Source organism: Pygocentrus nattereri, chromosome 6 (assembly GCF_015220715.1).
Source record: "Pygocentrus nattereri isolate fPygNat1 chromosome 6, fPygNat1.pri, whole genome shotgun sequence".
NCBI lineage: Eukaryota > Metazoa > Chordata > Actinopteri > Characiformes > Serrasalmidae > Pygocentrus > Pygocentrus nattereri.
Window position 1 is genome coordinate 25,721,942 of NC_051216.1, and position 71,653 is coordinate 25,793,594.

General features: G+C 39.9%; 4 protein-coding genes across 8 annotated transcripts in view; 3 read left to right on the top strand and 1 right to left on the bottom strand.

The window, feature by feature from the left end:
• Nucleotides 1-15,636: 15,636 nt before the first annotated feature.
• LOC108435173 lies at nt 15,637-19,984 on the bottom strand. Its single transcript, XM_017710797.2, has 2 exons — nt 19,346-19,984; nt 15,637-17,716 (listed from the first exon to the last, which is right to left on the bottom strand). Exons 1-2 carry the CDS (start codon nt 19,952-19,954, stop codon nt 17,378-17,380), a joined length of 948 nt encoding a protein of 315 aa, XP_017566286.1. The 5' UTR covers nt 19,955-19,984; the 3' UTR covers nt 15,637-17,377.
• parp4 (poly (ADP-ribose) polymerase family, member 4) lies at nt 17,686-43,902 on the top strand. Of its 4 annotated transcripts, XM_017710794.2 has the most exons (36): nt 19,802-19,940; nt 20,031-20,124; nt 22,939-23,066; nt 23,544-23,739; nt 25,194-25,296; nt 25,438-25,516; nt 26,033-26,131; nt 26,585-26,743; nt 26,954-27,091; nt 27,413-27,571; nt 28,077-28,228; nt 28,340-28,471; nt 28,599-28,697; nt 28,831-29,014; nt 29,114-29,261; nt 30,108-30,253; nt 30,728-30,859; nt 30,980-31,066; nt 31,271-31,435; nt 32,433-32,476; nt 32,565-32,643; nt 32,782-32,919; nt 33,005-33,200; nt 33,403-33,479; nt 36,586-36,773; nt 37,018-37,117; nt 37,203-37,373; nt 37,463-37,543; nt 37,651-37,731; nt 37,851-37,946; nt 38,591-38,704; nt 38,813-40,037; nt 40,160-40,392; nt 40,802-40,904; nt 41,479-41,611; nt 42,841-43,902. In XM_017710794.2, the coding sequence occupies exons 3-36, from the start codon at nt 22,941-22,943 to the stop codon at nt 43,040-43,042; spliced, it is 5,565 nt and encodes a 1,854-aa protein (XP_017566283.2). In that variant the 5' UTR covers nt 19,802-19,940; nt 20,031-20,124; nt 22,939-22,940; the 3' UTR covers nt 43,043-43,902. The 4 variants fall into 4 exon arrangements, with proteins under 4 accessions (XP_017566284.2, XP_017566283.2, XP_017566282.2 ...); XM_017710795.2 differs by lacking the exons at nt 19,802-19,940; nt 20,031-20,124 and adding an exon at nt 17,686-17,739; XM_017710793.2 differs by lacking the exons at nt 19,802-19,940; nt 20,031-20,124 and adding an exon at nt 22,478-22,604.
• Nucleotides 43,903-60,387: 16,485 nt separating this feature from the next.
• vtcn1 (V-set domain containing T cell activation inhibitor 1) lies at nt 60,388-64,320 on the top strand. 2 transcript variants are annotated; one of them, XM_017710779.2, is made up of 5 exons: nt 60,388-60,557; nt 60,758-60,822; nt 61,261-61,620; nt 63,539-63,787; nt 64,091-64,320. In XM_017710779.2, exons 1-5 carry the CDS (start codon nt 60,526-60,528, stop codon nt 64,198-64,200), a joined length of 816 nt encoding a protein of 271 aa, XP_017566268.1. In that variant the 5' UTR covers nt 60,388-60,525; the 3' UTR covers nt 64,201-64,320. The 2 variants fall into 2 exon arrangements, with proteins under 2 accessions (XP_017566268.1, XP_037394985.1); XM_037539088.1 differs by lacking the exon at nt 60,758-60,822 and having other exon boundaries at nt 60,416-60,557.
• Nucleotides 64,321-64,661: 341 nt separating this feature from the next.
• Nucleotides 64,662-71,653, top strand: part of trim45 (tripartite motif containing 45) — a 12,615-nt gene continuing 5,623 nt past the window's right edge. The window contains exons 1-2 of the mRNA XM_017710792.2: nt 64,662-66,741; nt 67,378-68,129. Coding sequence (XP_017566281.2) covers nt 66,254-66,741; nt 67,378-68,129 — 1,240 coding nt within the window. The 5' untranslated portion in view covers nt 64,662-66,253. The remainder of the gene's footprint in view (nt 66,742-67,377; nt 68,130-71,653) is intronic.

Sequence of the window (71,653 nt, forward strand, 5' to 3'; positions counted from 1 at the left end):
GTTAGTTGCTAGTTGGTTCCTATGGTAACCCAAGTGGTTGCTAAGGTATTACTAGGCAGTTGCTTTGTCATTTCTGTGGTACATCACACACTTAATAGGGTGTTGCTAACGGACTCGTATGATGTGTGATGTAAGCTAGGCACACTTCTGCCCCCTGTTGACTTCTATGGAGAAAAAAATAATCTTTTACCAATAATTGTAAACAAAAGTCTATCTTGTTAGTGAACAAAAATCCAGCAGAAAACAAATAAGAGGAAGAATGTAATTTGGATAACAACATTTTTCATTTTCAGTGTGCAATCACTAACTACATAGCTTTTTGTTCATTTGTTTAACAAAGTGATACAACATTAAATGTCATTGTTGGTAATGTGACCTTCAGTCACTGGTTTGACACCTTTAAACAGCAACTTAAACCAAAAAAAACCTCTGCACAGAACTGCTTTACCAGTGTTTATGGGCTTTCTACCATGAACTCCATGCTGCAGGTCCTGTCAGATCAGTTATTTTGAATGAAGATTTGGACTTTGACTCAGCCATTCTGAAGCACAACATTTCTTCTCCTTCACCTATGTTTTGCTGCTAAACCCACCTTCTCTTGAACTTCAGTGCATGGACAGAGGCCCTGACATTACCCTGGAGAATTTGCTGATACACTCCAGATTTCATAGAGTCATCATATGATGGGAAGCTGTTGTGGTCCAATGGCAGCAACAACCCCAGACTGTAATACTGCCACCATCATGTTGTATAGTTGGGATGAGTTTCTTATTCTGGAATGCAGTGTTCAGTTTTGCCAGTCATAACGTTTCTCATTTAAACCATAAAGCTTTATTTTTGCCTTATCAGTCCACATAGCATTCTTTCACTGGTCTTTTAGCTCTTCCAGGTAATCTTTAGGAAATGAATCCAGAAAAATACTCCTCTTGTATAATAGATGATTCTCCCCTCCTATCGTTCGTCACAGACTTTTCTTGTTTAGCATTTGTTTGAGCCAGTGTAAGAGAGGCCTGCAGATCCTTAGATACTACCCTGGGGCAGTGATGAAGTGGCCATTGGGAGGACCAGCGTAATTTCCAGTGGGGTGCTATATGAGTCCAAAATCCTGCCTCAAAGCAATTACGATATTTAAGCAATTACTAACTTAACCTGCAGATGTGTTAATATACTGATATTCAGTGTAACATTAAAAGGGTGGCTATTTTTAATGCATTTCTCAGAGTTAAAGTGAGTTGCAGGTATGATTTGTGCAGAATATCTGTTCCTAATAGACATTTATTAGTAAGCCTTTATGCACTTCATTTTGTTTCAATAAAGGTTGTTGAGCATATGGCAAACCTACCTGTCTGATTTGTGAGTAGCTGGGTAATGTTCCACCACTGGGTAATGTTCTTGAAACAGACTTCCTGCCAACATACATTTCTGTAAAGGTGTAAATTGTGTGGTATGCACTAGATGTCACTACTCGCTGAGGATACTAGATAAACTTCCAGTACAGTACAAAGAGAATTCCACTGAAATGCTCTACGTGATTAAATTACTCACATGTAACCAAAATGATTCAAAGTGGTTTGATGTGAAATGCTTCATTCTAAAGAAACTTACCCACCATTGTTCACAGTGGTGGAGATAGGAACCAGATTTCTAAAGCATTAATATCTCACTTAAATTTCTATACAAAGCACCATTTCACATCAAACCTCTCTAAATGACTTTGGTTACAAGGTGGAATTTTCCTTCAAAAATAGATCATTTTCTCATTGACGGAAAAAGTTACTAAACTTTGAACTACTGAAGAGCAATGAGCTTAAATAATTAACAAATATCTATAAAAAATTCCCAACCTGAGCCTTTCTCTGTGCTGCTACCAGGGTTCGGATAATAGAACACAACAGTGTAATAGAACATAACTATTCAAAATATGCATTTAGAATACATTTTGTAAAGACTGTATTCAGAATACAGTTACCTTTTAAATTTTGTGGGAAATTCTTTTAAAATACTTAACCATAATTATATATATATATATATATATATATATATATATATATATATGTGTGTGTGTGTGTGTGTGTGTGTGTGTGTGTGTGTGTGGCATTTTCAAAAAACACAAATCAATGCTAGTTTATTAACTATTTTAAAATAAACTCTAAAGAAGAACTCAAGACAAGTGGTCTTTATTGTTATTCCTCAATATAACTTGTATATATTTAACCAAAATGTTATTCTTCTGGCTCCATGGTGCAACACATCACATATTACAGAGGACTACATAAATTAATCACAATATACAATGATGAATGTGTGTGTATATATATATGTATATATATATATATATATATATATATATATATATATATATATATATATGTGTGTGTGTGTGTGTGTGTGTGTGTATATAAAAACCTTGTATCTCTATTTTTGATGATTTTCAGTTTTTTTAAATAATTAGAAAATACCTGTTACTCTTTACGTTGTATGTAAATTTCATGATGAATGGAGTAAAAGAAATTACCTAAAATTCTGGTTCCATTGACTTACATTAAAAGTATTTTTTTTTCTTCTGCTGTAAAGTTACCATTTTGGAGATATGAGCAGGTTGTTACTAAACTAGAACTGGTAGCATGCTAGAAAGATCACAATCTCAGTTTTTGTACTTGGGTGTGTCTGTGTTCATTGGGCTTCCAGTAAGGATTTGTGTGTCCCATTTCTCAAAAGCACACTTTCATGAATACTGCACTGAAGCTGTACTGAGCTAAATACAGCACGAAAGCCCCTAATAACCCATGTGCTCTAAAGGCTCATTTGCACTTTCATTCAGAGATACTTTAGTAGTTAAAGATACTGGGCATCTCATACTGTAGACTAATGTCTGTTACTTTGGTTTTGAGCCCTTATTATTCCCTTTGTTTGGGATATTTGAGCCAATGTGGAGGGGCTGTCTTGAACACATGGCAAAGTAACCCAGTGAGGAAGTCAATGGTCAATGGACAGAGGAAAGGAAAAATTACTTAAAAGCAAGAGGAAGATGAAGGTTAACCCATCTTTCCGGCCGACACCAGATAGCAAACAGTAACATGAGAATAAGTTTTTATCGTTAGCTTTATCGTTAGTATAAAACATGCAATGCAGAAAAGGTGAAAACAGGTGAAGCAATGGATGTAATTGAACAGTTTGAGTCTGTGCAGCCGCAGCATCAGAAAGGTCTGTTTGTGCAGGTGAGGTTTGGACAGAATTGTACAGCAGGAAGCTCCATGGTGGTTAACCTGGTCCAGAAAGCTGACAATTAGTGTAAACCTGATCAAGGCAGAAGAAGCAACATCAAAAGTTTTTCAACTTGGCAACACACACAGAATTAGTTCTGTAAAGAGTGACTGATCACAACTTACAATGTTAATGGAGTACAGCAGAGACTCTGGCAGGTCTAGCTATAACAGCCTTACTAAAAGGGAGAGCCAGGAGGTACAGTGACCTGAGGGCCCCCTGAGATGTTAGAGCTCCTCTGCTCCATTGTCAGCAAACCTGAGTGAACATATGAGAGCAGTGGGATGAAAGCACCAACACTGCCAGTTTACCATAATACTCTATGTCCATGAACCCCCAGATCTGCACCCTAAGCTGTTGGTAATCCTAGGTGCTTCCATTTCACAATAATAGCACTTACAGTTGACGGGGGCAGAGCTAGCAGGACAGAAATTTCACAAACTGACTTGGGGCAGAGGTGGCATCCTATGACAGTGCCATGTAATAGCTGAACTCATCAGTATGACCCATTCAGCTGCCAGTGTTTGTCTATCGAGAATGAAAGGCTATGTGCTTAATTTTATCCCCCTGTTAGCAATGAGTGTGGCTGAAACACTTGAACTCAGTAATTAGGAGGGGTGTCCCAATACTTTTATCCTTATAGTGTATGTAAAATTAACATCATTGAACAGGAAGTGATTTATTTTAAAAATGTGCCCTTATTTGAGGACAGTGGGTTTATTTTCTTGTAACATTTTGAAATGACTTGTTCATTCTAAATAACGTAGCATATTGATATTTGGTTACATACAATATACAGAAGTCAGTAGAGCACACACAATGATAACTTAATACATTAATTTCCACATCAAAACAGATGTTTTGTGAAGTTTCTATTTTTGTATGTTCTCCTACAAGACAAGTTTGATGAATGGAGGCCACTTTTTTTGAATACCATATCAGATGTGGTGCTTCTGATATCAGTGCACAGTAGTTACATTTCTGTTTGTTTGAGTTGAGACAGTAATGTTAAAAGCTCAGGCAATTGTGATGTCCTCATATGAGGAAGCTGAGTCTCAGGTGGTTAAATAATCCCTTCATAAGCCCTTCTTAATATATCTTAAGGTTTTTATGAAGTTCACTAAAACATATTTTCTGTCCAGTAACATTAGTGTACCTGAAGGCCTGTATTTAATAATTTAAAAAAGGATGATTGAAAACTTTCCTCATCATCTTCCACTCAGTTTGAATATGTGCCAGTCTTGTTCAGATGAATGCAAGTGATTCTTTTTTGGAGATCTGTGTTATTGAGTTAGCTATACTATGACAAAACAAGGGTTGTTTATTTGTGAATACTGAGTGACATTTTGGATAGTGTCTCTGTTAGCACAGAATCTCTTATCTCCAATATGATAAAAGGAGAAAGAAAAATATTGAGAAGATGATGTAAGGGACTGCTATTATTTTGGAATTATGTGAAATAAGTAAATAAAAACAAAAAGTGGAAATCCAAGGTTTTGCCCCCACAGCAACAATATGCTGTCCTCTAGACAACATAATTGACAGGGATGTTCATGCTTATTTTAAAATGGCAAAGCCAAATCAGTCATACACTCAGCATTGGATTCACCTCTGATGCAATCTAGCCTGCATCTTTAAACACACACGCCCAGCTCTAAAAAAGTATTTAGCTTGCATGATAAACATCAGATGATTCTATATGATAGTAAATGTCCGTAGTTAAACGTTTTTGATAGGTGCCTCATATTACCGTCGTACAGCCTACTTCATATCACGTAGCTCACAGAACAGGACTGCAGAAGTATACTGTGCAAATTATTAGTGTGGTCATAGTTCTTTAAAGATAGTGTTAGATCCTAATGTCAGCGCATACTGATCAATGCACAATCCTGGGTCCATGACTATATCATGACCTATGGGATTCAGGCCTATGGTACGCATAAGGCCTTAGGGCTTGCGCCATACAGAGGCCTCAGCTTATGCTCGTGCGTTCATATGGTTAGTTGTAACCCATAGTGACAATGATATCTGATTAGCAATGTTCTAACATTATCTGTTGTTTAGGCTCCATGTTCCTGGACGTCATAAACGTCCTTGGAGGCCCTTGTCCACCTAAATCTCTATTTCATCCAATCCTCTCCCTCTATTGTCTTGTCGCATTGTCGCGCGATGGTCAAGCCATTTGTGTGTATATAAACTCTGCTATTCTGATTAATAAACGGGGAGAGACTTTCTGAGTACAGACACTGTCTCTGTGGTCATTTGAGTTTCCACCCATCCAGCTGGACTCTTAGAAGGATGGAGGGCTTCTGGCTAAGTTCACAGTTTTGGTATTGAGGTCGAACCCTAGAACCTAAAACACGATCAAACGGTTCTAACAGATAGTATTATTAACCACATTTTTAATAGAGTTAGAACCATACCCACTCACCTTTTTCACAGATAGTGATATCATTGCTTCTACAAACATTTGACACAAAGCTACTGAGCAACAAGCAGGAGATCTCTACTGGCTGCTACCACTGAAGATAAGACAAGATATGACAAAGCTTCTTTTAAAAAAAAACTCATGGAAAGGAGTATATATTTCCAGTTTCTCTTTGAAGTAGTTCGGTTTTAATTTTCTCCAGGTTTTCTTCTTCTGTCTGTATTGCATTTTCTTTGGCCAGGTCTTTAAGACTTTCTATCCAAAAGTTGTCAGTCTCTTCCAGGACATACTCCTCATAGAGATCCTTATAAAGTTGACCATGCTGACCATGAAAGCAATACCCCAAACAGGAGGACCAATCCGAGTGTGTGAGAAGATCAGGCTAATGATTAAATGAACACTGAATACATGAATATTCAAATTCTGCTATATAGCTAGAAATGAAAGTTATTTAATAACTTCGATCAGTTAAATATCAAACATTAAATAATATAATATATATATATTTACTGTATATAATACTTACATGTGATATATATATAAGTGCAAGATACCTGCAAACTCTTCTCTGGTGGGTTCTTTCTTACAAGTTGGCTGCTCAGTCCTGACTGTTATATTCCGTGAAGTTGTTTGAAAGCACACAAAGTAGTCTCCATTCAGCAGTACTGTTACAATCCATTGTAAACTCACAGCAACAGCTCTTGCAATTCATGGATTCAGGATTTACAGACAGAGCGCATTCTTTGGGGAACACATATCCTCAATAAGATTTTGTCTGCTATTGATAGTTATTTTAAAAATGGTGAAGGGTGAAAAAATATAAAGAAAGCAGATTATCTGGTTTTCATCAGGGTCACATGGACAAGCAAAGTCCACTTTGAAAATGTACTGAAAGGTAACAAAAAAGAAGACGATAGCAAAAGCACCACCAGCTGACACTAGTAGTTTTGACAGCGTGTCAGTGGTGAAGTCCGGATGGGTCATTGTTGCTGCTCAAACGGTAGCCTGTCTTGTGCTGTCCACATGAAAACTGGTCATGGCAGCCCAGAGTATGTATGTATGACACCAGCACAGCCTGCTTATGAATAAAAGCTAGAGGAGGGAGGAGGAGTCAGAGCAACAAGTTTTTGGGGTTTCCCTTAGGCTGCCTTGGCTTTACATACACTATATTGCCAAAAGTATTCACTCACCAATCCAAATCATTGAATTCAGGTGTTCCAGTCATTTTCATGGCCACAGGTGTATAAAACCAAGCACCTAGGCCTGGAGACTGCTTCTACAAACATTTGTGAAGGAATGGGTTGCTCCCAGGAGCTCAATGAATTCCAGTGTGGTACCATGATAGGATGCTGCGTATGCAACCAGTCCAGTCGTGAAATTTCCTCGCTATTATTAAATATTCCACAGTCAACTGTCAGTGGTATTATAACAAAGTGGAAGCTATTCGAAATGACAGCAACTTCATCCACAAAATGGTAGGCCACGTAAAATGACAGAGCGAGGTCAGTGGTTGCTGCGGCGCGGTGTGCGCAGAGGTCGACAACTTTCTGCAGAGTCATTCGCTACAGACCTCCAAAGTTCATGTGGCCTTCAGATTAGCTCAAGAACAGCATCAAGAGCTTCATGGAATGGGTTACCATGGCCAAGCAGCTGCATCCAAGCATTACATCACCAAATGCAATGCAAAGCATCGAATGCAGTGGTGTAAAGCGCCACCACTGGACACTAGAGCAGTGGAGACGTGTTCTCTGGAGCGACGAATCACACTTCTCCATCTGGAAATCTGATGGATTAGTCTGGGTTTGACAGTTGCCAGGAGAACGGTACTTGTCTGACTGCATTGTCCCAAGTGTAAAGTTTGGTGGAGGGGGGATCATGGTGTGCAGTTGTTTTTAAGGAGTTGGGCTCGGCCCCTTGGTTTCAGTGAAAGGAACTCTTAATGCTTCAGCAGACCAAGAGATTTTGGACAATTTCCTGCTCCCAACTTTGTGGGAACAGTTTCGGGATGGCCCCTTCCTGTTCCAACATGACTGCTCACCAGTGCACAAAGCAAGTTCCATAAAGACATGGGTGAGTGAGTTTGGTGTAGAAGTACTTGAATGGCCTGCACAGCGTCCTGACCTCAATCTGATAGAACACCTTCGGGATGAATTACAGTAGAGCCAGGTCTACTCGTCCAATATTAGTGTCTGACCTCACAAATGCGCTTCTGGAAAAAATTCCCAAAATACCTACACTCCTAAACCTTGTGGAAAGCCTTCCCAGAAGAGTTGAAGCTACTATAGCTGCAAAGGGTGGGCCGACATCATATTAAACCCTATGGATTAAGAATGGGGTGTCACTCAAGTTTATGTGCATGTGAAGGCAGACGAACGAATACTTTTGGCAATATAGTGTATTTGATCTTGGCCTCATCTTATTGTTCCATGATCTTTTTCATCATTCTTCATGGCTGACAGTGTTTAAGTGGATTTCTGTGCTTGGGAAGTTTTATGGGAGAGCATTCATATTCAGTTCATATTTTAGGGCAATGATAATAGTATAGTGGAAAAAATTGTAACATATAGAAGCATAGTATGTAGTATATGAAGTACTATGAAATATAAATATAGGCATTAGGGATACATGTTCAAACCAAGTTACACAGTCATTTTTTCTGCCTCTGCTTTGGTGAGAAGTGCCAAACGTGAAAGTGAAGGGAAGTTTATATCATTAGTTGACTGTGTTCATTTTTAAAGTGAAAATAATAAATACACTCACTGCAAGATTTTCCTGTCAATGTTAATGCATAGTTACTTTAATCTTAAAATAGGAAGAAAATTAAATAGTAATTGTGGCAGGTGCAAATTTGGAAACCCTTCCAGTTAAAAGTCTCAGAAGCATGCAAAACATCTATATCAACAAGTAATTTTGGGAAAAAAGTGCTGTGGACTGATGAAGTAAAAATGGAACTCTTTGGTCACAATCACCAAAGGTTTTATGGTGAAAATGCATTAGCATTTGTTGAAAAGAACAATTTGTAAACTGTTAAGCATGGAGTGGATCCAGGGGTTTAACTAGAGCTTTGTAGATAGGGATGCTAAGCCTGTACTAGGGGGTTATGTGGTTGTTTTGTAATAATCACAGAAATGCACTAAGACAAGAAGATTCAGAATATTAGAAAATAACAATTATGGTGCTCATTTTTGCAAGCCCAGTAAATGTTTATCAGTACAAAAAACTAGTGCTAAAATATTTCAAAGTTATACCGTCTTTATTTCAATACATGCTGCTGGCGTATGCAATAGTCATTTGTTGTTCAGAAATGAGTCAGATCTTTCTTTTTAATTAAGACAAAACAGGTTTGAGTTTTGAAACAGGTTTTAAGGTTTGAGAGGGTGTGAATATTACTTTAATCTGGACAAAACTTTTTCTCCAGGCTTTTTATTTTATTGTTCTGTTTTAAAACATTAGGTTATAAAGGTTATAAAGGTACAAATACATACTATTTCACAGGGAAAAACTTATTCAAGGCACACAATTGGACCTCAAACCATTGCTGTAACTTTGAGTGTTCATTTAAATTTGTTTGTATCTTGCATGAACGAAAAATTTATCCTGCATAGTACCTTTACTTTTAACAGTGAAGGTGAACAGTCTTTTATCGCCTCAGAGCTGCCCCCTCTCCATCTTGCCTAGACTGGTGTTGCATATCCAACGCAGGCCAAAGCACATTGAGCCATCAGTGGAGCACTGATCCAGGTGTGCGCTACGTTGCACACTTTTCCCTCATGTCATCTCAGGACAAGCGGGCCTATTCAGGTACAGTACAGTAGACGTTGTGATTCTTCAACTCTGAGCACTTTTGCCTTGGAGGAAAAAACTTTCTCAAAACACACTTTCCACAGGTCTCCGTAAGTAAGTCTGAAAGTAAACACACCTGCCATCACCAGAGAATTGTGTAGTTCTGTTTATTTTTCAGAACTGTCAAAACAGATATCATTCCTGCTAAATCTTCGATCTATTTTTTGAGGTAATGAAATGAGTTGTGTGACAGTAACAACAGTTATATGGTCTCACATTTGAAAATTGCTGAAATACACTGTGATATATTATGCTCACTTTACTGCTACAACCCCAATTCCAACGAAGTTGGGACGTTGTGTAAAACATAAATAAAAACAGAATATTATGATTTTCAAATCCTTTTCACCTATATTCAATTGAATACACTACAAAGACAAGATATTTAATGTTCAAACGGATAAACTTATTGTTTTTGCAAATATTCACTCATTTGAATTTGATGCCTGCAACAGGTTCCAAAGAAGTTGGGACAGGGGCATGTTTACCACTGTGTTACATCAGTGAGGACACTAATTGTGAAGCTTTGTAGGTGGAACTTCTTGCCCATTCTTGCTTGATGTACAACTTCAGTTGCTCAACAGTTCAGGGTCTCCGTGTTGTATTTTGCGCTTCATAATGCGCCACACATTTTCACTGGGAGACAGGTCTGGACTGCAGGCAGGCCAGTCTAGTACCTGCTCATCTCAGATGAGCTCGGGCCCAGAGAAGCCGGCGGCGTTTCTGGGTGTTGTTGATATATGGCTTTCACTTTGCATGGCAGAGTTTTAACTTGCACTTGTAGATGGAGCGACGAACTGTGTTCCCTGACAATGGTTTTCTGAAGTGTTTCTGAGCCCATGTGGTAATATCCATTACAGGATGATGTCGGTTTTTAGGTCACGGGCATTCATTGTTGGTTTTCTGCCTTGCTGCTTACTTGCAGAGATTTCTCCAGATTCTCTGAATCTTTATATGAAATTATGGACTGTAGATGATGAAACCCCTAAATTCCTTGCAATTACACGTTGAGAAACACATTCTTAAACTATTTGCTCACGCAGTTGTTCACAAAGTGATGAACCTCGCCCCGTCCTTGTTTGTGAACGACTGAGCCTTTCTCCCTTTATACCCAATCATGATACTCACCTGTTTCCAATTGACCTGTTCACCCTGTGGAATATTCCAAACAGGTGTTTTTTGAGCATTCCTCAACTTTGAATATAGGTTGAAAAGGATTTGCAAATCATCGTATTCTGTTTTTATTTATTTTTTACACAACATCCCATCTTCATTGGAATTGGGGTTGTATTTTTAAAATGCCTATTTTTTGTAATAAAATGCCTATTTCAGTCTCTGCTACTACATCATCGTTGTAAGTCATCTCTGCAGCACTGTCAGTAGTTCAGTAGTTCTGTGTTCCACGCCGGGGACCATGAAGCTGCTTAAACACCCTTATTTAAGGAGGGCTTGATGAGTAAATGATGAAATGAAAAATGTCTTATGTCACAGTGTTGTCTTCTATAACTGTAGTTTCATTTCTAGTTTTGTTGTCATCTAAGTGCTCGTTACACACTTGCTGTTTTTATACTACACCTAAGGTTTTGTAGTTCAGCTTTGGGTGCATTGTTTCACTGACATTTGTCTTTTTTTTAAAATCACACTATTAAACTTCTACAATTTGCAATCTGTTATTTTGTTGGTATAGTGGTGCACATGCTACACAATTGAGCCTCACACATCACACCATCCTTCACCTGGTGGGATTCTCTAAAATATCTGATCCCCAAAGAAGTGTCCATCACATGACTGGCCAAATGAAATTGTTTCTGTTCTGCTTATTTTTTCACTTATTCATGCAAAAAGAAGAACGAAAAAATTGCTGTGATTTTCTGGTCTCCATGTCAAACAAGCAGTCATAATCTTGCCAGAGCTCTGCTTATCTTCCATTTTGGTGATACACACAGAATATGAATGGCCTTCTCTGTGACTGTTTGTGCTCTGGTTGTTGCTGCCTTGTTCCCCAAGAGTTTCCTCATGCGCTCTCATTGCCGACTGCTCAGTGTTTGGTTCTTAGTACTTGTCTTACAGGTGGTTTTGCTACAATACTGCTACAATACAAGAAGTATTAAGAAATATTATGAAGAATATTATGAATGAAGTCTTTTATAGATTACCTTGTTCTATGATATATGAGTGTTTTTTGTATTTTCAGGCACTTTAGGCTTTGATTTTATAAACTTGAGGGACATGAGGGATAAAGTGACATTTTAAAGTGACATATTTTAATAAGCATTTTCTAATTCAAGTAATAGACATTCAAAAAAAATACACATATTGAAAAAAACACAACAGACAGCATGCCAAATTAAACTTTTTCCAAACACAAAATGTTACACTTTGATGGCTTTGCCTTCATGCAGAAATGGAAAGTCACAGAAGGTAGAATTGATCTGCTTTCACTAAATGACAGTTAATATATTGCTAACATGGTAGGGGGTTCAGAACATGAAATTAAATTAATAGATTTAAGCCACAAGAGGTTATTGCCATGCAATGCAGCCAAGTTAGATTTCATTCTCCACTTCAAGACATTCTCATAATGTCATTTAAAACATTTCGCCTATTTATTCTGCTTTTTCCACTGAATTCACACACAAAACCTATACACACATCAATATATTAAAGCAAAGACGAGTAGAAACTAGATGGTAGATGCTGCACCATAATGTTCCTCATTCTGCTCAGTTGTTTGTTGTTGAATATACCAGTTGTCTTCAGTTTGAAGTTAGTTTGAGAGCTTAATTGCTGGTAGAGATGTGCAGATATGGGAATTATAGATCAGATATCAGATATTCTGATGTTTTTGGATTTATAAAATGTGGAAATTGGGACTAAATCGACCTGGATTAGCATTATGAATAAATGTAGCATGTCCATAGAGAGTAACCAATGCAGATGTCTTAGGATAGTCCTTAACTTTTGGAGTAAATGCATTAGCAAATATCGGTTTGAATTATTGGTCAAATCAGATCATCTTTCTGATGCAGATGTTGTTATATGCCTATAGTGGTAAGATTATATCATCATTTTCCTGGTTTGGACACGCAGTATGGGTCGAATCCTGCAGGCCTATGTCGTCTAACATGAGGTTCCATTTGTCTTCAGCAGGCTCTTTTGCCTCCTCTTGGACCAGGTGTTTAAGTTTCTTTTTCAAAAGATTATCAGTCTCATCAAAGAGAAGTTCCTTATAGAGCGCCTTATTATAAGGCTTGCGTCCTTTACACATTATAGTGAATACTGCCCAGATAAGTAATATCACACACAGGAAAGCTAATCCAGAGACCTTAAAAGCACATTGGAAATGAAAAAAGATAAAGTTAACAGTTGAATCAATGCATATATTATATACTAACAGCATCCTGCTGTTCTGTTAGAAATGCCAATTATTAAATAAGGTGGGAATTATAAATATAAATAATAATAAATGAAACATGATCTAGAAGACTTACACGTGATATACTTTTCCAGTGTCTTATAGTTGCAGATTCTTCACTTGTAGGTTTGTCTTTACAAAGTGGTTGCTCAGCCCTGACTGTTATGTTCCGTGATGTTGTTACATAGCACACCCAACAGTCTCCATCCATCAGTGCTGTCACAATCCACAGTGTTCCCACAGTCAGGGCTCTCAGAATTCGCTTCACGATCACCCAGGACAAGGTACAATTTTGGACAGCCCAAATCTCCATAAGGATTTTGTCCACCACAATTATGATTAAAGTGAAAATGTTGAAGGGTAGAAGAATGTAAGCCAAGCAGAACCAGATGTTTTCATCAGGGTCACATGGACAAAAAAACTCCTGCTTGAAAATGTACTGGAAGATAACAAAAAAGCAGACAACAGCAAATGCACCACCATCTGATGATAGCAGTTCTGTTAGCACTTTAGTGGAGAAGTCTGGATGGGTCATCGTTGCTGCTCAGACTGTAGCCTGCCTTGTGCTTTATGCATGAAATTTGGAGTTACTGAAAGGCAGCCCAGAGTATGTAGGAGAGACACCAGCAAACCCTGTTTCTGAATAAAAGTGGGAGGAGACAGACCTCTGTGGTGATCGTTTTTGATTTAGGTCTCTTGGTTATCTTCTTGTAGATCTTCAGATTGTCACTGTAGTGGAAAATTAAACAAGCCTTCTTTCTTCAACTAATAAACCTTCTTCATCCAATACAGTGTATACAATGTATGTAGACTTACATTTAACAGATGATTTAAATGAATTAAGAAATTAAGAAAAACAAAATGTAATTAAATGCAGACATTTATGGATAAGGTGTTCAAAGAAAATTACAAAGTAATTAGCCGCGTAAAAATGGGGTATTTTGCAGGAGAGTGTATGTGATGAACATGAAAGTCAAAGCAACATTTAAGATACATCATCACAATTAAAGAATACTATCATGACTTGATTAGCATTAAAAGTGTGTATGTGAATGAAGACGTATGCACATGCTTTCACGTTCTGGATTTATGCCTGTGGTTAGTTTACACTGTACCTCATACAATGTTTTTTTTCTGCCGACAGTGCATTTTCTCTTGATGTGGTTGTGTGCATGTTCTTTTCTCACGCAAAGGCGTCAGACACATTTACTAGAATTCTGTAATTTCTCAGAAGGTTTTCATAAAGGCTGTGCATAGGGTCGACCACATGTACACACTGATGTACTGTCAAAAAAACAACACAATGTTTACTATTTAAAAACTGTAAAAAGTGTATGTGGGGAAACTAAAAGATGTCATTGAAAAATAAGAAAGAAAGAAATGGCCATGATTGAAAATTTTTTTCATGGAAGTCTGAATGTGTATATAAAATATTTAAGTGAATTGGAGATAGCTATGACATCAAGATTACATGTCATACATGTTTCTGAAATCCTAAATTTTATAGGTTGTATGGGTAAAATGGTTATACTGCTCATCCTGATTTGGGTGTAAATACGCTTATACTTTATCAAACTGCTTTTAATATTACACTCTCTAAATAAACTTATGACATTGTCCCTGGGGTCGTACCCTCAAGGGTACATCTCAGATAGTCAGGGAACATATTTTTACCATAATCCATAGTAAAAATCCAATGTTGTATTGACTCCACACGCCCATCTTGTCTCCAAGCTTTTTATTTTATTGCTGTCTTAACATTAGGTTATGAAAAGGTACAAATACATACTTTTTAACTATGAAAAACTTATTTATGGTGCACAATTGGACCTTACAAACACTATTGTACCTTTGAAGTTACATTTGGACTGTTTGTACCTTGATGAAGGAAAAGTGCACAGAACCTTTATTTCTAACACTGTAGGCTAGGATAACCCGAGTAAACACAAAATGCTACTTTTAAATGATGATTTCATTTATTGAAGGAAAAATTATGTTCAGCCCTACCCAGCCCTATGTGATAAAGTAACACTCTCCTTAGCTACTAATTTCAATAGAGGGTTCAGTTTCACTGTCCCTACCCAGGCATGATTACTGCCAGACCTGTTGAATTTAAACATCACTTAAATAGAATCTGTCTGTCAGTGTGAAGCAGCTAGAAGGTCTCAAAAAACACATGATGGCACATTCTAAAGAGATTCAAATACAGAAGCAAAACAAAATAATTGAAATCTACCAGTCTGGAAAGGTTAAAGTGCTGTTGCAAAGGCTCTGGGACTCTGGGACCACAGTAAGAGTCATTATCCACAAATGGAGAAAACTTGGAACAGCCTACCAAAGTGCCTGTCCAAAATAAAGGAGCGTTTTTTTTCTATGGACAAGTGATTTTGGCCTTTGCACTAGTAAAATATGGATTTTAAGTCCCTGGAAAAAGCTTAATCTCAAGCCCTGCTTAATCTATAGTCTGTATGGAGAACACAGTATACAAACTGTGCGGTTAAGTAGAGATAAAGCACATATTTGCTGATGTCATATCAACATACTACAGGTCAGTAGGCCCATCACAGCAATGGTCAGTCACAGATGTCTAGGGTTATGTATGTCCATCACCCAGTGTTATATTGAGCTGCCAGCAAACACAAACTGAGGAATAAAAGAATCAAAACAACAACAAATCTGAGTTCGATTTATTAAATAACAAAATTTATGCATTTATTAAAAACACATCAGTCTGTTTTAGTGTCATTTTACCCTCATTACAAAGAAGCACTAAGTCACTGTGATGTAATCCTCTAAGAAAACATCTAGTCAAAACACATTAATAAATACATTTGCACATCCAGAGGCTCTTATTTTATCTCTTGTCTAGTGTTATACTAAAAGGCTAACTGAAAAGTTTAGTTTGCATTTCTGTAATAAACATGTTTGGTTACTAGAAAGTGGAAAACGCACATTTTGTGTCATTATGTAACATCTGGGTAGATCTGCCTCAAATAAGTAGGTCTGCTTGTTCAGATAACCGCAGGCATAATATAGGGTCTTCAAGACTACAGTAAAACTGATCTTTCACATTTTGGCATTTATTAATAAATATGAGATGTATCATGAAAAACAAAAGTCCCTCACTTTTTTTTAAATAAAAGAGTTTGATGCAGGATGTTAAACACTGTTACAATTTCAAAATGTACTTTCCACACATTTTCAAGTGCACAGTCTGCATATGCATATTAAGCTGCAAAAGCAGACCTGTTTTGAATTAGCTGTTTTTGTGAAATTACAAAAAGCAGCAAACACACATACATCCACTTCTACAGCAGTTTGGCTCTGTCCATGCTTGTTAAAGGATAGGAGTGTTTCAGCCTAGATTGCTTTTTTAACAAGGTACAATACTCCATAACCAATCAGAAGAGTCGTCATTTACATCCGTCAGTATTAAGGGCACGGTAACAAAACAGTATGTAATTGTAAGAGATAAAGAGAGGTTATGTAAAACAGCCATGTAAAAAATAAATAGTCGTTGGTACATAAACCTAAAGAAACATCTTAAGCAGGCCTCAGGGAAAAATAAAATACACGGAAAATGTACAATATAGGCCCTTAACAGGCAGGAGTGTTCTCATCTGTAAACATGATGTTAGTAAATAAAAGCTAAATAAAACACTAAGAAGCAAGTTTAGAAAAGCACCAGTTTAACCCTGTAATATGTTTCTCAATATCTCTTATGTCAAGTTCTACTAATATCAAATGGGTCTCAAAAGACATTGTCCTGTCAGTCTGAAGCATCATGTTACAACAGGTCTAACTGACCTTCTGGAAGAAACCAGAGAAAAGGTAATCGAACGTTCATATCTAACATGCCCAAATCAATCCTGCACAACCACAGACGTGATGTGTTTTGAAATGTCTTAAAGCCCATCATACTGCTTTTAAATAGCTCTCTCACATAACCGCCAACAATTTGGTAATACGCACAGACTGAAAGCTGGGCCTGTTATTTTGGCAGTTTTAGCAATGGAGAGGTTGTGGAGTATAGACCAAAATCATTTTTGTGTATTACTGAGCTAATAATGCATATCGCTGCTGTCAGAATAAAACCTTGTATCTCCATTTTTGTCATTTTTCAGTTTTTGATATAATTGGAAAATGCCGGTTGCCCTTTACATTGTTTGTAAAGTTAGTATTTTGGAGATACAAGGTTTTCGTCTGACAACAGCAAAACACTGAACATGCTGAATAAAAAATTACAGAAGCAACCACTAAATAGCCCTTAAATAGTGAAATAGTTACTGCTACACCTTTCCCTCCTCATGCACAGATCACACACAGGTCCTATGTGTGAAAAATAGAAACTTAGCATGTAAAACTTTTGGCTTTTTTTTTAAATATAAATAAAATTTGCTAGTCTATCAAGATGTAGATTTTCACGCTCAGGGGTGGGTCTTCCCTCCCACTAAGTGGAATGCTGGGTGTGATACTGTCCGCCAAACATTCTCCTCTGCAGCCCCTAGTGGCTGGTACTGACCCTGACACACATCTCCCTGCATGCTGCTCACAGGCTGACTCTGAATGTATCTTAACGCATTCTCACTGAGCAGCTTGGCTCTTTGCACAGCCTGCTCCTGCAGCTTCTCCTCCAGCATGGCAGCCGTCTCCTGCTCCACATAAACCTCAAATAGAGACTTGTAATACGGCTTCCATCGGGTCATGAGAGATGAACTTACTGTCAACAGGAGTGAAAACCCCAGAATGAGTATCAGTCCAATTATCTGGAGGAAATAAGCAGAGAAAGGTATGTAATGTTATGCTTTAAGTCTGTCCTCATGAAAAAATGTAATGGCATAGTGTAGGGGAGATATAACGAAAACATTGTCACAATACTTAAGACATTTTTACAATATGCTTGCCAACATTTAGTTTTTCAATACGTTGGAAATGACAAAATAGAACCATCTTTTTTAAAGAGTGTATATGCAGCGAGACGTGTTAGCTTTGGTGCAATTATTACAGTCGTTGTGCCTTAACTGCCTGAACAAGTTCATGATGGATGGACAGTCAGATATATAGAGGCCAGGCTTCTGTCCATTTCAGGAATAATGTGCCATCTGCACTGTTTCCATATAACTAGATGTGCATTTCCTGAAGGAATTGCAAGAGTGCTTTAAAAGAGCTGCAAGTGTGTGTGTGTTTGTGTGTGTTTCTGTGTAGGTGAACAACACCTCTTTAGGTATGTGTCTGTTTGTGTGTGTCTGTGTGTCTGTGTGGTGTGTGTCTGTGTGTCTGTGTGGTGTGTGTCTGTGTGGTGTGTGTGAGAGGAAGAGATGTATGTGTTTGAGGGGGGAGGGGAGAGAGTCATTCAAATGAACTGTCACTGTTATTATGCAGCTCTTAATGGAGAAGCCTTGTTTGAGTCCGATTTGCACCCTCTGAACAAACAGTCATAACTTGGAAAATGTTTACTCTATCGCTTAACGAGATAGATGGTGTGAGATAAGACCCCTTGAGGATTATTTTGGTGTAATGTTGTGTGCATTGAGAAGAAAATGTCTGAGTTATGACAAGTTAAACACAGAGAAAAATCTTGAAATAAACAGATTCTGATTTTGAGAAATTTACATGGGAATGAATGGGGCAGTTTTCTGTGCCTAATGCCAGACAAATGCTCATAACTCTAAAGCTAATCGATATAATGATGACATATTTTGAGGTTTCGGAAAGGACAAGTTTCTCTACCATTTAAAACTGAAATGGTGTTTCTAGGTGAAAGTTTAAGGATTTTAAAGCAGATTTTCCTGCATGATCAGATGTGTTCGTGAGACCGAGGGGCCTGCTGTGACATCATCGGTGTCAGTTAGAATTTGAAGCTCTAGAACATTCCGCCATTCATTCTTATGGGAGGTTTTTAATTTTTAAACTTAATTTTATTAAAAACTCCCAATCCGGTCGACTCCAAACAGACAAAGCACAAGTCACAGCGCCGAGACCTTCGAAACACAGTTTGAACGGAGTCTGTACGTTAAGCGGTTAAGCGGGCTGCTTAACTCTAATAAGAAGAAGCATGAGAGATAACAATAGAGTGCTTTTTCAAGCTCACTGATAACTTGGGAATTTAAAGCGTTAGCAGAGTCCCACCACTGGGCCAGCCCCCTATATCTGCCCTGCAAGGGCTTTGACACGCCCACTACAAGAAGGACTTGACAGTCATCTGATTAGGGGGTCAGGGGCGATTCAGGACCAGGCTTAGGAACAACTAGATTACACAGCAGTTCGGAAGTTAGCATTTCAGCACTGTCAGTGTATGTAATGAGTGTTAGGCTGTATGGCTTAAATAAGCGTCTTCTAGTTGTTGTGCTTTAGTGAAGGGGAGAATCAGCAGTTCCTCTACACTACTCACTCACCCGCGACTCACTGCTGTACTTTCTCAAAGTTTCTGCCTCTTGTGGTGTTGGGAAATCCTTGCAGGCGATTTGTTCCCCCGTGCCGTTCACAGCAACCGTGCGGATGCAGACGTACCAGTCACCGTCAATAAAGGCGACCACGATCCAGAGAGCGGCCGCGTAAGACACGTTCAGCAAATGCCTCCATATCAGACCGCAGAAATGCCAGCCCTCTTCCCCAAAGCCTGTGGGGCGGTAACAGTAGCCGCCGGCACAACAGCAGCACTCAAAAGTGTCGCAGCGCTCGCTGCTGCAGCACTTGGTCTCAGCTCGGACACAGCAGTTACACACATAACACTGACACAGCTTCAGCAGCTGTGCGTCCAGCAGCATGAGGAAGAAGAACAGGATCCCCACAGGAAGGAGCAGATACAGCCAGCAGTGCAGCACAGTTTCCTCGGGAGCTGTGCACGGACACGAGAACAAAAACTTGAAGAAGATGACCGTGACCACCACGACGACCACCGTCCTCACAGGCAGCCTCGTGATTAGGTCAAGATTTATCGGCAAATGTGGATAACGTGCCATTTTGGGTTGGATACAGACGCCAGTACATGTGAGTATTCTCATGTGCTGTTTCGCATTTTGTCAAGAGCGGCTTTGTTTATAAACGCTGAGACTGACGAACATCTTCTTGGCTCCTCAGTGGCTGTCGGGGAGGAAGAGGCGGAGTCACTGTTAATGAACCAACCGGAGGAGCGCTTTACCACTAAAGTCACGCCCACTTGCCCGTTGCCGTAGTAAGTCCATGGGGCGCTGTGTTCGACGCTCCGAGAGGACCCACAATGCAGTGTTTTAGTGTTTTTCTTTCTCTAAACAAACCAGTTCAGATCAGCGCGGGCTTTTTACGTTTCACTGTCATTTAACCGCAGAAGTGTGGGGTTTCACTTTCTTCAAATGGCTTTGCAGGCTGTGTTGTTGTAACTGGTAGCTGTGTTGTGGGACTCGTCCAGGCTTGTGTTTCATGGGCTGTCAGTTTAACCTTTTTGACATTTATTGTGAAGGTAAAGCAGACTGTAAACATCTCACATGGAAACAAGGAAAAGCTGAGGAACAAAATGTACATTTGACTGGTAATGTGTTAAATAATAACAATGCCTTATTAAAATGTAATTATTATGAGTTGATTAACAGCTTTTGTACTATATGATTAGAATTTTAATGGATAGGGTTGTCATAGCTACAACCAAGAAACCAAAAATGATGAGATTTTGATTTAGAATGTGTGAAATACTGGACGCAGTCTGCTTGTTGAGGTCTTTAAAACTGATGACGACACAAAATGAAAGGTCTGTAGGGCAGTTATATCAGTTGACACGTCTAATCTGTTGTAAACGATGGCACATTGACATTGGAACAGTTTATCACCCCAGTGTATTTGTTCTTCAATGAAAAACTAATGAAAAAATATCAACACATATTATAAAGATGTAAAGCTACAAAAATTTCAACAATATCAAAACTGTGGCAGATCATGACTAAACACAGTAAGTATAGTAACACCAAAGTCCTGCGAAACTCTAGATCCCTGTGTCACAGAAGCTCTTTATGAACTTGTAAAACTTCAATTCTCTGGTGTTTCCAGAGAACACAGTCTCAGTATTGAGAAATATGAATGACTTTTTATGTGATTATAATTACTGTGAATATACTTGTCCTTTTATAACATAGACTTGTGACTCCAGCATATCGTTAGTACAATCTGTTCAACTTTGGACATGCATGTTGAAATGCTGTGCTGTGCATTGTGTTGAAAGCACAGCAATTATCAGCTCAACACAGACAAACGTGAAATCCACACAGTACCTCAAAGCTTCGCTCTTCTGGCCTTTGCTCAGATGTGTGCTAATCTGTTGAAACCACTGATCTGCTCCATGTTCAACCCATCACACACATCACATATACATATAGTACAGTCACACAAATACCCTCACAGTAGTCATGAAGGGCGGTGGGACAGTATAGGAAATTAAATTGAAATTTTTAATTTTTTTTACCAATTTTGGAATAAATGTGTTGTGATAATAAAATTATGCTAGTGCGTAGGTTTCACTGGAGTAGTTCAGAACCAGTTGCCAGTAGTGAATGTACTGATTAACACCTTTGTTTTTGGGGAGAAACACAAGATGCCCCTCTGACCAGGGTAAGAAACCACCAAGGGTGAATTTTGCATCAGTTTTTCATCCAACAGTAGTAAAAGTAGAGCAATAATTATAACTAACAATTCAAACAAAGCAACAGTGTTTAATTAGTAAGTGAAAGTGATTATTAGACATATAAAGCTCACAAACTCATCTCCAGTAAGATGGATGTAAATTAATACACAAGTCTATTCAATGACAGCTATAGCCAGTCTGTAATGCTGCTTGTCAGTGAAGCTGGTTTCTCACAACTTTATGATAAAAATAATTTTATGATGAAAAATCTTTGTGGGGCAATATGCTAATTGGGGCATTTTGCCCTTGTGTTTTTGCCTCAACGGTCTAACTTTACACTTTCACTCAATTCAGTCCTCTCAAAATATTTCTTACACAACTTAATATAGACGCTCAGATCAAGATCCAGTGAGAAAAACAGACCAGCTGACCCCCTCGGTAAATTTGTCAAGATTAGGTTTGGCTCCATCATTTGATCAGAAAGAGAAAATAATTTTTGTGTGTGTGTGTGTGCGCGTGCGTGTGTGTGTGTGTGTGTGTGTGTGTGTGTGTGTGTGTGTGTGTGTGTGCGCGTGCGTGTGTGTGTTTGTGTGTGTGTGTGTGTGTGTGTGTGTGTGCGTGTGTGTGCGTGTGTGCGTGTGTGTGTGTGTGTGTGTGTGTGTGTGTGTGTGCGTGTGTGTGTGTGTTTGTGTGGATTTTGCAGTCTTATGTTTCTGGAGTGGGCGTGGCTTGCAGTCTTCGTCTAATCAAGTGATATGAAATGTTTAGATAGATTTTAAAATGTAAAAGTCTCTAGCTTACAATATATATGAACAATACAGATTATAGATTAGAAAATATTTATATATATAAAAACATTCCAGGGTGTGTGACGGTGTGTGAGCAATAGGTGGAGACAGAGGGCCGTGTGGAGGCGGTGGGTGTGTGTAGGGGGTGTCGACTGTCCGGGAAGTCTTTCGTGTTGACACACACACGGGCAGGCAGCTAGTTTGAGACATGCCAGTGTTTTAGTTGTACCTTTCGCCGATTAAAAAGCTTTTAAACTGGTTCGCTGGGAGTTCGAGGTGAGTTGATTTCTGCACTGAAATAAGCTACATTTGTGTTTTTACTGTGAAATGTTGAATTAATCCTATTCAAGGCTATTCAAAGCCCTTCCTGGTATGATTACCAATTTACATCTGGGTCATGTGGTCTTTTCCCGAGAACGGGTTTAATGGAGTTAGGTTTCCGAGTGAAAGGCTTAAAGCTAATGTGTTGTGTTTCTTCCTACTTCCCAGCAGTTCCCTCCCCTCTCTGGAAATGCTCCAGTGTCCAGTGCTCAGAAACAGATATGCAGAAGCTCATTGCTCTTTTCTTTTACTGTCTCCATCTAACTTGCTGAATTATTCTCTCTTGCAGTCATGGCCGTGTTTCAGGGCTGCTCTGTGGTTCTAGACCTGAGGAAAGTGCCCTACAAGGAGAAGAAGACGCTGATGTCTGCTATAGTAGACAATGGAGGAAGCTTGTCATATGTAGTCAACCAGAAGGTAGATGTTGCTTGTTCCCTCATTTCTTTGTCACACCTGCCTGTTGTCAATTACAGTTGTGCTATAATAAGATACATAATTAAGGTTATAACATTATGACCACATCCTTGATCTATGCTCATTGTCCATTTTATCATCTCCACTTACTATATAGGTGCTCTTTGTAGTTCTGCGATTACAGAGTGTAGACCATCTGTTTCTCTGCATACTTTGTTAGCCCCCCTGTTCTTCAGTGGTCAGGACCCACATGGCCCCTCACAGAGCAGGTACTGTCTAATAGAGTGGACAGTGAATGGACACAGTGTTTAAAAACTCCAGCAGCACTGCTGTGTCTGATCCACTCATACCAGCGTAACGGTCTGTAATTGTAGAACTACAAAGTGCACCTCTATAGTAAGTGGAGCTGAAAACATGGACAATGAGCGTAGAAACAAGGAGATAGTCATGATATACCTGACAGCTGTGTGTCCTGTGCAGTGCTCCTTTGTGGTGACCGGAAGCCTGGAGGACCTGAGCAGCAACAGGCAGAGAAGTGCTCTGAAGTACCAGATTCCTGTAGTTGGGCAGCAGTTTGTGTGGAGCTGCCTGGAGAAAGGTGTCCTCCTGCCTGTGAGCGAGCACACCTTATATCAGCAGTCGCCTGCTCTTACTCACCAGCCTCTTTCATACCCAGGTATTACCGCCTTTGTGAAAATCTTTTTCAGAAAATCACTTAACGCTAATAAACAGAGGTAAAGATGGTTGCCATTTTTTAGTCATGATGCACCCAGTTGTTTGCTTTCTGTTATAGCAACAGTTGCAGAGATAAAAATAGGGAGGGGGCGTACAAGACGGCACAGTGTAGTTTGTAACTGTCACAGCTTGATTAGTCCTGTTTGCTAACAGTGGGTGTGTATGGATGTGTATGTCTCTTATATTACACCTGACAGGTGTAACCAAAGACCTGGGTGTTGAAAACATTCTTATTCATTCTTAACAATATTATGTTTGAATGAGAATTTTGGTTTTGAACCTTAGAAAGAAGCACTACCATGCTCAAAACTACTCCTGGGACGTGTAGATTGAGGGTCCAAAAGTCTGACCCCACTGAAAATGCTTATGTTTTGCGTTCTTTTCTAATTTAATACAGCATTTTGAATTACAAATTATATTATCAACACAATAATTTGAGTGGAAAGTAGAATCTTTAAAAATATGAATTTCAGAATTTCTTAGTAATTGCTGTGTCCTCTCTTGCTTAAATGACATTGTGCCCTTGCGCTGCTTGGACACCACAAGTTTGTGCAAACGCCTCTGAAAGGCTTTAACATGCTATTTAGTCATAGAGGTACATCAGAAAGTTTGTAACCAGCAATAATGACAAAAAACCTAAGTAAGCCTCAGTTTGAGTAAAAGTAATTGAACATTAGAGGGGCAAGCATTGCTATCTCTTTCCTTTGTGTAGGTTAGTATTTAGCATTTTTATTTTGGTTAGTTTTTTGTTGCATGCCCCTTCTTTCAGATCACAGAGTAATTCTTCTTAAGTAAAGGTGTGAAGCGAGTTGCACAGCTGATGCTCAGTCTTGTTGGACTTTCTCTTTTGGCTGGACAGAGAGTGGACTGGAAAAGAAAGTTTTTAAACACTGTTTCTACAACTTTTGAAAATTTCTATTTATCTTCAGTCTTTCTCACAGATGTGTTATGAAGAGAATATTTTTTGACAGAATAATTCAGTGTTATATTTAAGTTTTGTAAAGCAATATTTTTCAGAATGGTGACTTTACAGGAGTAGTGTTGGTCATCTCTGGTTTGATCATGATGTGTGTGTGTGTGTGTGTGTGTGTGTTCCCAACATTTTTGGACATGAAATGGGAGGTTAGGTGAAACTTTATTTGTTTTCTATTGAAACCTGCTGTTGTTTAGTCAGACTCAGGGTATGTATGGATACATTGTAATACAGCTGAAATTTTGTACTTGAATTTTGTGAAGTGATAAAGCACAATACCCATAATACATTAAACATGAAATAATTCTAATAAAACAAATGAATGTAGAGGTGTCCCAATACCTCTTTTGGGCACTGTGTGTGGATTTTGCACTGTTGTGGTTTTGCTAGCAAAGGCATGAAGTTGTCCACCCAATTTCCAGCAGGGCTGAAGTCCAGAGTTCAGCCACAACTTCAGAGCAGTGATATTCACAAAGAGAATCCTGAGATTCCTGCAGAGAAAGGCACGTACCTGGGCAAACTGAGGTGTGTCCTGGTCTTTTTTTACAGTGAGCAACTCTTTTACAGTTTGTCAGTCAGGTTTGGCCTGTGTTCTGTATTTTTGTGTTTAGTTGTTCTTGACTGTTCATCGTGTAATCAGAACTTTTCTTCAATCCTAACATGCAGTTTATACAAGGGAAGTGATGGTGATATACCAGAATTTCCTTTATATTCCCAAGTGGCAAAGTACTCAATTTTTTACAAGGTGAGTTTAAACTGTTCACCCAAAACAGTAATTAGATGCACTTTAGGAACACAAGGTGGTCTTAAAATGCGCCTGTGTATGGGTTGTTCAACCCTATCTTATCTAATGTCTCATAGGCTCTATGTTGAAAGACTTTGCCTTTGTCTCATTTAAGTCTTCTCTAAGAGTAGTTGGGATGCATGCATGCTCACTTTGGGCATAGTAAAATGTATCAGTATGTGGAAATGAAGTTTTTGGTTTGCTACTGTGTTTTCTATCATTTCTATCTATTCTATTTCTAAGCATGATCCTGCTTTTATTGTTAGATACACTGTGACACTTTAAGAGAGAATGCATACCAGAATGGAATTCAGCTCTAGCTAAAGTGCCATTGTTGACTTAGAAATGAGAGAAGACGAGCAGATTACAAAGCAGAAATAGCAGTTATTGACCTCAGCATCAGTGAAGGAAATGATCTTTTTATTACTCTTTGTGTTTGCTTGTGTGTATTCAGTCTGTAATGTTTGTATGTTGAAGGCTGAAGTCATGACCTGGTCTGTTGTGGAGCTTCAGAGTGCCAAGGCTGAAGCAGGACAGCAGTATCGTGTAGTGAAATCTGTCATGAATGAGGCAGAGGTGAGCTCATCTGAACCTAAAAGCATCCTTAGAAGTAAAAAATGAATACCGTCATTCTGACATACTATGTACATGTAATTACATAATTTATTATAGAGTTGAAAAATTCACATTGACTTTCGACAGGTATGTTTTCATATAAAGTAAAGATGTTTTTTCCTTACACAAAATTAAACTGTGTAATTCAAATCATAATCAGGTTTCTTCTATTTACAAACACAGATGTGTTGATTGTTTAGAATCTACATTTTTGCAGAATTTCTCTGCTTGTGCAAGTGAGAAATAATGCACATCAAAGTACACTGTACTTTTACTGATGCTAACAATAACTGCTACAGTATTGACTGTGTTCTAAGAGATTAAACAGGAGAAAGTTAGCTGTACGTTTGAGGTGATGTTGGTGAATAAATGCTACTTGATCCTGATGTCATTCATTTTCTTTCTGTTCTGTAGAAAACTGTAGTACAGGATCAGCAGGCACGCTGCTTCAGCTCTGAGGAAGCTGTGGACGCCTATCTGATGTGGAAGGATGAACTCATTGCAAGAGGCCACACAGAGACACGCACACTCCCGCCAGCGGCCCAGAAGATAGCCTCCCATGGCCTGCAACAGGTCAGTTAAATGCAACAGTTGGGTTTTTAACCACAGAGCTTTTACACCTTGGTTCGGTGCATCAAGTAGACTGATATTGGCCAGTTTAGCTCTAATTTAGATCTAAAGAGATTAGGGCATTACTTTTGCAGAGGCACAGTATTATTTATAGTTTATTGTTATGTAAAAATTTTTCACATTATAAACATTATAGACTGTGTGATTTGACAGCTGTTGTTGGAGGAGAAGCTGAACTGCAGTACAGTCTCACAGGAAGTGGGCACCTTTGTCGAACTGATCTGGACAGAAGCCCTCGGGTCACTCAGCAGCATCCTGACCGTTCCTGTAACCAGCCTCAGTCTGAACGACGTAAGACTGTGTGTTCATACAGTGTACACACACAGTAGAAGCACATTAACCATATAGACACAAAAGAACATTTTGCATGACTCAAACTTCACTTCCTAAAAAGTTGAGATGACAACTTTATTATGAACATTTGGATATTTGACAAGGATTAGAAATGTGTTTCACTTTAATGATTGAAACTTGAAGCAGATTTAAAAAATTTTACTGTTAATTTGCACGTTAACCATCCTGACCTGAAAGAACATTTTACCAGTGAATGTCTAATGTGTGTGTGTGTGTGTGTGTGTGTGTCTGTGTGTGTGTGCGGGTGTGCGTGTGCAGGTGAGCAGGGTGGAGGGTTTGTTGCTGCAGGTACAGAAGTGTCAGGGTGAGGATGAGGTAAAGGCTCTGCTGGAGGAGGTCAATACTCTGTTACCTCTCAGAATGATGGAGCCTGACTCGAAACAAAAGCTTGTGTCTCAGAAACTAGACCTCTGTCAGGTAAGTCAAGAGACTGCAGATCTTAGTGCAAACTCACAAAGAAATAAACAGATGTTGTACATCTGTGATACATCCACAAATTATGTATCATGGTTTCCATTGATTTATTTTTCTATAATAGAGTAAAATACTTATTTATGTTGCTGTATTACGCTTAGGGATGTGTCCAGTCTAGGGCTGATACAGCTTCCAACAAAGCAGGAGCACATATGATCAAGTGTATGACTGAGGCCACTTGAATAAACAAGTAGACGTACTTGTGCTTGACTGGAATAAACTTACAGCCTTACTGGCCCTTAAAATAAAGATATGATTGGATAACTCTGGCTTAGTTGCTCAAATCACAATATATTACATTAGCTACATGATTTGTATATTCAGTAAACTTGGTTCCTCTGTCTGTTTAACCAAACTGGCAGCTTTTCTTGTCTGCTTTTGTTTTTGCTGCCTAAATGTATTTAGTTTTTGTGTTGTAAAATCATAAAATTGTATTGATTCTTATCAGCTGATTCGAGATATTCTGAGTATGAGTGAAGCAACTCTGGGACACCCCTTTCCATCCTCTCTGGGGAAGTACCGAGCCCTGAGATGCTGTATTGAGCAGGTGCCATCGCAAAGCCCAGAGTTTCAGTCAGTCTGCCAGCTCTTACAGGATAGGTATGTATAGCATCTACCATCTGTGTAGGGCATTTATTTCTGTATGACTGTATATGTTTTGTATGGTTTTACATTTTGGTTTGTGACTGTATGCATTAAATGGTTCTACAGGCCAGTTCAGATCCAGCAGATACTGCATGTGAGCAGAGAGACTGAAGTCCTCATGTTTAGGGAGGAGCTAGGCAATATTAAGCCCCTCCTCCATTCGTCCCGTCCCAGCAGCTTTGCAGGAATCTTGTCTCGGTGAGAGTATCTGTTTAACACCCACACACACACATGCGCGCGCACACACACACACACACACACACACACACAAACACACACACGCACACACTGTGCCTAAACCAGGCTGATCTGGTTCTGTGTCCAGAGGACTGTTGCTGCCCAGAGTTGGAGTAGAGCAGCATGGGATTGAAAGAACAGATGTTGGAAATCTAGGAGGCGGCATCTACTTCAGTGACTCTCTGAGGTCAGTGTTTCCCTGATTCTTTACATAAGATTCTTTCTGAAGCCATTAGGATGTACAGTATTAATATAGTCAGAGTAGCTAGAGGCACTGAGATATCTGATGCTATAGATCAGCTGTCTGCTCTGTGTTTCAGCACTTCAGTCAAATACTCTAAGCCCAGTGTGACGGATGGCTCTCGGCTGCTGCTGGTGTGTGATGTGGCTCTGGGTCACTGTAAGGACCTGCACAGGAGGGACACTTCTCTGACCTGCGCTCCTGAGGGCTACAACAGCACGCATGGAGTTCGGCGTACCCAATCAAAACACTCTGATTTTGAGGTGAATCTTGTACATAAAATATTCTACATAAAAGTTGTTTTTTTTCTGGCAGAAAATTTCATAAAGTTTGAGGTAACATTTACTGTGTTTCTGTTGCAGGATGATGAATATGTGGTGTACAACACAGATCAGGTGAGGCTGAAATATGTAGTTCAGTATTCTCTGAAGGAGGATCAGCTGAAGACCTTTCAGCCTCACATTGACATGTCTGTAGAGCTCATACACTCTCTCACATCCTCTGACCTCTGTGAGTGTAAGAACTACTCATCACCTAAACATTATATGTATATATATATAAAACTCACAAACAGTGAAGTGTTGGAACAGTATCTGAAATGCAAGAAACAGGGGCAGTGGTTTGTAAATCCACTTTGTGTATTTAAACAAAAATAGCACAAATACAAGATATGTAATATATTCCACTATCAGCTTCAGTGTTTTGGTAAAAATAAGCTTATTCTAAAATTGATGCTTGCGACATCCAAAAATTTGGGACAGAGGCCATTTAAGGTTCTGGAAATCTCTGTGCATGAATAGCAAGGCCCAAAACCAAACTAAATGCCTGTGACCTTTGAAATCTCAGTTGTGCAGTTGCATTGCTGCGTTTTGTGTTGGATATGACCACATGAGCTTAGGAACACCTAGACAATGTTGTCAATAAACACTGTTCATCACAGAATCCACAAATGAAAGTTAAGACTGCACAAGGCACAGCTAAAGCCATATTTCAACAGTGTCTAGAAACACCACCAAATTTTCTGGGCTCAAGCTCATCTGAAATGGACTGTTGCACAGTGGAAATGTGTATTATGGTCTGATGAGTCAACCTTTTGATCATTTATGGAAATAGTGAATGTTGTGTTCTGTGGACCAAAGAAGAAAAGTATCATCCAGATTGTTACCAGCAAGTTCAAACCTGGGGACTGTCATGGTATCAGGGTGTTTTATTGCCCATGACATGGAGAACTTGACAATGTCCTCTTCAGGGACATTCATGCTTGTTTCAGCATGACAGTGGCAACCTGTGTTTCGTCTGATCTTTTATTTAGGATTGATGTATGTACCATGTGTATGTGTGTGTTTGTGTGTTCAGTAACTGACAGTGAAGATGGTGGGGGTTTGGAGATGACTAAAAACCCTCTGGAGGATGTCACGGCTGGTTTGTTGGACAGCAGTGGTCAGACACTCCCCCTGCAGGCTGTGCATGTGAGGTGTAAGCTGATGGACCTACTGTCTCAGGTAAAGTGTTATACTGGAACACATCACTCATCTGCAGCTGATTTTGGACAGTGCTGGATTGTACCAGTCAGTAATCAGTTACTAAGGTACCTCTTAGCTATGCAGGTTTGCAGAAGGTGTAGCAATCAATCAGCAGGATAACTCTTAACCCCATAAAGGCAGAACAAGAGACTCTTCACATCAAACCCCCCCCACCACCCCACCTTGCTGCAGTTATACTGTCAAGCTCTTCTCGTGAATCCTCACTGCTTGAATGAAGTTCTATCTCTCCAGCCCAATGGTGGAGAGCTGTTTACCCTTCTTGTCGATGCTTGGAATTGGGCAAAGTTTATACATGAGACTATACAAGCTATTTGTGCAACTAAACCCATTTGTCAGCAATAGGTGCACCTTACATTAAATACATTATATACACTTGATAATAATAATGGCATAATTTTAATGGACAGCTTGTGTTTCTCTTTGTGTCAACAGGTCATCATTTTCCAGACATATACAAACCACAGTGCTGTTCCTATTGAGGCAAAGTATGTCTTTCCATTAGAAGAGACAGCTGCAGTGTGTGGGTTTGAAGCCTTCATTAATGGAAAGCATGTAATCGGAAAGGTGGCTACACTCAGCTCACTTTTTCTTCCAGTCCTTTTTCTGCTTGTGTAGTCTCCAACATCCAGTTTCTAATTTCTCTAACTCTCTGTCTGCACATAAACTCTCCACCCTCTCTCTCAGGTTAAGGAGAAGGAGCAGGCACGTAAAGAATACAGGCAGGCTATAGAGAAAGGCCATGGAGCCTACCTGATGGACCAGGATGCGCCTGTATGCTTCTCTTTTCTTATATATCTAGAGGTGTTCATAGTGCACACATTGTGATCAGTTTTGAAGATTTAATCAGAGTGAATCATTTTTCAGAGCTTACTTAGCCTGCAGTTGTTGATTGATGATTGCTCTTGGAAATCCTCTCTGTTAAAGTTGTAATAATTCATTTTTCACAGCATCTGTGTATCTGTGTGTGTGCTTCAGGATGTGTTCACCATCAGTGTGGGGAATCTACCCCCTGGAGCCACAGTGCTGATCAAAGTGACCTTCATCACTGAGCTGGTTGTGAGAGCAGGCAGCATCCTCTTCTCTCTGCCAGGCAGTGTGGCTCCATGGCAGCAAAGTGCTGCTCTCAACCAGAAAACCCAGGTAAAGCAGGACTATAATTTTTAATTTTTAAAATTTAATTTAATTATTACCTTCACATTTATTGCCTGAGGCTATGGAACCTGATTTAGGTGTTATTAAACTGTCATTCAAACAGCACTTGTGATATATTAACAGGTCATTAAGTGCTTATAACAGTTCGATATAAGAAAGGCACACAAACGTATTTTGAAAAAGTATAGGTGGACAAAGTACAATAGTTCTGTACCCGAGTAAAAGTGCAAAAGTACCTGGTTGTGAATATAAGTGTAAAAAGTGCTTTGAGTTGTTGTAGATACTGTGCAGTGCTGCTTTAACAAACTCAGTTCAAGAGACCGATGTGACTGCAGACAAACTGATAACTGAGTTAGCTCTTTGTGTGTGCAGTCAAAGCGGTCCTTTAATAGACTCTATTCATCAATACCGTATTACACAGTATCTACGTTAACGTTTTCATACGTGCATTTTTTTATTTCAAGTGGTTTGTTGTGAAATGCGTTTTTTCTAGAGAAACTTAGCAGGTCAGAATTTTTCACAGTGGTGGTGATAAGAAACAGAGATGTGAAGAGTTCAAAGCTACTTTAAGATTTACCACTAAATTACTATTATCATCATTACACATACAAATCTAGAAGGCACATGTAGGTGGTCTTGGATAGTAAATGTCTATTTGTGTTCTAGACATTGCAACCTCTGGTTCCTGTCACATACTACTGTAAAGAAATCTGAGATTAAGTTTTTCACAGTTAACTGTATCACATCAGATTGCCCTGAATACCTTTGTTTACATCTTAACCACTGATTTATGCCAAAAAAAATGTGGAATTTTCCTTCATGTAATTATTACAAGCAAGTACGTTTGTACCTTTTACTCAAGTAGCATTATAAGATCTTTTCTTTTTTTTTTTTACAAATAACATTTCAATACTTTTCACTCCTCCATTAAAGTAACATTTTTAAGTCCTGAGCTGTCCTGATGATGAGTGCGTTTGTATTGCAGACGTCCGTTGAGAAGGTGTGTGTGAACAAGCTTGAACCAGCAGGGTGAGAGTCATGCATATTCACATGTTGTTGATTTATTATGTTTCCATGAATAACGTATGTAATTCTGTCTTTTTTCTTTTTTTTCTAGAGAGTTTTCTCTGTGTACGTCCATTGAGATGCCTTATGAGATCCTTGACCTGGAGTGTTCTCATCACATCAAAATAAAGGTGTGACTTTTGTTTGTGCATTTGTTTGTTTGTTCAGTACATGTAATATTAGTTAAAATGCTACAGTTAAAATGATGTTCGTCAGTTTGTATATCTCTGGGTGGATGTGTCTGAATGTGAAATTGTTCTTTCTTCCAGAGGACAGACTGTAAGGCTGTAGTCAGCACGTTACCAGATCAGACTTTAAGCACTGATGGCTTCCGGCTCAGCTTTACTCTGTCTCAGATCCATATGCCCAGGATGTGGGTGGAGAAACATCCAGAAAAAGAAAGTGAGGTAAAATGATAAAATTTGTCTTAAAAATTAGTACACACTCATGGTTTTTTGTGCCTTAACTCACTTTTTGTGTTTACCCATGCAGGCCTGCATGTTGGTATTTTATCCAGACTTTGAGTCCAGTGGGGTTTATGCCTCTGGTGTGAATGATGTGATCATTCTGCTGGACACGTCTGAGTCCATGCGAGGAGAGGCCGTGCTGAATGCACGCAGAATTGCTGTAAAGGTTCTTCAGTCACTGGACCGTTCACTGCGTGTCAACATCATCTCTTTTGGGACTGGTTAGTGTTCGCTGAAACAGTTTCTTCCTGGTATTGTTTAACCTGGAATATCAAGGCTGTTTACCATTTTGGAGTGAAATAAATCGTAAACAGCATCTGTTTGTTCAGGGAAGACATTCTGATTATTATCAGTTTACATAATTTCACTGTTTTATGAATAACCTTAACCTACACATGTTGTCCCATCATTGTTGTTGAATAGATTACAAAGAGGTCTTCCCTTCACCAAATGTGCTAGAGGACAGTGAAGTGTTTAAATCAGCCAAGAACTTCATCATGGTGAGTATTCACCTTCAAAGCCAAGGCTATCTCATATTAATACAGTGTAAGAAATACCTTGTATCTAATATTATACCATTGTAAAACCCAATGAGTTTCTTGAATGAATGTACAATGCAAGTAGTTCATTCTATGATAACTGACTTGGACCCTTGAAGGTCATGTGATCAGTGTTCATGAAACAGTTAAAAAAAAAATTCTATGCATAAGCTCTCCAGACAAAAAACAGTTGCGTGCTTCGTTTATTTTTGAATGCTTTGTTGTGCATCCTGTTGTCTTCATGATAGTGTTAGTCCTGTCAGGGAAGAGTAACTTTTGACATAGTTCCTGTCCGGTCAAAACCAAACAGAAGGTAAAAAAGGAAACAAAACTATAAGGGTCCAGCCTGCACCACCTGCTGCCAGAAAAGGGCAATGGCAGCAAGGGTTCCAGCCTGTGCTGCCAGCTGCCAGCAGATGGCGACGGCGGCAAGGGGCCATAACTTCGGGGAACTCCAATTCCCAGAAGCCCTCGGGCTGATTAGGTCCAACTTGACACACCTGCGCACTCCTCTACTTAAGGCTGTGGCAAGCAGTAGTGCTTTGTCACACCTTTGTAGAGGGCTGACCGGTACTTAGTGTCGTTAAAGAAAAGGAAAAGAAGAGAGAGCAAAGAAATTACCCTAAAAACTAAAGAGAGAAGAAAAGAGGGCTACAAAGAATAAACTGTCCCAAAGCAAAAAAAAAAGGTCTTGAGCTAAAAACGGTTATAAGTAATAGAAATGGTGTTTGCTCCACCAAGAGCAAAAAGCTCAAACAAAGTCCACCTTCACTTTGTTCTTACAGAGGAGGGGTATTTAGTTTTCTCTTTCTTTTATTTCACCTTTCTAGTTCAGCTTTTGTTTGAGCACGCTGATTTCAGCATTTCTTTTGTTTTCCCGCCTTTTCATTTCCCCTTTCTTGAAGAAGTGTTTTGCCCGCTGTCACCTGTGTGTCCACCAGTGGCACAGCTCTTAATGATTATTTTATAAATTTGCACAATGCTACCGAGGTGTGTGTGTGTGTGTGTGTATGTGTATGTATATATATATATATATATATATATATATATATATATATATATATATATATATATATATATATATATGTATATATATATATATATATATGTATATGTATATATATATATGCATATATATGCCCAATCCAGCACTCAGTAATATCTTATATCTTCTGTTCTTTGTCTAATTATATATATATATTCTGTAATAAATATGGATATTTTTAATTCAGTGAGATTGCAAATACCTGTCGAGCATATATTATTAGTGATTGTCTGACAATGGGGCTGAATATGTGATCTGGGAATGTTTTGTACCTATCATGAAAATATATTTCTTTCTTTAGTCTGTGAGAGGGGTTGCATTGAGCACTGATCGGCCCACAGATGTCACTGTGGTGCGATGATTTTGAAAGATCGAATGTATTTCCAAATAGATTTGTTTGATTTGTTTTGTTCTCTCACAAGCCCTAATTATGCTTTGATCGCTGTAGGAGCTGCTCAAGCCATCGGAACATTTTTACTTCTTACTTTGTGCACAAACAGAAATTGTTTACTTTTAAGATCACATTTGACCGACAGCCAATTTGGTCAGACTCTAAAGATGAGACTACAATGTCCCAAACTGTCATTACCACCAAGCAAGCTTTTCAGTCGGCAGCTGTGGCAGAAGAAAACCTAAACAACCTGGAATCGGCTGAATACCGTTCACCAAACAAAATGAGCTAAAAAATGCTCTACAGACTGGCTGGACCAGAATAACATTAATATTGATCTAGCAAAAATGGACAAACGAGTTAAATGTGTTGGTTAGTGTAAAGAGCTGGAGAAGGAACTGCTGGCTCTCCAGCGAGTGAGTATACACACATAGCAACAAGCTGCTGGTTAAAAAACTTTAATTTGGCGGAACTATAATTGACTCATGCCTGCGATCAAATCACAGCTGTGATATTATTCGTGATAACACATGACCTTGAGTTTAAATAACCAAGTGAGGGGTGTAACACAAGGACAGAACAGAGAGGAGCATGCAAACCTGAACCAAAATCATACGGCATATCAAAATATAAGCACATGGGTAGGAAAGCTAGACTGGGAAAGGAGAAATTAGAAGGGCAGGCACGGTTAAAGAGGAATGAGAACCAGACATTGTTACATCCTATCAAAAGACAGATAGATGTAGAGTAATTATGGTGAATTTGGAAATTCTTTGTTTTTCTAGTTCTTGTCTGCTCTTATTGAAGAAAACAGGAAAAGGGAGACTTAAAATATGTCATTAAAAAGGCCTCTGAATTTTTTAGTTATTGTGTAGCTTTACATACTGGCATGCAGAAAATAATAATTCATAGGTTTGATAGAAATATAAAGGTATTACATAAAAACTTTTTTGCAGAAGTAATTTTGAAAAGACTGAAATATTAAATGTCAAAGATGTGACGTATTACTACATAAAAAGAACACCTTGAAATACATGGAAATTTTGTTGGTGTACAATAATTTGAAATATCAGGGTTTTTTTTTTATTTTAATGTTTTATTTCATATTTTTTACTCAAATATGTATATTGTCACTGTCTAATGGAAAAATAAAAAAAATAAGTATCTCCAAAATATGAACTTTACAGAACAATGCATAAACACTCACTCACTCACTGACCTTTCAATGTAAGTCAGTGTAAAGAGATTTTGAACCAAGTGATTTTAAATCATTTCTATTTGTCCATTCATCATGAAATTTTTTACACAATGTAAAGGAAAGCTGGTATGTTGAAATGATGTAGAAAACTAAAAATCTATAAAAATGGAGATGCATGATTTCCACTGGACAACGATAATATGTAAGATGTGATGTAGAATCTAAAACTGAGGCAAACTAAAAATAATAACAAAGTTTTATGTACAATGTATAAATAATTTTGAAAGGATCAACCAAGCCCTAAGGGAATTACAGTAAACTAAGAAAAACATTTGCTACATTAGGTTACATAGCTAAAGCATTGGAATGAATCATAGTGATCAGAATCATTCAGAATCTTAATAGTTAACTGCTTTTCCATTTCCACCATTAGTCCTGTCCTGCTGTTGGTGGTAGTACTGAGCTGTGGAGGCCTCTGCGCAGCCTGAATCTGCTGCCTCCATCTCATGGTGTGAGGAACGTGCTGCTGATCTCTGATGGGCACATACAGAACCAACCTCAGACCCTGCAGCTGGTGCAAGATAACGTCCATCACACTCGCCTCTTCACCTGCGGCCTCAGGTCAGCACTCCTCAGCTTTAGAGAGTTCAAACTGGATGACTGAGACATGAAAATGGTTTTACAGATGAAGTATCTGCCCAGGTCAATAGATACACGCACAGAAATATGCCTTCCCTTCTCAGTCAACAAATTAATCAACTATTGACTTTAAGAATGCATAGTCAGGACTACAGTGACACCATTTATGGCATACACACTTTAGGTGTATGTGGCTGTATGTGAATGTGTTTGTCTTTCTGTGCAGCCCAACAGCTAATCGGCACATGCTGAGAGCTTTGGCTGAGGCAGGTGGAGGAGCATATGAGTTTTTTGACACAAAGACAAAGCACACCTGGATAGAGAAGGTGAGACCTACTTCATTATTTCAGGGATCGTGTAGCTGTTTTATGTGTAGCAAGTGTGTAAATAATGGCTACCCGGCTGTTATAGGTGAAGTCTCAGGTGAAGTGCATGGCATCTCCAGGCTGTAGTTCAGTGGCAGTGAAGTGGCAGCAGTTCAACCCCACAGCACCCCCTCCTGTTCAAGCCCCCTCTCAACTGCACGCTCTCTTCAGTGACTGTCACACTCTGGTCTATGGCTTTGTGCCGCACTGCACTCAGGTACATCACATTTATTCTAATTCCTGCGGTTATCTATGAATAATTTATATTTGGCATATGCGATCTCTAAATACTTGTTCTGTATTTAGGCTACACTTTTTGGTGACCTGAGTGGACAGGAACTTAAGACAATGGTTTCCACTACCGAATTACAAAAGACTAAAGGAACAGTAAGATTTGGACCTGCCCATATTACTGCATAATCTAATATATATCCTGTAAATCACTGTTTTTAGTATTTAAATCCCTGCACTGTTTCTTTGTTTCTTTACTCTAGTTCCTTCATAAACTAACAGCAAGAGCAATCATCAGAGACTATGAGGATGGCAGTCTTGGCTCTAGTGAAGCAGAACATGAAGTATGTCCCAGAGATTAAAAGTTCTAGAGAAGTTCTAGACATATGCCTCCTTATTTTGCTTCCTGGAGTGTTTGGATCCCTGAACAACTCTAATAGCTGTTTTCTACTGCCATTTTCAGGGAAAGAAAGCTGAGCTGAAGTCCTACATCATCGAGCTTAGTAAAGAGTTCTCCATCCTGTCTCAGTTCACCAGTTTTGTTGCCATTGAAGAAAGGGTATGATCATTGCTAACTGTAAGACTGTATTCATCAGTCCAGTTTTAATATGCATCCAATTTATATTATGACTAGTATGTTATACAAAAGTTTAAGCCATCTTAGCTCAAAAATGGGCAATTTGCTGGACAAATGTTCTTTAGGTAAGGTTCTCTGTGAAAGGCTTTGTAAATAATTGTGCATTGTATCCATGGGTTACAGTCGATCTGTACAAAGAGCCATGCATGCAGAAAAGAATTAACAGGAGAGACACATTCACAGCAAAGTTCTGTCCACTTTCACTTTGTTTTTGCTGCTTGCTACTAAAGAAGCTTGTGTAAAAAGTGGTGAGTTTAGTGGGGCCTGAAGATCAGTTGATGAGGCAATGCCCACTAAATGAAACCCTAACGCTGGGCCTGAGCATTATAATGCACATTTTTGTCACTTGTCTTCATATTTTCTCTGATGTACAAAAGTGGAAGTGTACATTTGATTAAACCTTTAAATGGCCAGCATTTATTAAATACCCAAACTTTTATTACACACTTCTACAACCTAAAAACAACTCACTAGTTTGCACTGTAGTCCATGCAGTTTCTCAGTAAGTAGTTGCTTTGGATTTAATAAGGTTAATAGTCTTTTTTACCCTTGTCATCTCCATGTAGGACCAGCAACAGCCTGATTCTGGAATCACTGATGTCCCAAAGCTAGTTGCAGAGGAGGATGTGGATATTCTGCCATACATGGGCTGGACTGAAGAGGAGCAGATATGTTTTGAGGTTTGTATGTTCTTAGACAGGTTGTGTTACCAAGTTCAGCGTTGTGTTAACTTTTATGAAGAACATTTCTTTGCTTTGATTACTTGTAGTTTTTTCTTTTTCACACAGGAGTCTTTTATTTATGACTTCGTGGAGACAGATTCAGCCGGATGTGGCTTTTTTGATGATCTCGAAAGTTGTTTATATGACGATTGCTCCTTGTCTTTGGCTGATCACTGTCCTGTCCAGAAGCCAGCAACTGTGCCTTCTGAGTCAGCATTTGTGGGTGAAGAGCTTCAGCATGAAACTTTGTCAGCTGATGTAATGTTCTATAGTGCGAAGAAGAAATCAAAGAAGAAGAAGCTATTCTCCAAAACAAATGAATACTATGGAGCTGCTCATCCCAGAAGAGCTTTAGCATCTGGTCAATCCAATGCAAACTTCCTCATGCCTAAATCTCATTCTGGTCTTTTTGGTTCTTCTAATCGTCATTCTGCCTCCATAGAGAGTGACACTCCCATTGGTCCATTTACTGATGCAAAGTTGTGTCCTAGCAAACTATCCGTCGCATCTTTTGAAGATGGCCGTCCTCTGCCAAGGACACCACCTGATGCTGTTGATTTAACATTAGATGAGTCCTCCATCTCCTCTCACTTTTACATGCCATTTGAAGGTGTTTCTCTCCATGCTCTTTCACCTTCCACATATTCACCTCATAGTCCTTCTTTCTGTGACATTTCCCCTTCTTCCCTTTTCCCTCAACCGGTTCCTCCTCTTCGTCCTGGTGCTGCTCTTTTCTCCACTTCTAATGCTGCTCCTTTGCTCCCTCCTCCACCTGCTCCCAAATGCATGCCTCCTCCTGGTTTGCCTGCTCAACAAAGTGCTTCTTCCTTTACTACTTATTCTGCTTCACCTTTATCTTTCTCTTTTCCTGCTTTCCAGAGCAGTCATCCTCCTTCTCCTCCTTCTCCCCTTTCTGGTGCTTCTCTTTTCTCCACTTCTTATGATGCTCCTTTACTCCCTCCTCCACCTGCTCCCAAATCCATGCCTTCTCCTAGTTTGCCTGCTCAACCCAGTGCTTCTTCCTTTATTACTTATTCTGCTTCGCTTTCCCCTTTCTCTTTTGCTGCTTTCCAGAGCAGTCATCCTCCTCCTTCCCCTCCTCCTCCTCCTCTTCTTGGTTCTTTTATCTTAAATGCTGGTGATGCTGCCCCACCCCCTTCTCCTCCGTGCCTAGGACCAGTTGCACCTGACGGGCATCAGTCCCCTCTTCCTCAGTTTGATTTTGCTCCTCTCCGTTCCCATGATTCAGAAGATTCTCTAAAACGTGGTCAGCGTCGTCGTGTGGCATTAGGTAAGGAATAACACACCAATTTCTGAAGTTATTTTTGGCATCATGGTTTCAGGTTCAACTCATCACTGAATATTTTATTACATTATCAATACGGTTCTTCCTTTCTTTGTTCTCTCATCTAGCTCAAGTGTCCTCTGGTGTTGGTTTTGGATGTAGTCCTCGCTCTTCTGGGTTTATATGTAGTTTTTCATCATCGACTTCACCAGTTTGTAAATTAGAAAAGGCATTTAAAAAACCTGGCCCAGTTTCTGTAGAGAGGCCTGAGGATGACCTACTGAAGATGGATAGTATCAGTGAACAATACAGACGACCAGACAGAATCAACTGGGAGGAGATATTTGACCTTCAGCATCAGGTACATAAATGACTGTGCTCCTCACAGATTTTCCTGCCACTCATGTTTAGATACAGTGCTCTAAAGAAGTACTGGGGAAGTACATTTAAAATTGTACTTTTTATGCTCAAACACCTGCATTACAATTATGAGGCAGAATTTTGTCACTTTGTGGTAGGGAATATTCTGGGCATGTGTTTAAACTTATTTTCCATAAGACTCAGATTTTCTTTATGCAAACTAAATTTGATGACAGATCCATACAAGAGTCTTTATGTGTGCTTTAGAGCATCTAACTACAGTCCAAGAAAGAAATGCTAATACCTGTGCTCACATAAAAAAGCATATGCCCTAAAAATACATAGAAATTAAAATTTTATCCTCAATTCAAAGAATAAAAAGTATTTTATTCTTATTCTGTTGGACTCAGGATGGCTACTGGGAATGTACAGGAAGACTGAGTAGGTTCCTGGGTCTGGATGTGGACTTCTTTGCCAATGTCTTCCTGAAAGAGAGAGGCATCTGCTCTTTGGGTAAACAGTTTCTTTTAGCTTTAATTTCTACTGTTCAGTTGTATAAACTGGAGTGCTGCATCATCATATTGTCCATTACATATATGATTTAGGACAATGATGGTTATTTCAGTAATGCAGTGGGAGAATCACTTTTGTGTTTTTTTGTTGTTGTTGTTGTTTTTGTTTGTTTTTTTGGTTCCCTAAATAATTATGTTTGAAAAAGATGTGGGTGTGAAGAAAAAAAGGGTTCTTCCTAATGCAAATATGGCCTTGAAACTTTTTTCTTTACCTGTGCACATCCCATTTACAGAATGGAACCATCAACGGAAAAGTTTTTTAGGGAACCAAAGAACATTTTGTGGCAAAACATTAAGAATGTCATCCTAAAAATACCCATTGTATATACATCCTACTATGACTTGAAAGTTGTAACATTAATGTGACATACACATTTAGACCTAATGACTGATGATGATGAAATTCTATTTTGGCTATGAGGTGAGCTGGCTCCCTTTGCTCAAAGTAACACTGTACAAGGTGGTGGTGTAGCTCCATATTAACAGCCAAATTCCTTCTGAATGTTGTCTCTTAGGGGTGAAGGCTCATGCTGATATCCTGAGGATGGTGGCTACACTGCTGGTATTGCAGCTGATGCGTGTGATGAAAATGACAGAGGTTGAGCTGTTCCAGTCTCTCTTCCGCCTCACTGACTCTCCTGAGCCCAGGTAAGAAACAGGGTATGATCCACCCTTCCATAATTTTTCAGCAGATTGTATTTACACCAGTGATCCAAACATTATGACTACCAGCTTAACATGCTGTTGATCCTCTGCATGGTGCCATTATAGCTTCAAAATAGATCTCTACAAGACCTGTGAAGGTGCCTTGTGGTATTCTGTGCCAAGACACTAACAGTACATCCTTTTAAGCCCTGTAAGTTGTGAGGTGGAGCCAGTGTGGATCAAACTTGTTGTTCCAGCACATCACACAGATTCTTGATCGGCTTGAGATCTGCAGAATTTGGAGGCCAGGGTGACACTCTACATCATCTTCCTCAAACCATTCTTGAACGATGGTGTGCAGTGGAACAGTGCACCCTCCTGTAAGAAACCACTGCCGCTAGGGGAATATCACTGCTATGAAGGGATGTACCTGGTCCGCAACAATGTTTTAATAGGTGGCACGTGTCACAGTGACGTCCACATGAATGCCTGGACCAAGGGATTTTCAGCAGAACATTGCCCAGAGCATCACACTTCTTCCACCAGCTTGTCTTCATTCCACAGTGCATACTGGTGCCATCACTTTCCCATGTAAACAGCGCATATGTACCCAGCCTTCCACATGATGTAAAAAAAGCAGGATTTATTGGACCAGGCAGCCTTGCGATGCACTGTGTCTTGTGACATTCTTCCCATAACTGTCATAAAAAATTTCTGGTGGTTTGTCCTTCCTCGGATCGCTATCAGTAGGTACTTACGACTGCTGACCAGGAGCATCTAACAAGCCTTGCCTTCTTGGAGATGCTGTGACCCTCTGACCGTAACGATATGGCCTTTGTCAGAGTTGTTCAATTCTTCTCCCCTGCCCATTCCTCCCACATCCAGAAAACACATTGACTACAAGAACCAACTGTTTGTCTAATTTATTCCAGACCTTCATGTGCACCGTTGTTACAAAATAATCAGTTATTCACGTTATCTGTGATTGGTCAAAATGTGTGTGGTATAATGCTCAATGGTGTATTTGTGTGCATCACCTATATTACAATAATTTGACAAAATATCGGTATACTGTGGTATTCGATAAACATCATGGTATTTGTGTAACTTCTAGATAACAGCAAGCTTATTTCATGACATTCATGACCAGACATAGTATGCATGTATTTTGTGGGCTGCATGTAACTGTATAGGATTTGTCTTTTTGTAATGTGTGTGCATTTCTCTTGTAGGCCAGCATGCTATGAGGCAGTGAAGAGGGCAGTGGACTGGGTCTGCTGGGCAGACAGACAGTATCCGTGTGTGTGCAGCAGACTGGAGTTTGGCTGGAACTGGGAGTCCTGCACACGCCAGCTGCTGGGTCTGGACTCACTGCCCCCCTGCTCCCCTCTGGCCTCTCTCCTGCAGAGGAGCACACAAATGTCTGTCATGTAGATCAAATACTGACACTTCAGCTGGAATCCCATAACTATTCATTTAGCTGAACAAAAGAGCAACAACAGTAATCTTTATAGTGGTAATATTAAATGTTTAACCTTGAATATTCTGTCATTAAATAACCATTTTTGAGCTGTTGTTCCCTTTGTACAACAATAGAAATTTTAAAACAAACCAAACAGGATTTAGGAAGAAAAATCCTAAGACTTACATACAAGAGCTGAGACCACAGCTGGAGTAACAGTGTAACAACATAATCAAAATGGCATATCAGAAGTATCATGGTTAATCCAAATAACAGTAGAAGGAGAGGGACAAGACAGAGGAGACGTTTTTAACAGGGACCTGAAACATCAGGCTTACTGATTTGTGTTCAAATTTTAGCTGTATAGCAAAAATAATTTAGAATGATGAAAATGAATGAGAATCTCAATTGAAATTGTTTAGTAGTTTTGGTTTTTTTTTTGGTAACCACTTTGCCTCCAGTTACTGAAACTTCATAATATTGAGTGAAATAAAATGTTTTACTGTTTTCTTTTGCTTGCCTAAAGCTGCATGGAGCACAGAATTTTCAATTTGTTTTGTTTCTATTTTAATGTATCTCTTTAGTCCTCATTATTCTCAACATTTAACCTTTTAAGACACATTTGACAGACTTAGTGGTGAGAAGTATAATTTAGTGAGAGTTTTGTTGGTGTGGGAAGTTATCTTGGGGGGGGAAACCATTGATTTTTGGCATAATCAGCCACATACCGACATATTCATTGTCCTCATCAGTTCTATTTTTGTATGTTTCATGTTTTTCTAATATGCGAAAAATGAATAGAAAATGTGCAGTAAAATTAGCAAAACACAAACAGACAAAAGACCATGTTTTTTTTTTCACTTCAACAAAATATGTAACTTGATTTGGGATGCTGAAACTTTTGCATATGACTGTACTTGTGGGTTTAATTACACCAACTTAAGTCTCGTTTGTTAATTCGTTCAACTTTGGTGTAGTATAATACATATAACACACCCAAATCATTTAAACATCAATTGCGCTTCATGTGTAGATTTGTGCACACTTTCAACTTTTTACTGCATGTCCAAAAAAATGTACACACCTCCATCTTTTTTAAAGTGCGCCCACTGCTGACCCAAATGTTCAACTGCACACACACACACATTATTCCTACACGAAGCACTCCCAATAGAACGGGGCGCTGTGGAGAAGGTACACATGAACCTATGGTCACCATGCCCAATGCCATTTTCAGCTACAAGGGTATACTACCCCCACCATTGGCCTGGAGCAGTGAAACAGTGAAACATCCCTTTGGGATGAGTCAAAGTGGAGTTTGTGGTCCAGAATTAATCCAACATCTCTATTTGATCTCACTAACATTCTTGTGGCTGAATGCAATCAAATCCTTGCAGCAATACTTTAGTGTATAGCAGTTTGGCCTGATTACATATATAGTGTAGGTCTTATTTATCTCTCCTTTCAGTTTTCACACTTAAGTACACTGAGTTGATTTACTTTAATCAGAATCAGAATACTTTTTTGATCTTTCTACTTTATTGACAGAGGGAATTGCAGTTATTACACATACTCAGCTGTCACTGTGTCATAAGATGTCTTGAGACATTTTCTCATGTCAAGACATCTCAAGTACGTCTAAAGATGTATGAGTGAAGACACTGTCTTTGTCTTGAGACATGAAAGTTCATGTCATAAGACACAGAAGTAATCATTTTTGTGTCTTGAAGATGAGGCATGACTTAAGACATCACTTTAGAGATGTTCAGTGGAGACCAGAGAGAGGTCCAGTTTGGTATTCCTGTGGTCCTGCACTGCGATCAGTCTTAGATTTAATTCTGAGCCAGCCTTTCATTTGTTGCAGCCTCCTAAATGCTTCCACTGACTGATTCCGCTGCACACTAGCACACAGCATCTCACCGGTCTATACTCCAAACCTTATGAGTTTCCATAGCTGCGCTGCTGAGAGGAGACAGCTGTCCAGATGTGAAGCTGGGCGGCATGTTTACAGTGCGCTGTTGGGAGCGGGTGCTAAGCGACATCGGACATGCCCTCACACAACACAACGCAATGTATCCATGACTGAAGTCCATTGAAGTCAAAGTATGAAGATGGACATTTAAATAAAGATCTGTTTATTATGTCATTTTACTTGGTGAAACAATTTAGGTCTTTATATTACTACTCAAACACCTTGTTGTTTGTGTTTTCCAAATACCTGGAGAGAATACTTTTGAAAGTTATATGTAGTATATTAAAAGTTTGTTCTCTCTCTCTGCTGGGCCAAATTAAATGTCCTCATGGTCTAACTTTGGGCGGCCCTGATCTACTTAAGAAAATAAACTGAAATGTAGATGTTGAAGAGAGTGAACTAAGTGCTTATTTTGCATTAAGTTTTGGTTGTATGTAATATCTAAAGTACCCAGGTTAGCTGTTAAGTACATTTATTTCCTACTAGGTCAAAGTTGTTTTATCTTGGTTCCTAGCTTGTTGTCTCTGGTTACAACTGTACATTTGAAAATAGATCAGTATGTTAATCATGGCATGTTTTCTGCCAATGAGTAAAAGGCTGTGCCTGACTGTGATTGTAACATTTACCGATGGAAATAAATGAAAATTATTCTAACATGAACTTCAGTGATATAAGGAAATGAGTTAAAACTTTTTAAGGTAAGGTAAATGGTTTAAGAATTGATTTTTTTCTTTTGCTACTGTAAACACATTTCTGCAATAATCAAAAAACAAAACATGCAAAAAAGAATGACAAAAGTACAGCAAGTAAAACCTTAAACGAGTGAATGTTCTTTTGGTAATATCACACAAAAAACTGAAGATTCTGGCAGGCTGTTTCTTGAGAACATACTTGTTATATTCTCATTATATTTTACATTAGGGAGTGCTGTGGTAATCCTGGTAATCCTCTGTTGTAATATTCAGTTTGGCAGGACCACAGGAATACCACAGGAATACCACACTCATACCACGGGACTTTTTGTAGTGCACCACCCTCTGGTCTCAACTGAACTGTCTTAAGACACAACATCTATATGTCTTAAGACAATATGTTGTCTTTAGTCATGCCTCATCTTCAAGACACACAAAATAATCACTTCTGTGTCTCAACACGTTAACTTTCATGTCCCAAGACAAAGACAGAGTCTACAGTCATACATCTTAAGATGTTCTTGAGATGTCTTGACATAAGAAAATGTCTCAAGACATCTTATAAATACTATCAAGACATCTTAAGACACTGTGACAGCTGGATATGTTAGAGGAGAATGGCTAGACTTGTCGAAGCTGGGATTTAGGCTACACTGGCCCAATTGAACACTCTTTACAACAAAGGTCACCAGAAAGCACCTCTGAAAGGACATGTCAAACCTTTGGGCAGAAGGGCTACAACAGCAGAAGTCCACGTTGCTGTCAGAGATCTACTGGTGTTATTGAAGAACAGGAATTGCCGTCCATCCCCTCTTTACTATCTCATCTAGCTTAAAGATTCACCCGCAAAGCTTCTTTCTGTTGGCCCTCTTTCTTTGCAGCGCCCTCTCTTAAAAAATGCAATAGCCTTTAAAGAAGTTGCAGTGGAGCATGATAAGTCCTAGCTCAGTTTGTGATGAGGGTTCAGAGGATAACCTCCTGCCGAGGGACAGTACAGGAGTGAACAAAACAGACGACCTGACAAGATCAAATGGGAGGATCTATTTGACCTTCAGCATCAGGTACATATATGAGTGTGACCTTCACACAAAAATTCCTGCCACTTGTGCTTACAGCCAGTGCCATTCGTAAGTGTCGGGTAAGTGAAGTATTGGGAGATGACTGTGTGCTCTGAGCTCTTTGACTTACAGATGAACATGTAAATATGAATTGTTACCTTATGATTTTAAGTATTTATGAACATATGTTTTAGCATACCTATGAATTTCAAAGAGCAATAACAAGATGAGCAAGAATTAAAAGCAAAAATACGTATTTGAGTTTCGTCATATGTCATTTTTGGCCTAAGATCATCCCTTTGGAATTACTAAGGTTCTATCTGACATTTTGTCAAAAATGAATTATTCAAATATTCTTATTCTATGACGTCTTAACATTATGTGAGGTTTTTTTTTAGTTGTATGCATTTTTGGACTCTTTATCCAGAAAATGAAAAAAAAGGTTCTATTTCCAAAGTCAAACTCCAGTTTAGTTCTATAAGGTTCTGTCTGTGAGCCAATCAGCACTTCAAATACACACAAGAAGACCAATCAGACTCTGCTTCTTTGTAATGTTGCTGAACTGCTCAGTGACTGTGGGGAAAGTTTAGAAAACTTCATCAAATACGAAAACATGTTGTTGAATCACTGACTGCAGTTCTTTAAAGTCTTATTGTCTTAAATTTTATAAATATTAAGGCTTAAAGGTAATTAAATAGTAAACATTTAAATTGATGGGATCTTAATTGCATAGAAATTAACATTCATTTCTTTAATTCATTCATCCATCTTATCTTTTTCTCAGAAAATAAGACATTTTGTCTCATTTGTCACATTTATGATATAGAACAAAGCCTCAGTCTGCCTTTAGACTGACTGGCTACACTTACTTGCTTACTACTTATCAGAGTCTTGCTATTTATTTATTATATTTTATTATATATATTTATTATGTTTATTGTATATTATTTATAGATTTATACTATATAAATCAATCAATGCTTTTTTGAATAAGAAAAAGATAATTTGTCCTAAAACAAGAAATGTAATTAGAAAAATAGATAAATGCCAAAAATAAGTGTTATAAAAATGTCATAGAAAGCAATAAATGTATCATTCCTTCTTTTCATGGTTTGCCAGATAGAAACTTATAACTCCAAGCAGAAAGTAAGTTCTGCATTTGACCTCATTTGCAAATTTGATATGATTGTATTGTACATTTAGAATACATTTAGGGTGTCTGTCATTTCTGTGTATGACACATCAGTTTTGCTATTTGGAATGCAAAAGCTCAATATTGGGAAAATTGCTCAGAACGCAGATAGAACCTATAAATTCTAAAGGGGTTGATATAAATCAAACTTTGTTTTTACTTTGTTGGACACAGGATGGCTACAGGGAGGTTGAGTAGGTTCCTTGAACTGGATGTGGACTTCTTTGCATCTTCCTGAAAGAGAAGGGCATCTGCTTTTTAGCTAAAAAGTTTCTTTTAGCTTTAATTTTTGCTGAACTACATGTAGAGTATGATGTATAATGTCTTAATCATAAATCACTTTATGTATTATATATTTTATAATGTATAATGTACATTTTTATATAGACACTTTTGGTGCTGTTTTCATCTGATGGCGTTATTATATACCGCATTATGACTTCTTTAGCACTCTAGTTCATTGCTGTGCGCATACAAGATTTAATGACTGATATATTTTATTTTGTCAATGAAGTGAGTTTCACTACAAGTTTAAAGCTTATTGTCCCTCTGTGGTAGCTCTACAAGGTGCCAGTGTAGCTCCATATTAACAGCCAGAAGCAGTTAAATACCTCAGAATGTTTCTCTGTTATGCATGAAGGCTAATGCTCATATCCTGAGGCTGGCGGCTACACTGCTGGTACTGAAGCTGATGCAAGTGATAAAGATTACAGAGGGGGAGCTGAAGTCTCTCTTCTGCCTACTAACTCTCCTGAGCCCAGGTATAAAGCCCTGTTTGCTCTTTTTATTTGTCAGCAAATTGTTGATGTTTAGGTGTGCTCATCTCATATTACACCTTATTAACCAAATGTCATTATTTCATAGTATTCAAATTCTTTGATGGTATTAACATTTGTAAGCCCTTGGCTGTAGTGGGAGGAAGGACACAGGAGATAGAAGTAACAATATAAGTAGTATTTTTTGGAAGATATTTGCTTTTAAAAGGGGCACATGTTTAGATTTGATTGATATTATAAATTTATTGTACTCTGGAAGAGCAGAACTTTTAGGTGATGCCAGGCAGTGCTAAATGTCCCTTGTAAGGTTAAAACAGGTAGATTTAAACCCAGTTTCTACATTTTATGTTCATATGTCCTCTCCTTGGATCACCACCTTATCGTGGTGGAGGGGTTTGCGTGCTTGAATGATCTTAGGAGCTATGTTGTCTGGAGCAAAAGCTCCTGGTAGGGTCTCCCATGGCAAACTGGTCCTAGGTGACAGGTCAGACAAAGTGTGATCCATAATAATAACCCCTATGAAGACACAAAAACAGGACTTGTGTACCCTGCCCGGAACAGGGTTACCGGGGCCCCACCCTGGAGCCAGGCCTGGGGGAGGGGCTCGCCAGCGAGCGTCTGGTGGCCGGGCATTTACTCATGGTACCCGGCCGGGCCCAGCCCGAAGGAGTTACATGAGTCCCCCCTCCCATCGACCCACCACCAATGGGAGGGGCAGTAGTAGGGGTTCGGTGTGTTGTGGATCGGGCAGTGTCCGAAGGCGTGGGCCTTGGCGTTCTGATCCTCGGTTGCTGAAACTGGCTTTTGGAACTTGGAACGTTACCTCACTGGCGGGGAAGGAGCCTGAGTTGGTGCGCGAGGTTGAGAGATACCGGCTAGATATAGTCGGGCTCACCTCAACACACAGCTTGGGCTCTGGGTCCAATCTCCTTGAGAGGGGCTGGACTTTATTCTTTTCTGGAGTTGCCCATGGTGAGAGGCGGCGGGCAGGTGTGGGCTTTCTCATAGCCCCTCGACTCGGTGCCTGTATGTTGGGGTTTTCTCCGGTGGACGAGAGGGTAGCTTCCCCAAGCCTTCGGGTTGGGGAACGGGTCCTGACTGTTGTCTGTGCTTATGCACCGAACAGCAGTTCAGAGTACCCAGCCTTCTTAGAGTCCTTGGGAAGGGTGCTTGAAAGTGCTCCTCCTGGAGACTCTATTGTCCTACTGGGGGACTTCAACGCTCACGTGGGCAATGACAGTGAGACCTGGAGGGGTGTGATTGGGAGGAATGGCCTCTCTGATCTGAACCCGAGTGGTGTTCAGTTTTTGGACTTCTGCGCAAACCACAGTTTGTCCATCATGAACACCATGTTTGAACACAAGGATGTCCATAAGTGCACATGGCACCAGGACACCCTAGGCCGCAGTTCAATGATTGACTTTGTAGTCGTGTCATCGGACTTGCGGCCATGTGTTTTGGACACTCGGGTAAAGAGAGGAGCTGAGCTGTCAACTGATCACCACCTGGTGGTGAGTTGGATCAGGTGGTGGGGGAAGATGCCGGTCAGACCAGGCAAGCCCAAACGCATAGTGAGGGTTTGCTGGGAACGTCTAGCAGAAGAACCTGTCAGATTGATCTTCAACTCACACCTCCATCAGAACTTTGACCAGATATCGGGGGAGGTGGGGGCCATTGACTCAGAATGGGCCATGTTCCGTTCCTCCATTGCTGAAGCGGCTGACTGTAGCTGTGGCCGTAAGGTAGTTGGTGCCTGTCAGGGCGGTAATCCTCGAACCTGGTGGTGGACACCCCAGGTGAGAGATGCCGTCAAGCTGAAGAAGGAGTCCTACCGGGCATGGTTGGCCTGTGGGACACCAGAGGCAGCTGGCAGGTATCGACAGGCCAAGCGATCTGCGGCTTCAGTTGTTGCCAAGGCAAAAACCCGTGTATGGGAGGAGCCACCGACACGTTCTCCAGTGAGGAGGCTGAGTCTGGGGACATGGGAATAGGCTTGTCCATTACTGAGGCCGAAGTCGCTAAGGTAGTTAAGAAGCTCCTTGGTGGCAAGGCTCCAGGGGTGGATGAGATCCGCCCTGAGTTCCTCAAGGCTCTGGATGTTGTGGGGCTGTCTTGGCTGACACGCCTTTTCAACATTGCGTGGACATCGGGGGCGGTGCCACTGGATTGGCAGACTGGGGTGGTGGTGCCTCTTTTTAAAAAAGGGGACCGGAGGGTGTGTTCCAACTACAGGGGAATCACACTCCTCAGCCTCCCTGGCAAGGTCTATGCAGGGGTACTGGAGAAGAGAGTCCGGCTTATAGTCGAACCTCGGATCCAGGAGGAACAGTGCGGGTTCCGCCCTGGTCGTGGAACACTGGACCAACTCTTCACCCTCTCCAGGATTCTGGAGGGTTCATGGGAGTTTGCCCAACCAGTCCACATGTGCTTTGTGGATCTGGAGAAGGCATTCGACTGTGTTCCCCAGGGTATTCTGTGGGAGGTGCTTCGGGAGTACGGGGTACATGGCTCTTTGCTACGAGCCATTCAGGCCCTGTACAAACAAAGCTGGACAAACAAAGTTTGGTTCGCATAGCCGGCAGTAAGTCAGACTCATTCTCAGTGAGAGTTGGACACCGTCAGGGCTGATTGGGGACATCAGGCCGCGAACTTCAGCTTTCGCTGGATCGGTTTGCAGCCGAGTGTGAAGCGGCTGGGATGAGAATCAGTACCTCTAAATCCGAGACCATGGTTCTCAGGCGGAAAAGGGTGGAGAGCCCTCTCTGGGTCGGGGATAGGCTCTTGCCTCAAGTGGAGGAGTTCAAGTATCTCGGGGTCTTGTTCACGAGTGATGGTACAAGGGAGCGGGAGATTGACAGGCGGATTGGTGCTGGGTCAGCAGTGATGCGGGCTCTTTACCGGTCTGTTGTGGTAAAGAAAGAGCTGAGCCATAAGGCAAGGCTCTCGATTTACCGGTCGATCTACGTTCCCACCCTCACCTATGGTCATGAGCTTTGGGTAATGACCGAAAGAATAAGATCGCGAATACAAGCGGCCGAAATGAGTTTCCTCCGCAGGGTGTCTGGACTCTCCCTCAGAGATAGGGTGAGAAGTTCAGTCATCCGGGAGGGACTCGGAGTAGAGCCGCTGCTTCTTCACGTCGAGAGGAGCCAGCTGAGGTGGTTCGGGCATCTGGTTAGGATGCCTCCTGGACGCCTCCCTCGGGAGGTGTCACAGGCGAGTCCACCTGGGAGGAGACCCCGGGGAAGACCCAGGACACGCTGGCCTGGGAGCCCAGCTGGCCTGGGAGCGCCTCGGAATCCCCCTTGGAGAGCTGGTGGAAGTGGCTGGGGAAAGGGAGGTCTGGGCTTCATTGCTTAGGATGCTGCCCCCGCGACGCGAACCCCGGACAAGCGGAAGATAATGGATGGTTGGATGGATGGATGTTCATATGTCAGCATCAGCATGGCATTCACTATTCCCATATCCCTAGCGAAAACCATAGCCACATTACACTCTGACTGGGTCTCTATCTTGCCTGAAGATAATGTAATATTAATGGCACATTGCTCAGCTCCACTGTTTCCATGTACTTGTGCATCATACAGTTGTAAAACATTTTTTTTAAAGTCTGTGAGCCTTATGTAATTATTTGGACTTCTGCATGAATGAGTCTTGAAATGTAATCTGACTGAGTTTTCAGACTTGTATATTTGCTTTCTGACAAGCAAACATTGGACACCAAACATATAACAAGCAAAGTTTATTTATATAGCGCTTTTTACAACAGGTGTTATCATAAAGCAGCTTTACAGAACAATCAGTGTTACAGAAAGAAAAAGACAAGAAAATCCGAGTCCAAGCCCCCATGAGCAAGCCAGTGGCAACAGTGGAAGGAAAAACTCACTAAACGCAAGAAATCTTGAGAGGAACCAAGATTCAGAAGGGGAACCCATCCTCCTCAGGTTGACACCAGATAGCAAACATTGTTAGTATGAAGTATTATAATACAAAGCGGGAAAACAGCTGGCAGTGGTTCATTTAATTATTTTATGATTATGCAGCAGCAACTGCAGCGTCTGAGGTGAGAATTGCACAGTGTTGTACAGCAAGAAGCTCAATGGTGGTTAAGCCGGTCCAGAAGGCTGGTGAGCAGTGGCACCTGGTCAAGGCAGAAGAAGCAACAGCATCAGACGCACAGGATAGGCAGCTATTCACCTCGGCAAAAAAAGGGAAAAAACACAGAGTCAGTTCTGTAATGAGTGACTGATCGCAGATTACAGTGTTAACAGACCAGCAGAGACTCCGTCAGGTCTAGATCTGACAGGGAAAACTAAATACCAAAGGCTCGACTATACAAGTAAGTTTTTAGCCTAGACTTAAGAACTGAGGCTGTGTCAGGCTATGAGTCCCGAACATTAACAGGAAGATTATTCCAAAGCTGGGGGGCTTTGTATGAGAAGGCTCTCCCCCCAATGCAATTTTATTAATTGTAGGTACCAGTAGATAGCCAGCACCTTGTGCTCTATATAGGTGTGGTGGTTCATAGTAGGAGAGAAGTTCACTCAGGTACTGAGGGGCGAGTCCATTCAAAGCTTTATAGGTCAGTAATAGAATTTTATTAACAATGCGAAATTTAACTGGTAACCAGTGTAGGGTTGATAAAACTGGGCTAATATGGTCAAAGTTCATGGTTCTTGTGAGGACTCTGGCTGCAGTGTTCTGGACTAGCTGAAGCTTGTTGAGGCTTTTGCTGGGATGTCCAGACAGCAGGGCATTACAGTAATCTAGCCTTGAAGTAATCAATGCATGAACTAACTTCTCTGCATCCTGTAGAGATAATGCATTTTTTAATTTAACAATATTGCAGAGATGCAGGAAGGCTGTTCTAGTAATATTAGTTATATGTGTGTCAAAGAACAGACCAGGGTCTGTGATGACACCAAGATTTTTTACAGATGAGCTTGATGCAACTGAGAAATTGCATCAAATTGTTCACTTTATTCAAGTTAAGTAGGAGAAAGTTACTTGACATCCAGTCCTTTATGTCTTTTACACAGTCCTCAATCTTGCTAAGGTTAATTTTATCATCCGGTTCGCTTGATATATATATATATATATATATATATATATATATATATATATATATAAAACTTATTGTCATTTGCATAGCAGTGGTAATTTATGCCGTGTTTACTGATAATGGTGCCCAGTGGTAGCATATATATTGTGAATAATATAGGTCCTAAAACAGAGCCTTGTGATATATCCAAGGATAAGAGAGGAGTTTATTATTGACACAATAGGCTTGGTTACTTCTAGAAAAATGTCCTTGAGTAAACTTGTAGGAATCTGACATAGAATACAAGTAGAAGGCTTTGCGGGAGAAACTATTTTAACTAGTGTTTTTTTTTTTCTTGAAGTAAGGTAAATGATTCCAGCCTATTGGCAGTGATTATAATATTCTTAAGATTTAGTCTGGCATTATAAGGCAGCAGATTTGTAGAGTTTAACTGTGAGTACTGAATTTTCTGCCTAATTTTTTCAATTTTATCACTAAAGAAATTCATAAAATCATTGCTGCTATAGGCTAATGGCTAAAGGCTCTCCTTCCAGGCAGACTGGAACACTTTTAGTTTAGTCAGGTGCTATTTGCGCTCTAGTTGTCTGCCAGTCTGTTTTAAAGCTCGAGTATGATCATTATACCAAGCGGTGAGTTTTTTGTGCCATACTATTTTACTTTTTAATGGAGCCACACTATCTAGAGTAGATCAAAAAGTATCCCCTAAGGACTTGGTCATAATACCTAACTCGGTAGGATTAGATGGACACCTGACAGAAGGTTTCTGATGAAGCTACCAGCTGTGGAGGAAGTTATAGTCCACTTAACATGATAACATGATGTTGAACGCACATTACCACTAAAATAAATTTTGCGTGAGATTAAGTAATGATCTGAGACTGCTGTGCTCTGAGGGAGAACGGCTAAGTTATCTTTGTCTACACCAAAGGTCAAAATTAAGTCTAGAGTGTGGTTGTGGTGGTGTGTGGGCCCCTTTATAATTTGGATGAAGCCTATGTCTATGATAGATATAAATGTCTTACTTAGTGCATCTTGAGGATTGTCAATGTGGATATTAAAATCTCTGACAACTATTATTTTACTTGAAAACATTATTAAACTTGATAGAAACTCAGAGAATTCTTGTAAGATCTGAGAATACGGCTCGGGAGGTCTGTAAATTGTAATTAATAAAAAGGAATTTTTATTTGTTCCTTGATCAAGTATACTAAGTAAAAGAACTTCCAAAGAAGAGAATTTACTGCTTACTTTTTGGCTCACGCCTAAAGCTTTTGTATGGATAGTTGCTTTACCTCCACCCTGGCCGGTTAAATGAGGGCTATGTGCATAGCTGTAGCCTGTGGGAGGGGCTTCATGTAGACTAAAGTATTCATCAGGTCGAATCCACGTTTTTTTGAGGCACAGAGCATCAAAATCATGACCAGTAATAATTTCATTTACAATGACGGCTTCAGATGTAAGAGATCTTATATTAAACAGTCCTAGTTTTAGACCAAATCTGCAATCATTGCAAACTGCTATAACTGCTCTAATATTAATCAGGTTACTAGAGCAAACTTTTCGAGGTTTTTGATGCTTTGTTTTATTCAGGGAACCGTCTCATTTGGGAGGAACCTATGTGGCGTCTCAAGGCAGTTTGCCGTATGAACATTTGTATTTATAGAATAAGTATTTTTATTAGCACTTGCCTTATTTACAGTAGAAATGGTAGCAATAGCCTTATTTTCAGCAGTAACACTAGCGTTATTAGCTGTAGCCTATTTTTGGTGCTACTTACATGGCCTGCGCTTTGTATGGATGTCCCTCTCGATGTTCCATGAGAGAACAACAGATCCCAGATGACTAGGGTGACACCCATCCCTCCAGCAGAGCACTGGCTGCTCCCAAAACGAGGACCAGTTGTCCACGTAGCCCAAGCCAATAAAGGCGCACCAGCCGCGGAGCCAGGACTGCAGCGTGAAGAGCCAGTTGAACCGCTCCAGTCCACTCCTGTAGCTGGGAAAAGGTCCGAGATGACGATCCTGGCATCTGTCTTCTTCTTGGCGGTGTCCAGTAGCGTCTGGTAGTGCTCCTTCAGGACTTCATTACGTCAGTCAGAGAGGTCGTTGGTCCCGACATGGATAACAACAGACCCTGAAGGCGTTGCATGTGCTGAGGGCCGAGGGGAGATGCTTGGCCATGTATAAAACACGAGCACCTGGAAAACAAGAGACAGTGGTGTGGCTGTTTATACCTCTTACTTTAACATGGCGGACAATAGAGCTACTGATAACATAAACTGAGTCCTGTATAGAGTGCCAAGGCACTGAGGCGGGTGACGAGGCCCGAGAAGTAGGTAAAGGCGTAGGCGGTGAACTGAGGGCGGCGAAGCAGTTGCAGGAGGTGAAGCTCGGCTGGGGTGGTGCTGAGGGTCTGCAAGGCTCTCTGCTGCACTGCCGTGACCAGGCACCATGTGGGGCTGGCGTGAGAATGGCGTCTCCCGGTGTATGAAGAGACGAGGCTGGCGCAACCGCCGATGGGGAAATTTCCCGGGCGGCTTCGAGCTGCGACTTCTGCTGAATGAGCTCGTCCTGCTTCTTTAGAAGGGCGGTGATCTGCCAGTCCAGCCAGGCCAACTCTGATCAGCTGTACTTGGTGTTCCCAACATCTTACGCCATACTAATATAACTAAATACTGACACATTTAACCCACAACACATATTTTAAATGGATTAAGCAACTAAGGTTATTAATGGAAGATATATGTGAACGCTTGTATTTAGTGAAAGCCTCCTTTATTGTTTGTAACCTCAGCTAAGTGCTTTCTGTAGCTGCAGATCAGAGGGTATTCATCTTTGCCCATTCATCTTTCAGTTATGTACCATGTTTGCATTTTTGTCATAAATAAGATAAATGACCTGCTTCACCCCACAGCGTTTCAGTGGTTAATGACTCTGATTTAGCCATTCTTTAATGCTGAGTAATAGAATAGAATAGAATTCAACTTTATTGTCATTGCTTATGTCGCAAGTATAAAGCAACGAAATGTATATATAATGGAAAAAAACTACAGAGAAACAATATATATTAATATATTATTATATATAATAATATAACATCCTATAGTACAGTTTCTTCCTTTTGAACTATGTTGTCAATTCACTGTTGTGTTCTGGATCAGACCCAGGCTTTTCTGCATTTTACATCACTGACAGATGCACTACCATTCTGCTGCAGCATTTTCTCTTGGAATTCATTGGTACTTCAGTCATTTTAAGCCATATAGGCCCTGAGGGAGCAAAGTAGACCACAGAATTCATACCATTACACTCCCTCCACCATGCTTCACAGTTGCCATGAGATTTTGATGAGGTGTGCAAAATAGCTAATTCGTATTTTCTTACAACTGTTGTATTAGAGCTGTAGATGATCCAGGCCAGCATGCTATGGGACAGTGAAGAGGGCAGTGAACTGGGTCTGCTGGGCAGACAGACAGTATGCATATGTGTACAGCAGACTGCGTTTGGCTGGGAATGGGAGTCCTGCACACATAGGAATTCTACAATATTCATTTACATGAATACATAATCTTGATTTTTTTAAAGGAATGTATTTTGTACCATTCACTTTGATAGCTTTTCAAATACTGGTTCAACTTATCAGAAAAAGCAAGGCAGACTGGTCTTGAATGAAATGGTAGTTTATTAAATAGTCATTACAGCAGTGCTTTGTTGAGTTTTGTCTCACTAACTTACAAGCCTAGATATTTTCTCTGTAACAAGATTCTTCATCAACTTTCATGTTAAATGAGACCAGCAAATGCCAGCCATCCACAGCAAACAGGCTTTGATGGCTTTAGCAGTCTGTTGTGTGAAATGAATACGTGCAGTGTATTACATAAACTGTCCAGTACCTAATTTTTGTTTTTCCTTTTGCCATGATAGGGGTCATCCTGTAGAAGTGCTCTGTTGTGGCCTCTTGTTGGACAGAGCAGGAACAAGTGCATCCATGTTGAGCCACCTAAGATCAGTGGGTGGTGCTGGGTTTGGAGGAATTCAGGAGGACATTAGGTTATATTTTATTTCTTTTTTTGTTGGGTTGTTTTTTTTATTGCTTCAGCCAGTAACCACGCCTTGAAGCTTGTTGCTCTCAGCAGTTCCTCATTCTCAGTCTGTGTAATTATACTCCTTGTCTTTCCCCTGCTCTGCATTTGTGTAGGCCTCTTTCTGTTACTTTGATGTTTTTGTTCTGTTTCAATATGCTGCATTAATTCTGCCAGTTCATTCTTAGAGTGTCCACTCTTGCCTGCTGCTGCCTCATTAAATGAGATTACATGTAAACATTTATAGGTGGGGTGTGATGTGGGGAAATATAGAGAGAATTAGTATTTGTTTAATGTGCTTTCATTTTACAGTTATTGGGATTTAGCTAATGGTTTTATGTGTATGACATGATCTGTATTTCTAAAACATTCTAAGTCTGTATTCATCGTCATGTTGCATGATATAGTCTCTTTTTGAGTTTCACAGAGTGACATTGATATTCTGCTACAGAAAGTCCTGAATGAACTTGGACTACATGGTCATATTTTCCATGAACAACACGTTTGATTAGTGGTTTTCATATGACAGCCTAATGAATGAAGTCACTGCAGTGGAAAATCTGTACTGCCTGTTAAATAAGACTATATATATATATATATCAGTGACATGGATACAAATTAGACAGCATTTCAAGTGAAATCCAAATATGTAAAAGAAATTGTCATCCAAGCACTCTAAACTATTGTTCGATGTCTCCTGCATTCTAGCAAAATTTCCTCTGATTGTCAAGGTTTTTTCAGCACATCTCATTTTGGAGGGAACACAAAATTCATCTTAAAAATGTTCTGAAGAATGTAGAAGAATGAATATCTGTAGGCCATCAAAAGGCAGAAGGGCTATCTTGCTCAAAGCTCAGTTCAAGAGGAAGAGTAAACCAGCCATGCAACAGTTCTGACTTGTCTTCAGTATGATACATGAGTGTTAAGATGATCTCTAACAGATTCATTTACATTTACAGTATTTAGCAGATGCTCTTATCCAGAGCGACTTACAAGAAGTGCTTTATCTATCTAGGGAATTTATCTTTGCTAGTTAACAATAGGTTAGAGAGCAAGACAGTCCTGAGCTCAGATACTGCTAGAAACAAAAAGTCACTGTTGATACAGAGAGAAAAGGAACAGAGTGGAGCACAGAACTCTGTACAATACAATACAATAAACTACAATACACTACAGTACATAGTGCAATACAATAAAATACAATATAAAAGTGCAGCACGATATATTGCAATCAATACTTAAATCAATGTTCATTTAAGTGCTGTGTAAAGAGATGTCTTCAGTCTGCATTTGAAGACAGCAAGAGACTCTGCTGTACAGACAGCCAGTGAGAGTTCATTCCACCACTTGGGTGCCAGTACAGAGAACAGTCTCGACACTTGTCTTCCACATGCCTTGAAGGATGGCGGGTCGAGCCGAGCTATACATGAAGCTTGAAGGGCTCATGGTACAGTTTGAGATTTCACCATTGCCTTCAAGACGGTAGGGGCTGGTCCAATTTTGGCTTTGTAGGCAAGCATTAGGGTTTTAAATCTGATGCGTACAGCTACAGGAAGCCAGTGAAGGGATCACAGCAGTGGGGTGACATGGCTCAGATTCAGATTTAGAGGATAAACTCTTACATATTCTGCAGTTCTCTCAGAGTGGCTACAGAAAGAGGAAACAAAAGCTTACATCTGGAGTTCCCAGAGATTCCTCTTGGAAGCTCCTCAACAAAAAACTCCTTTTGGCTCGTGACATATGATGTCTTACAGTCTAACTCATTCTCTGTCATTCTTCTTCATCTGTCATACCTTCAGTTCTTAGTAACAATTTTCACTTATGCACAAGTTTGTCACCTCTTAAACACAAATTAGACACATTTACCATCAAATTGACTCCATTATTTATAATAAAGTTAAGGTTTCTTAGAATAAAATTTTTTAAGAAATATCTGCCATATCTATGCAATGGTCTCATTTCTGTCTCCACCAATATTCCATGCTAATGTGAAATGTGCTTTATACATCCTCCATGCTTCTGCTTTATGCTTCATGCATGTATATATTGAGTATAATGTTTAATTTAAGTATTAACAATGTCAGAAATTAATTTTGAAAGAACTACTTTAATGTTATTATTTTTATTTCATAGAAACCTAATTCAGTCTCAGACTGAACCACAATGAACCTGTTGTAGTTTTGTCTTCAGTAAATGTGAGTAGTACTACCAAATGATGGAAGCATCCTTTTCAATTATCTTCACTTTGAATATTGGTGAGGGCCATTAGTAGCTACTAGAACTGTTTTGTTAAGGATATTTTGTCTAGTTTCTAGTTTTCCTAGTTGCACTTGAAAAGGTCTCTTTTATCTAGAAAATACACAGCTCAGGTCAGCCGTCAGCCATTTCACCTGAGCCTTATCAGTAGTGTCAGCATACGCCTCCCACTGACAATATTGACAAAAGGAGCAGGTGTTACTCCCATGCTTCAGGCTCAGAATTGGAATGGGCTGGCTTGAGGTCAGCAGACTGGAGTGGACCCACATTGTAGAACACTGCTTCATCATACTGTCAGAAATGAAAAAAATACGGGGATTGATTCATCAGTAATGTAGCACGGAATCAGCATCAGATGACTGCAGCATGGCTTCAATTGGACAGATCATCTTTTGGAGGTTATCATTCTACAATGGAATACTTGTATTCAGTAAATAATGTTTAATAGTGTCTTAGCAGAACTATGGTGGTATATCAGCTTGGTAAATCTTCATATGACTGTAGACCTAATATTCATTTTATTTCAAATTCGTTTTTAATAGTCATTCACAGAAAAAACTACATGTCTGTTATTTTTGCATGTTTTTTTGTCTTGCAGCATGATTGTCCTTATATTTGTATGTGCTGGACTCATAATTCTCCTTTTGGCTATTGCATTTTCAGGTTAGCCATACAGTTCTGAACATATTTGTGGAATTTACTGCTCAAAAGTGTCGTGTGTTGGCTGTAGGGCATAAAGTGGATATTTACAGTACTTACTTGCATGTTTGATTAAAAATAGACAGTCTAATTAGTCCTTTAAAAACTGGAATTAGTGTAGCACAATATGTGAAATGTAAAGCATTTGATTCATAGTTTTTGATTATTTTTAATGTAGCACTATTTTATCTGTGCTGACATTGTGACATATCATGCATTATTTCCTGAAGTGTCATGATATTACATTTTTGCCATATTGCCCTCTTCTATTTGGCATATTTAGTTTTTGTATTTCTGTGCACCTTACATTTTTATAAGTGCCTGTATTTATGAATAACTGTAGTGTTATACTATTGTTATTAATAAATAACAGTATTTTCTGGATTTGTTTGTGCTTTTAAGCATCCCAGGGGACTGTAGAGACCAGTGCCCCCTTTCCAGTTGGTAACCTAAGAGAGGATGTGGTTCTGGAATGCAAGTTCCTCACCAAAAGTGGAACGGATCGTTCTAGTGATGTGTTCATCACCTGGGAGAAAGAAGGTCTCACTGGGCTGGTTTATCAATACAGGAACAATGCAGCACAGTTACAGGACCAGAACACACAGTTCAAAGACAGAGCCCAGCTTTTCACAGATGCCATCGCTGGGGGCAACGCTTCTCTACTCCTGAGAAGTGTGAAGATGACGGATGATGGTGTGTATTACTGCAATGTGGGTGCTCCTGGAGTCTGGGGCAGAGTGAGGATTGACCTTAGAGTGAGTGGTAAGAAAGTTCAAAGTATTTTTTTTAATATTAGGAATGTAACAATATTCAGCTCGCGATTCGACTTGAAGCTGGTTTTATTATTCAATATTCTCACAATACTTTGAACAACATTTGAATCAAGATAAATCATGATGTTATTGTATAGCCTATAATTGAGACTAGAGATGGAAGACTAGAGCACTGGCATTGAGCTGGGATTGTGACATATGACACTTAACATGCTGGGTCAAGTTGCACTAGCAGTATAATGAATAGAACACAGCTGATTTCACTCATCCCCATGATGCTCATTTTCATTTTTCTATCTCAATCTATTTTGTCTAGCGTGTTATTACACCCATAAGTTAACACACCCTCTATGGAGAACACATTTCAATATGACATTTGTCTACAAATGTTACTGCATTTTTATATTTATTTGCTTAGTTTAGCAGGCTGGAAAAAAGAAAACACTAAATGTGCCATGACCTTTGCACATTTTATGTTTATATATATATATATATATATATATATATATAGAGAGAGAGAGAGAGAGAGAGAGAGTGGATATAAAAAATCTACAAACCACTGTTAGAATGGAAAAGGTTTTTTCATGTGAAAAAATAAAACCAATAAATCAGGATAATCTCAGAACTTCTTTCACCTTTAATGTGACAAGTGTCTGTGTTCAGATCAACCAATCACCTCATTCAAACGTATGTTAAATAGTAGCTTGTGTACACCTGCCATTAATTAAAGTGACTCTAATTAAAGTTCAGCTGTTCCTGTGGGATTTTCCTGACACATTGTTGGTTGCATCCTACTGCAAAAGCCATAGAGAGATGAACGGGAACTCATTGTTGAAAAGAGTTGATTAGGAGAGGGGTACAAACTTATTTCCAAGGCATTACTTTTGGAACTTACCACAGAACACAGATAATGACAATCAACAAGTAGGAAAAGTGTGGCAGCGTCATTTCCAAAAACAGGACATCCCTCATCCAGCTGATGAGAAGACAAGGAGAAAACTAGTCAGGGAGGCTATGAAGAGGTTTATGGCCATATTAAAGTAAAGAAGCTGCAAGAATATATGGCAAGTACTGGTTGCTCCTTGTCTGTGACAGTCTCCTATGTGGCCATTCTTTGGTCATAATTCCAAAAACACAGCACATCATCAAAAGAACAGCATGTGTATGCTGAAGCATGGTGGTGGCAGCATCATGATTTGGGGCTGCTTTTCTTCAGGACTGGGGCTTTAATCAAGGTGGAGGGAATCACAGATCTGTTAGAAAATAGAAGCATACATAAAAATCAATACATATACTTCACCTAAAGGAGATCAACCTTTTGGAATGGCCCAACCAGAGTTCAGACCTGAACTGAAAATCTGTGAGGTGACCTAAAGAGGGCTGTACATAGGAGATGCCCTTGCAATTTAATGGATTTAGAATGTTTTCTCAGGAGTAGGAAAACTTCACCAAGACAAGATGTGCCAAACTAAACTCGAACCTTGTCATGAACCTAAAAAGACTCAGTGCTTCAAAGTGCTAGTACCCTTTCTTATCCTAAACCTTTTCTGATTGTTTTAATTTCACATTAAAGGTGCAAGACGTTTTGACATGATTTCACTTGGTTTCCATTTTACATTACAAAAACCTGCCATTTGTGTTTAGAGAGGTGTGTGGGGTATTTGTATCTACTGTATGTGTATATATTCACCGACTGGTGACTGGAGAATCTGTCAAAATCTGTGTTCTAACTAGCTTGAAAAATATTATCAACTTTTATGCATTTATGTTTATGTGGTTATGTGTTTCTACAGACAGAAATGTGCTTTTTGTCCAGATAAATCATTTAGACTTCTGCACAATACTGCATACTTTATAATAATAAACCATTAAGCACTGCTGTTAATATCAGTGTTCCCCTTTTGCAGTCTACTCAGCTCCCACCATCACCAAATCAAACAGCGGTCTAAGAGCTGAAGCTCCAAGATGGCAGGCCACACCTAACGTAACCTGGGTAGACCAGAACGGAAAGCAGTTAAACAGCAGCACACAGTTTAACAGCAGCAGCACTGGAATTGTGCAAGTAGTGAGCAACCTCCCAGGACCCCTGACAGCTGCAGAGATCTACACCTGTTTCATCGAGAACTTTCTCATCAAATCAGTCTCTGAAGTAACAGGTGTGTGTGTTTGTGGCTAAGGCTGTATCAACATTAACACAAATATACAGGCAAAACAAATAAAAAAACTAGTGCTCACCCACAGTGAAAACATTTACACAAGCCATTTCACAACTGATGACACCCACTTGTCCTTATCCAGTGATACTATGGCAAATACAGCAACTGTGACATAAACAAAGTAATGTGTCAAGACTGTCAGCCGCCTGAACGAGTGAACCCGAGAGCGCGATTCAAACGTAATAGGGAACAAAGTTCTTACCTTGACTTGAACCGAAGTGCTGTTCTTCTGTTGCTCTTCAGGCGAAGGAGATTTGAAAAATTCCTACTTTGTGACCAGTTCATCACAGAAGATGCTGCCACTGCCATTATTTGGCACAACTCCTCTCCTCCTCTACATGTTGGCATGGTGAAGTTACTGGAGAGCATGATGGATATGGAGTACCATCCACAAGGACTGCTCTATAAAACTGTGGTAAATCTGCATTTATTGCTTTTTAACCTAAAATGATCATAAATAAATATCAATAATACTGATCCATTCTGTCTTTTTTCACTTCTTCATGATTTGGGTCTCAAGTTGAGCTTGCAAGTTTGCAAGTTTTGTGCAGTTTGACAGTTACACAAAGCAATTAAATAACAACCACACTTACTTAACATTCCATTCGTCCACTAGTTAGCCGAAATAAGCTGGATTGTTTTTACTATGAAGTCATTTTTCCTGCTGTCACTGCTGTTCTTGTCTACATCTGTATATCTGTCTATGATTTTATACTATATATTTGACATTTAAATCTGTTCTGTGTATGTTAAGCCTGAAAAACGCCCTTCGTATTCTGGGTGTTGAGAGGGAAAATCAAATAAAGTCATCCAAATATAACCGAAACACAAAGAGTGAAGACAAAAAATTGTAGCTACACTCTCAAAGTTTTTTTGGCAGAGAAAAAAAGAGTAGCTTCAGTGTTGTCATAACTCATAACTTCTATGTTACTCTGTATCAAATTATCTCACTATACTGGCAGATAATTGTGCCTGATTTAAGGATTATTCATTGAAACAAATAAAACAATCTAGAAATAAGTCCAATAATCTTACAATATTTGTACCACAATGTCAAAATGAAAAATATTAGATACGTCAACTTGATTTAACGATTTCACTTCCCAGGATGTCATTTTTGCACTGTAAACAGCCACTCAGGAGGTTTCTACTCATTTGAAAATATGCATCCATTGCCTAGAGCCCAGAATCACTAACGCTGAATCTCAAACGGCTCCCTACTCCCTGTGTAGTGCAGTATGTAGGCCACCATATAGCAGATTCTACACTTAAATAATGTACATTTATTTGTAATATAAAGCCATTTATATTTAGCCACAAGCTGTGAGACTCCCTGTCTGACATTCATTGCATTTCAGTGCAGAAGCCATAGTTCCATGCAGTGCTCCAAACGGGGAGCAGGGATGCAAATTGAGACTTAGCTTAAATCCAGAGCTTTGTTAAAGGCTACTGAGTGTTGACTGGTTGGAGAGCTGATCTGGTCATTGGCTGAGTAAAACTTTCTGACATAAGAATTTACTGAGTGCTGCTTCTTCTCACTAGACAGCTGCATTCGACGTCGCTCCCTGTTACAGGACTAGTCGGCCGTCAGCCATGCTGTACTGAAATCTTTCAGCCATTTCATCATCATTCCCCAGTCAGTTCACTGGGCCTACCCCAAACGCGGTGTGGCGAATTTTAAACCAGCTAAGTGAACATGTGTAAAATGAACGATGCCCCGTTTTAATAACGCTACAATAACAGCACGTCCACCGCCACATGAAGCGACCCAACAGCTTGGAAATGTTTTAGTGTTAAATCAAAATGTAATGTATTACATCAAAACGCGCGTGTGATAAATGAGTCAGTGAACTTGGACTCCTTTGTAATTCGGCCGCCATTAAAAAATCCGACCACACTTTTTTGTCCACACATTCTGAGGAGCCGTGTGAGATGACCTCAGTCGATCTACACGCTCTGCTGGGTTGAACCCAGTTGGTTCACTGTAGGGGAAATGGGTCGATATGGGACAACAGCCCGGTCTGTCTGTCCAGTAGATGGAGACACTGCGGCCGTCCGCACTGACGGCGCGCTCTCCCCGCCCTCCTCATATAGCAGTTACAGCCAAGTCCTTACAGCCCCGCCCACAAACGAGTCCGCGCTCGCTGATTGGACCGAAACAAACGTTCTCGAGAGCGAAGAGTCGCCGAACTTTGTTCGAGGGAGAAGCGTGTAAGATTTTTAAATGGCAGCTCTTTACGTTACAATCATTTTAAAAACCAAGTGCTTTTAGGAATATATCAACAGTTGATTCCTCAACTCTGCTTGCTGGGTGTTTTTCAGGGTCCTGCTAGTCTTCTTTGTTTTTTGGAGCTACCCTGGCGAAAGTGTTACAGACCGGGCACCGTTAACGTTACTAAGGTTACGATGTCGCTCCGTGAGGAAAAGCCAGTTTACGAGCGCAAGAGCGAGTCTGAGATTAAGACCAAAAACGCGGTTAAAGGGAACGAGAATGGTCGTAACTCCAGAGCGGTGTGTAGGGTCTGTGACCGGATGTTTAGGGAGCCTAAAATCCTCCCTTGCCTGCACACTTTCTGCGCCGACTGCATTCGGCAGATCGAGCCGTTCTCGGTGCTGGGGGCCGAAGGTAAGACACCGTGGGCTGGCGATGAGGGGCGGGGGCGCAGTCCGCTTCCTCTAACGGTTCTGTGTCCCGAGTGCGATTCCGAGGTGGACCTACCCTCGTCGGGCGTGGATGGGCTAACCACTGACCACCTTGCCCTGGACGAGGTGTTCATGGAGACCCTCCTGATGGAGGAGAGCGTGTTGTGTGACTTATGCAGTGACGGTGATGCAGGGAAGCGATGTGAAGTGTGCTGTGTTAACCTCTGCGACTTCTGTAGCCAAGCTCACAGGTCAGTATGAGCAGATTATTTCTTAATGTACTCCTTATTTATGCATGCATTATCATTTGATTTCAGTCTGATATGTCTTAAATCTTCTGGTTCATTATTTCTTAAGACAAGTAAAAAGAGTCTAGAGGTAAATTGAGTAATCTTTTTAATATTCTAACCATCCAAATGAGAAGCAGCAGGCCCACTGCTCCACAAAATAATGCTGAGGGGGGTTTACTCCTCTCTAATCAACGCTTGGCATTGTACCGTAGGCTCATTTGGAAGCTCCCTGAATACAATTAGGCTTGTTTATTTGTTACTTTCTAAACAAAAAGTTGTTGTTTATTCATTTGTTGCACCCAACAACAATAACAATCAGATTTACAAACTATGATTATAGATATGTCCCAAGGCTTCAAGAACTGCCTTTAGTTATATCACTAAACATGGAAATAAAATCTTAAATGAAGAAACAACCTGGAATAAAAAAACAAAATTTTAGTCTATTACCCTTGCAGACCCCTGCCAGCTAGAGACCCTTTCCAGTCCAATCTGCTACCGCCCCTGATGTGGCTCTCTAGGAATTTGGCAAGGAATATGACTCTTGCCATATAGCATTGAAATAGTTCATAATTGACACATTACTCTTTTCTGCAGGAGGCAAAAGAGGACATCCAGTCACTCTATCTATAGCTTAGAAGAGCTAAAGTCTCGGGGTCGTCTCTCCAGGCCTGTCCTGTGTTCTTTGCACCCAGGACAGGAGCTGCGTCTCTTCTGTGAGCCCTGTGACCTCGCTGTGTGCCTAGAGTGTGCTGCTGCATTTCACCGGGACCACCAGTGCAACTCTACTCATGACGTCATTTACCAACATGGTGATCGTATCCGGCAGTTGGTTTCTGGGAGCCTGCGACCTCGTCTCGGTCGTCTGCAGGAGGCGCTGAGGCGTGTGGAGATATCCCAGGAAGCCTTAAAGACTCGCACAGAGACACTGGCCAGTGAGATTCGAGCCTTTGCTAGAAGCTATGCCAGTGCGGTGGAGGCCCACTGCTGTTCACTGCTGCAGACTCTGGAGGAGGTCAGGGTGCAGAGGCGGAACCAGCTTAATCTGCAGAGTGTCCAACTGCAGCAGGCGCTGTCTGACGCCCACGAAGGTGTGGAGTTTGCTGAGCGTCTGCTCACATGTGGCTCAGAAGCAGAGATCCTCAATGCCAAAGGAGTTACCATGAGAAGATTAATGAACTTGGCGGAGTGCGGCTATGATCCACACCCAGCCATGGTCAGCCATGACAATGGTAGCAGTATGTACTTCTTACCACAGGAAAGTGCTGGGCAGGTGGATGGATTCCCTATGGTGGGAGTCCTGCATGCCAAGACAGTAGATCCCTCCAAATGCACCATTGAGGGAGAAGGTGAGGACATTGGTGCATATTTTAGCAATAGGAGTTACACCAGTAGGCTTTGTCAATCGGCTAAAAGAGACTATGGCGTAGAGGAGGGGTGGAGTTGGTGGAAGCGGCTTGCTCCCATAATCTGTGTCTTTTTTATCTTAGAGGTAAATTCCACAAATTTTTCAAAATGTCTACAGAATTCAGAAGGGAGACGTAAACAAAGTCATTCAGAGTGGTTTGATGAGAAATTGTCCACTGTAGAGAAACTGTAGAGTGGTTGTGGGAACCAGGAGGAGCGATGTCTATAATGCAGATATTTTCATTACAGACTATACAACACCCCAGTGATCCTACAGGAATGTTCATATTTATTTTTGAATGTTCATATTTAATATTGATCATGGTGAAATAGTGCTAAATCAGAATAAACACATGGCATACACCCATCCACCATGAATGGCTTTTTAGAAAAAAACCTTTTAGGCCAAAATCATGTCTCAGAATGATCATAAAATGATGTCTCAGGCATCAGACAGCATATTTATAACCACTTCATGTAATAGTTTTCTTTACAGAGGAATTAACTCTTCAGACATATGGTTCCTATCCCTACTACTGTGAACAATTCTGACTAAGTATGTTTACACACACACACACACACACACACACACACACACACACACACACACACACACACATACATATATATATATATATATATATATATATATACACATATATTTTAAACACAGACCCTGGAATAGTATTTGTTGTTGTACTACTGCTTGATTTCAGTGCTGCCTATGATACCACTGACCATAAAATTTTCATAGATAGACTTTGTCAAAATAGAAAATAATGTTTCTGGTATTGTTCCAGTGTCCTGTGGTGTCCCCCAGGGTTCGATTCTTGGGCTTCTCTTATTTTATTTATACATGCTTCCTCTTGGCCAAAGCCTACAAGACTCTTGGATACCTTACCACAGCTATGCAGATAATACTCAGATTTACTTGGCCCTCTACCCAAACAATTATGGTCCCCTTGAGACTTTGTAAGTGCCTTGAGCACATCACCAACTGGATGGGACAAAACTTTCTGCAGTTGAATAAAAAATTTTTAGAGATTATTCAGGAATAGCAATGAGAGAGAGACAGGGACTAGCTGCAGACTAATCTGTCTAGATTTGAGAGCCCTACAATTTTAAAGAACCAGCACATAAGCTTGGTGTACTAATGGATTTTGATCTCAGTTTTAGCAGTCATGTCATGTCAAAGCATTTACCATCTTAAGAACATCAACAAGATTAGAGATTTTCTGGAACTAAACTAGAGCTGGAGAACCTCACCCACACACTTATTTTTAGCAGGATTCATTTCTCTATGGGTCTCTTGGACTCCCAAAAAAGACAAACAGCTTAATTTCATTCAAATTGTTGTTCATTCAATGTTCTCACTAGGAGTGAAAGAAGAGAACATCTCCATTCTTAAATCCAATCTTTGTTTACAAGTATGTTACAAAACAGATTTGAAGGTACTAGTAGTGGTCTCTAATTTGTTTAATGGTATAGGCCAGCGTATTTCTCTTATATGCTGCAGCGATATGAGGTGCCTAAGGTAAAGTCTAAGCATGGAGAAGCAGTGTTTAGTCACTATGCTGCTGTTAAATGAAACCAGTTCAGCATTAGAAGAGCCCCAGCACTGGACACTTCTAAATCTGGGCTGAAAACGTCCCTATTTGAGCAGCTTTCAGCTCAGTTTTTAATCTTGTTTTAATCATGTTTTTAATTTTGATTCTCATCCAAATCTTTACATTTTAATTTGAACTATCTTTCTATTTTCTCATTTGTAAAGGTCTTTGAATGATCACAGTGTATGCAAGGTAATGTATGAATTCTCTAAAACACTTAAACCTTTGCATTATGCAGAGGTTTTGCACCATGTAAGTGTTAACCAGACATACACCAGTTTTTCCAGACAGGAGTCTGACTATTTATTCAGGTTTTTTTGGAATTTTTTTACAACTGTTCTTTGAAAACACACTGAAGTACCCAGTAAATGGTATATATCACATTGCTGCCAGGTCCTACACAAGTAAAGGGCACAACATAGAACAACAGGGACGATACTATGTTATGCACCTCATATCATTGATATAATACTCATTATATATCAAAAATATTTCTTAAAATATTGTTAAACTGAAAGCTGCATTGCAGTTTGTCAATATTATGATTTACTAATGTAGATGCACCACCAATATGTCTGTAGTTTATGTTTTTCTATGGAAATTATCAACAAAAACTTGGGATGTTGTGATTAGTTTAGCTGAGTACTGATATAAGACTCAGCAACCAGGCCAGGAGCTGAGCTCTATTCCTGTAGCACTAGTTAAAACCCAGTCAATATAGACAATGTAAAACCACTAATTCAAAACAGACTGATACAATGACCTCTAGAGAGCTTGCACAGGGTGCTGCAACTGCAGAAGGCACAGATGTTATTAGTACTAGAGAGTACAATAGAATGAAGCCATATAAGTAATAGTGTGTTTAAACATCCTGCTTCCCAAAGCACTGGAAACACACCCACATGCACTCACACGCCTGAGGGAATGGAATGTAGGCAACACTAGTAGAAGACATTCCTGGTTCCCATGGCAACTTTTCAGTTGCTGGTGTCAGTCCTGGTTAACTTTGCTGTGTCCCAGCATGCCTTGCAGAGGTTCAGTCACCAACCAGACCATTAACATGAAGCTTTGAGGCGTGAAATGCAAATATATGTGGCACTAACAGGAATCAAGGTTTATAGATGTATTTGGTCTTTTATTTGCCCAGTGGGTAGTTTTCAAGTATGTTTGGATTAAAACCTCACTATGACAGAGAGAGAGCACAAACAGGAGCATTATCAGAGCACTCAATATAATGTAATGTTTACATGAACACTACTTCAGAAACTAATAAACCCACTGTAGTTGGCATCAAAGAAGTCCTTTTAGTTTTGAAACTTAGAATTGGTGATATTGGTGAAGGTTTTAAGTGTGTGTTGCTGGTATTACTGGATATGAGAGGAGCGTTTGAAACTCCTTTTTTCAACAGCTTGTTGCTACATATTGCGCCTACATCATACTTTTAGAGGCTCGCTGTTATGCAGTTTGAAATAATAGTAGAGTGAAGGCTGGCTTTCCAGACATGGTTTAAGCCTAGTCTTGGACGCCATTGCAGTGCCTATGGTGATTCACCATTCACCATTCATTTTTGCTTAGGCTTAAAAAAGTAGCCCTAAAATTTGACTTCTTTTACTTCTGTCTCCAGCAAGCCTCTTACACTGAGAAGCACTTGCATGGCTAGTGACACTAACATAATAATGCTGGCAGCAAAAACACGAGTGAAATATAGAATATTTTTCTAGGTTCTATAGGTGGATATAGATGGATTTTTGGCCTATTTTGGACATTCCACTCAGGCAGATGTTTTTTTGAGCTTCATGGGTGTGGTCATTCATGTCCATTTTGATTAGGTGCTTGTGGTCTGTTGCATAGCATAGAAA

Bases quoted from the DNA above. Each gene is read 5' to 3' on its own strand.
- parp4 (XM_017710795.2), top strand. From the start codon at position 22,941: ATGGCCGTGTTTCAGGGCTGCTCTGTGGTTCTAGACCTGAGGAAAGTG. The intron at 26,744-26,953 runs GTCAGTTAAATG...GTGATTTGACAG, and splicing joins CCTCCCATGGCCTGCAACAG to CTGTTGTTGGAGGAGAAGCT. The intron at 37,947-38,590 runs GTATGATCATTG...ATCTCCATGTAG, and splicing joins TTGTTGCCATTGAAGAAAGG to GACCAGCAACAGCCTGATTC.
- vtcn1 (XM_017710779.2), top strand. From the start codon at position 60,526: ATGGCTTCAATTGGACAGATCATCTTTTGGAG. The intron at 60,823-61,260 runs GTTAGCCATACA...TGTGCTTTTAAG, and splicing joins TTTGGCTATTGCATTTTCAG to CATCCCAGGGGACTGTAGAG. The intron at 63,788-64,090 runs GTGTGTGTGTTT...GTTGCTCTTCAG, and splicing joins ATCAGTCTCTGAAGTAACAG to GCGAAGGAGATTTGAAAAAT.
- LOC108435173 (XM_017710797.2), bottom strand. From the start codon at position 19,954: ATGAGAATACTCACATGTACTGGCGTCTGTATCCAACCCAAAATGGCA. The intron at 17,717-19,345 runs GTGAGTGAGTAG...TATTTCCTCCAG, and splicing joins AGTACAGCAGTGAGTCGCGG to ATAATTGGACTGATACTCAT.